Here is a 71,552-nt window from a genome sequence, read left to right as displayed (position 1 = left end):
GAACAGCAAATTTAAAAGCTTTCATAACCTGGCTATAGGTCCAATCACTATATGAATCACTGATGGATTACTCTCAGGTTTGGGTCTTCCATTGCGACTGGGTTAGATCAGCTTTCTCAAAGAGAGGGCCAGTCTAGACTGAGGACAGACAGTTTGTAACTGCTGAAGAGTGAGGAGCAAGAGCAGGAGCAGGAGCAGGAGCAGCCCCCTGGGGACTGTGGAGCGCTCCGCATGCTAAAGTCTCATTAGCGCAGAGACAGACTGAGAAAATCGGAGCGGGTGGAGGAGGGGTGGTATGTGTGTCTAGAACAGTCTGATCTCATTGGTTACTGTGCAGTGATGGAGTGGTAAATACAAAAGTTGGATAACCCCCAGTTGGTGATCATCATCAAGGGATCACAACCACCTCTATTTGCAAAAACCAATCATATTTTCAGAAAAACACTTAAAAATCCTTTTCTTCATATACCTTTCTTCAGTTTGATACTACTTACTATGTACAGTATGCTCTTAGTTGACATCATAAAGAGTTCTGTCAGTCTAAAAAGGTGAGTAAACTTTTTTCTGCAAATAAAAAGTTGGGTTTATCCTCTACATCCCCATTACTGTGTGTGTTATGGCTATAGACAGTTTCCAAAAGCACAGTGCAAGCCTATTGTTAATGCTAATCTTGCCATAATCCACCATTACTGGGTTAGGTGACGACACATATGTCACTTCTCAGCTTCACTTACTTCCTCATCACATTCTATTACTACAGAGCCGTAAAGACTCAAATAATCTACTCGGCGAGACAACCTCACAAACCACATGGCTATTTGTACATGTATGAAAACACTGTATGTGGTAGAGGAACGAAAAAACCCTCCTACCCCAATATTTAAATTTATCGAAGATGTGCTTACTGTACATGGCCTTGAACTCACAACCGGTCTCGTAATTATAGACCCGAGCAATAAACCGATCGATCAGAATTATTCACAGTCAATCAGCAGCTCAACATGACACCAGTTGGCTCGACAAAGCGCTGTGTGTACGCACATGGGAGCGTAGCCGGTGTCAACAGCCGCAGAACACAAGCCTGTGTGGTCAAAGTAGAATAAATACGACAAAACCACCCGCTTGACAGGGCAAGGCCAAACAAAAAGTGATAGAATTTCACTCGATGGTATTTTGCTTGGTCAGTCGAAACCTTAATGCTACGCTGTCAAACACATGCTTCCTCCGGTGCCCGCTGACGGAGAAGCACTGACTTATTGGCTGACCAACGGCAGCGCAGAACCACTGCGTCAGATTTACTGTGTGGTTCCCTCCCGGTCTGGCCGACACCCGGCGTCCAGCACAAAGGAATTCTGGGAGTGTTGGAGGTGTCGGGGAAAGAAGGAGGACAGGGGATGGAACCGAGGGGAGGAGGGTTACTGCTGATCTTAGGTCACGTTTTCCATTGAAGAACCAGGTGTTAAAAAGGAAGATCTGAACCCTAGTCAGCACCTATAGGGCAACTGCATCGTTGATTGGAGAATTCAGAGTGCACACACACACACACACACACACACACACACACACACAAAGAGTCATTCAGGCAGCTGTTGGACAGTTGGCCTGTGGTGCTTGGCTTCAGGCTCCCAGGCCTCAACCTTTTGGCAGGTAAAGCCTTGTTTTGCTCCTTTGATCAGCCACTGGTTAACTATGCACCTCGTGAACAGACTGATTTACATCAGTGACCAATGAGAGGAGGGGAGAGAGTGGCCGCATTCCAGTTAACACCTGTTAACACACACACACACGGTTTGGAGTTGCAAGGCGATACAGATAGAAAGGGAGTGTGAGGGAGGGAAGCCGGCTGGTAAGACGGAGTGATGCAGAAATGATTAAGTGTGTGATTAATTTTGGGCAGGGTGACCTGGAGGAAAGCGGAGGAATGGGAATGTTCGGACCAAGCACTTTTACTGTATGAATCACACCACCCGACACAAAAACATGCTTCAGCAGAAATTCATTTTTGCAAGAAGACTGGTGAATTATTGGGTGGAGAACATGATAATGCAGAGCTGTCAGCTTTATTTGTAGCCTCTTGGTCCTTGGTGTGTGTGTGTGTGTGTGTGTGTGTGTCGTGACCTTACACAGACAGAAGTCAGTATAACTGACAGCCAGCGACATCATTCTAACCCGATTCAGCCACAATGCCTGCACATCTGTAAATAACACACATGTAGAAATACCATTTCTATTTAACTGGCCCGAGGCAGGCTTGGTATGGTATTTCTGCCACCTGCAGCTGAATATTACTTTCCTTAAAGCGACCAACAAGACCGCAGAGAACTGTTAAAAAAAGTGTTGTGTATGTTACACACATAAACCACTCGCACCGACTTAATAACACATTGCCTCTCAGCCAAGTTTTGACAAGGTACCACACACACACACGGTCTCGCCATTTCAATGTAATTTCCTCTCTCTGCCCAGATACCCAGTACCACACTGGAGCAACAACATGGTGCCTATAAGCAGATAATCAGTCCAAACAACTTGGGCTGGGAGCGAACCTCAGTTTGAGTTGGCAAACACAGAGCGAGCCCGTGTACAACTCTACAGTCTCTCCACATCTACAAATATGGCCTTAGTCTGGGCTTATTCTCTGGTGACTCATAGGTTTAGAGTCAGTGGAGTTATTCTCTACCTTTAAACAAAGATTGTTCCAGTTGGTCATTTCTTTGGTCGTTTCTATGATCTAATATTAATCACCCTAAAATGCGTGAGTCCATCCAAGAAGCATTATTATATCTGTAGAGTACAAAGAGAGTGAGCTAACAGGCCAATTATCTTTCTCTTTCTGTGCCTATGTCTTCCACAGTGTGAGGTGCAGTGCAGTGTAATGTTGTGGAAAGCATAATGATCTAAGATGAAATGGGGATTTACCCCCTCATGTGCCTGCCATGCTCCTCTCTCTGCAGCTGTTCTCTGCACTGGATGGTAAAGCCTGGATGGTTCATTGAGACCATTACAGTCAACTGTTACTGATATTATTACACATGCTTAGTGGGATTTTAGTGAGACTCTCTGATCAGTGTTTTCTGTAGGTAGAACCATAGCAGTCGCTGCACCCCGATAGCAGATTCTGAACACTGCTACGTTTGCATGCATGGAGTAACCCAGCTATTGGCCATATTTGGTTACGGCCTTATGCAGCCTAAGATGTTTACATGCAATTGAGTATCCATGTTGCAATGAATAAACTGGCTAACAGAATATCCCTCTCCACCTGTAGTGTCAGATAAAACAAGTCCGCTAAGAAATAAGTATGAAAATGTCCAGCTGCCAGCTACCCTCTGACTGAGCAGTAGGTTATTACTTATACAGCAGAAAGATATGATAATCCCAATAGTAATAAGTAAGCATTGCCTGTCGCCCTGTTTTTTGTTGACATCAAAATAAATGTACCAATAATGCTGTGGGAATCTGAGTTTGCACAGATGGCAAAAACCAAAAGTGAAAGCAGCAAAGATGTTTACACGCAATACTGTACTAAATCAGGCATCAGAATACGGACTTAAGTGGGTTATTCTAACCCAGTTATGATGTTTATATGTGTCGACCAAAACTAGATTATTCAAGTAACCGGGTTAAGAATGGAGTTCTCAATGCATGTAAAAGTAGCCACTGAGGATGTTGACATGCACACTAATAATTAGATCTTAACCCGATTAAGGTAATACCCCACTACTGTAACTGTCACGTAAAACGCCTTTATCTGATTATCTTTATCAGGGTAAGGTTACAAACAGAGTAAACATAAACTGACACCTATAGATTTCTGCTCAATCTTTTGATTGAAGCTTTTCATTTTTTCAAACTGCCGGTCACCAAATGCAGTAACCCAGATGTTATATTTACAAAGTGACATAGTGGGGTGATGAGCGGCAGACCGATTATGAAACAAATCCATGTAAACCGGGCTATTAGAGAAATCACATTACTTCACACCATGTAAACGAGTACTGGCGGTGCAGGAAAACAATATTCAATGACTCCTCCTGCCTCTTCCTCTCAGCATCACTCCGTGGCATCTGACAGCGTCGGTCAGGCCCAAAACCAGCTGGAGGGACCCACGCTGACCGGAGGAGGAACAGGAAAGAAGTGGGGAAGGAAGAAAGAAAGAATGGAGGAGGAAGCGGAGGACAAAGGGGAATTAATGCCAGCTCCGCTCGGGCTTAGTGGAACAAAGGGGAGACAGAGCTGTGAATGTTGTGTGATGGGCTGGACAGATGTTTGCTCTTAGCGCTGAGGCTTCTGCTGTCTCCCTCTTAGTGCTTTCAGCTCAGGGCTTTCCGGGGTTGGGATAGTATTGTGTCTTGGTGCTGTGTTTGTTTCTATTATTGACGTAACTGAGATATAATCAATAACAGACTATAGGCTACAGGGACTTGGCTTAGCGTATGCCCACCGCCCTGTTTTTTTAACACACACAGACACACACACACACACACATGCACGGAACACACAGCCATGAAAACGCATGTGACATAACGCACACAGACACGCGCACACACTCATACACCTACACATACATAAATGAAAAAGATGTAATTCAATATGACTACTATTCAGAACTCATATTGACTGTTCTGCTCTCACCCCCTCCTTACCACAACCTGTCAGAATGAACATCTGAAGTAAAAGCAAAGCAAATGACAAACCTTCAAAATCAGAAATAATCCCCTCCAAGTGTGGATTGACTCCAGGATCAGACATCTTTTTGGACATGAAAGTTCACAACACCGCTCTCCTTTTCAACGCTCCCTGCTAATTCTTGAAACAAATTCCAAAATAGAGTCAATGAGGGGAAAAAACACAAACAAGTCCAAGCCCACAACTCTCTTAAAGGAGCAACTTATTTTCACTGCCTTCCTCCTCTACTTTCTATATCGCTGCATTCAGACTTCACAGAGAGTGAGAGGCAAGCCTCCTCCCTTCTCCTCCCCTCCCTGTAGCAAGAAACTCACTCCCTCTTTTCCCTTCTCCCTCCCTGTCCTCTGTGTTGGTGTGTATGTGTGTGTGTGTATGTCAGAGTTTCCCCTACCCCCTACCTACACACACACACATACAACAGACCCTGTCATACCCAGAGACCTTTTTCCACCAAAGTGGCTCTCAGGTCTGATTTCCTCACCCAGCCTGTGAGCGGCTCTGACAGCAGAACGTGGACAACATGTCACACAGTCACTTTAACCAAGTTAACCTGCAATCAGACAAGATTCCCCCATTAGGACTGCAGCCTTCAGGCCCTCAAACGGCCTTCAGGAAGGCGGGCTCGTTTCACTCCAGCTAACACGAGCCGACCTCCACTTATGGCTGTCATATAGCCAATGCAGGGACCGCAGTTAAGTAAGAGCTTAGGTCTGTAGCCTTGAGTAAACAGCCTCTAAAAAACTCACTGGCATGTTAATTAAAGTGCAGCCGCTTCTCTCTGGTAGCTGCTTTCCTGCGACAGAAAAAAACCCTGACTTTCTGTAGAAGAAATGGCATTAACGCTATACGACAGGGGGCCTCTGGGTGCTCAGAGAGCGACTCGTGCAGCAACTCTCCCCCTTTGACATGGTAAGATCAGGAAGAGCAGAGGAAGTGTGTGTTCCGTGGACACCTCTGACCTGGTAAGCTAATAGTCTGCAGCAGAGGGGGAGGCAGCCTGACGACAAGCTAGCTTTTGATGTGGCGGGTACAGTTACACTTCCCGTCCTTGAAGCCGCTGACACTAATTTAGCGACTGCTCTTCAGAGCGACGGCTAAACACTGCTGAGAAGGTGTTGATAAAATAATCAGAAGTGATGAAATATCAAAGCTGTCCTTGTATTTGCTTAACCAAGTCCACCGGCTCCCGGTGGGACGGCCCTGCGGCGGCTCTTATCCATGAATCTTCCACCGTCCGGCACTCAACGGCAACAAAGCAATAGCGATGCTATCTGCGCAATTAGTGATGAGTGAGTGGCTTTTCCATGGTCACCGCTTCCTGTTTGGAACCACACATGACTGGAAGTGAAGTCCATGATGACTTGTCCCTGTTCTGGGGTCAGTTTTACAATTTCCCCACTAATGGTTAAGGCTGGTTCCTAGTCAGCTTTCTGTGGAAACCTCACCCCAAAGCGAGGACCACAGGAATTTGACATTGGGACACTTTCACCCAGCAGATATGACCAATCACATGAGGTGTTTCACCCCTAGTGGAGGCAAAAAGGCACAATACCAGTGCCTGGTACTTTTATAGGGTGCAATTAATCGGGGAAAACCCCATTTGAATGAAAAGCTCCATTCTAAGGGGCACTAATAGGATGCCAAGCCCACCTGGTGGCCCCTAACCTTAACACCTGAGAGGTCACTGGTGATCCAGAATAACACTGTGTGTTTACGGCGTGGTCTGGTTACTTCATATAACTGCCTGGAAGGTGTCTCCGGATAAGGAGCAGAGTATGGCAAACACAGTAGTGTGTGTATTTGAGTGCATGTACACAATTATGCCCAAATCCATCACTCAGGAGCTTAACTGGGCTGAATTCCTGTCCCCTGTGCCCCTTGCTGTCATGTGTTGTGTAATTAAGGCCTGCTATGGCTTTGAGTCAGTCTCATAAGAATGCACATAATGCGCATCATACATCCTGGCAGCTGTGTATGGGCATCTATAGTGCGTGTGTGTGTGTTGGTCTGTTTGTGCCGGTCTGCAAGTGTGTGTGCCCCTCTGCATGCATGTGTGAGTGTGTGATTATAGGGAGCATAAGTTTGTGCATGTGCACATGAATTAGTGTTTATCCATGACACATGTGCATACATGTTAGACCTATATATCCATGCTCATATATAGCACAGTGTGTGGCCCCCCACTGCCCATGCAGGCCCTAGTGGGCTGCACTGCAAACCATATGCCACATAAGCCCCGTAGTCCTCAATTAAACCAAAACACACGGTGTGTGAAATGCACACCTCCCCGAGCCAGTGTGTATTTATCTAAACATGGATACACACTCTGGGCTGGCTCCGAGGCAGGGAGCTGAGCGAGAGAACGAGGGAAAGCTCCAAAACAACATCTGGAGAAGCGTGTGTGTGTGTGTGTGTGTGTGTTTGCACGGTGAGTAACTGCGTTTGTGTGAATATGTGTGTGTGCATACATGTGTTTGTGTGTTTATCTGACCGTAACTGTGAACGTGTGTGTGTGTGTGAGTGTGTGTGTGTGTGCGTGTGTCTCAGTACCCCTGAAATAGCACTGTAAACACAGTGCTCGGAGGCCTTAGAGCATAGCAGGATAAATCTGCCTAACCAAAACAATACAGGCTGCCCTACATCTCCGCGGCGCTGAAAGACAGCAGAGTTGTGCTTGTTATGTGCCTTGTTAATATCAACAATTATGGGTGTGTACGTATGTAATCTAATTATGGACAGAACGATGTTTTACAAGTATAGTAATGTTTTCTGTAGTAAGGCTGTCAGTCTGTGATTCATGTTGCAGTCATCTTTGTGGGTTAAGCTAGTCACTTTGCATTTTAACATTTGTTTAACTTTTACTGTTATTGACAGTTGCCTCCCACATGTAGAAAATGATTCATGACCAAGCCAACAATGTGGTGAAAATGTAAAAAAAAAATCCATGTACACCATTATGTAAATCAACTAGTTCTCCTTTGTTGATGAGATTTATGCAGAAGAGCGATATCATGCACTTCAGGCTTTGTTGCTTGGTCAGTTTAAGACAAACAGGAATTCAACACAACCACAAACATCGGCAGGATGTTGCACAAACCCGACCTCTCCTCCGTGTGTGTGTTATTTATATTTGCCTGGGTGAGCTAATGTGTGCGGTTTCAGCGTTTATCTAAATGACACCTTTTAAAGCTGATCGGTTTGACCTTTATGTCCAGGAAGTGTGACAAAATTATACTTCTAAATGTTAGCGTGGGGGGGAAAAAAAATCACCTAACAGAGCTTAAACAAATCCTTGTCACTGGGAGAGGTGGAAATAGAGGTAGAGGTGCAAAAGGAGGAAGGAAGAGATAGAAATAGAGATAGAGAGAGAGCTCTGCGAGTCACTGCTGGCAAGGTAACATGTTTACGAAGCTGCACAAATCCAATAAAGGGAATAAAAGAAACATACAAGCAAGATTGACAGAGAGATAGACAGAATTCAATCAGGTGTTTGCGTGGGCATCATTAGCACGCAATACACTTTTGACTCAATACACTGCACTCTTACACCCTTCACACGTGTATGAGTTGCCATTGAGTGCCAAGTCTGAACACGCTGCCTCATCCGCAGCATCACATCCAGTCGAAACAGAGAAAAAGAAGTCAGTTAAACTCACTCCTCTGGTAGAACTGCTATCCTTTGTCTTGTTGTGTGGCCATTTGTCATGCTGGCAGGCGCAGGACTAGTGGGTTTAAGACATGGAAGTGACTCACCGTGGGAGGGATTGTACTTTATAGCACAAATGGACTTCATCTATTGAAGTCTTGTATACCTCTATATCACTGTGAAGATAATCAGACTTGAGCATCTTGCCCATTTGGCCTCCTGTACATTACACTCACATGGTAAAGGTATAGGTACAGGTCTATCTATAGCATGAACTGCATCTAAAGAATTACCTGCAACAGCATCCATTGAAGAGAAGTTCCTCTCTCCCTGTTCCTATCACCCCTGACCCGTGTTTCCCTCACGGTGAATAATGGTACCTGTCAGAAATCCTCCCTCAGGACGACTGAAGGTGGGGCTTCCCCTAACTCTGCCCGGTCGCTTTCCTGTACTCCCTGTGCCGGCCGTTTTCACGGGTCCCTCTCTTATCATTACTCGGGACAAATAATAATACCAGAAACAATATGAGGTGGGATACTGGGAGGGCAGAGGGAGAAGTGTGGGGCGTTGACTCATAGAGGATATCCTGTACACTTCTTTTATGGAACATGGTGAGCTGGGTGATTTCCTTGATTTCCTTCGCTCTGGGTTCATGTGTGAGTGTGTTTGCGTGTGTGTGTGTGTGTGTGTGTGTAAGGCTGAGGGTACACGGCGCTCTGAGTGGATACATCAGCACTTGTAGACTCACATGCAAAAACAGAAAAAGGCTCAGAGGGAGATATAGACTGTGAGCTCACATGCCAATACTGAACATTATATTGTGCTGAATACAGTTTGTTGAAGTGCAGTACAGGGTTCAGGTTGAATAGGGAGAGTGACATACATACTGAATAGCCAGGCATGCTGTAATATTGAATATTAAACCACTGCTTGTGACCCAATATGGTTCTGATTATATTCTTGTGTCCCTGCTACAACATTAAGTGACACAGGACAACTGTTCTCCTCTCATTTCCAGACTGAAACCTTTGTTTTCATTCATTTTCTGGATCTAAAAAGCAGTTGTCCCACTGCGTCACCTATTACCAATTACAACAAGCCAATGTGGGGACCATCTGGGACAGCCGTGACGGATGACATGTCATATTGAACATATTATCGTAATCCTGAACAGGCTAGGCGAAGGAACGATGGCTGTAAACTGCAAAGCGCTCGGAGCCAAAATGGAGGTGTTGCAGATGCACACACACACACACACTCCAGAGGGTGAAAATGTCATCTATGCAGCACGGGCCTCAGCTCCTATCGCTATCAAAACAAAGTCTAAAGGGGGGAGATCGGGGGGTGCTTGTCTCCAAGGCAACGGGTCCAAACAGAGTTAAAGAGCGCAGGGTGAAGACCGGGAAGTAGCTCGACCCAGGACTTCCTCATTTTTCGCAGGGTGGGGTGGGGGGGGGGGTGGGGGGGGGGGAGAATGATGCTCGACACCAGTGTTTTCTTGGTGGAAAAATAATGCGCTGCCACCTCCCCTCTCCTCCCCTCTCCTCTCCTCTCCTCTCCTCTCCGCTGTCCTCAGCTCCCCCGCTGCAGTCAGTCTTCGCTAAATTCCTCCACCTCCCATGAAAAAAATCCCCCCCTGTCTGCTAAATATGAATCATCCACATGGAACATTTCACAGAATGGAGCGAAATGGTGGTCCGCCGGCTGCACCGGCAGGACCAAATCACATGGCAACACTGCCACCAAGTGGCGCTGAGAGCAGATGCACAGTGTGTCTGTATGCATCATATGGCTCGCTGAGATGAACCACCTTATTAACGGCTGAATTAAAGGCTAATTTGCAGAGCGTCGCCCAGCTTGATGTCCAGCCTTAATCACTGTAAGGATTAGGCTTATCGTCTCAATCCAGACTCGACGCACACGGGCCGGAACAGAAGTTGCATTTCGGTAAACAATCTCCATCTGCGCTAAACTAACCGCACATTAAAATCAATAAAGAGTCGCTGATTAAAGAGATCAAGGTGGATCGCTGATGGGAAGTAGCCATGCGACTCAGAATGCTGCTGAGGATGAAGTTTGAAAGGACAGCAGAGAGGCAGGCGAGTATACAGACACACTGTGACAGAACGATGCATGCTAAGCATTCCTGAAAAGAGTAGGCTCTGTCTGTCGAGAGCAAATCACATTAGCCGACATCTGAGCCCCGCTCTCACTTAAAATAAACCATCTCCGTCAATCAGAATTAATCGGGACGTTTGAACCCGAGCTTAAAGTCCAGTCATGTGACGATGGCATGAAGATTTCCTCATTCCAAGTATTGACGGCTCGCAGCCGTGTATCTGGGTCAGTTGCCAATCAGTATCTCTACCAAGGCAACCAATTAAAGTACAGGCAGTCACTTCTCACTGGAAGATTAAGTTCCCCTATTCTGGGAAGTGGACTCTGACACTTCTTCATATGAGGATTACTCATTGTTGCTATGCATACACAGAGGGACACAACGGACAGAAAAGAAATCATATCGAAATTTTACAATGAGCTTGTAGCTGTGGTTGTCTTTGAAATAAGAGAGATAGAAGAGGAGACGTCTTTTGGTTGGTTTTAGGACAGACAGACACACAGACAGACACACAGACACACACACACACACAGACAGAGAGACAGACAGACAGACAGACAGACAGACAGACAGACTGAGGTCTCCAAAGGGATTCCCCCACCCCAACTGACAAACTAAAGCAAACACAAACCCATGGTGACTTCTAGCTAGAGTGCTGCCGCTGCTAGAGCCGGCAAGAAGCCGCTTCCTCTCAAGTCTAACAAAGGGCAAAAAAAAAAAAAAAAAAGAGAAAGAAACTCCCTTGCAAGAAAAAAAAGTTCTCAGTTTTAAAAGTTTTCTAGAATATTGGAAAAAGCCAGAACTTACCAGCTATTCTGTCTCGCTCCATAACTCGATCACCACCTCAAATAGCCACATGTAACCTCTCCTTTTTCTCTCCTCTCCCTCCCTCCCTTTTCTTCCCGGAGACTTCCCCTTTCTCCTGACTTAGTCACCCTGTCCCCCTCTTTCAACCCTCCCTCCCTCCTCCTTTTCCTCCTTCTGTCTCCCTCGCTCTATTACTTTCCTCTTCGTCTCAAGTTTTAATGTCTTCAGTCTGCCAGGATAACAAGTGAATGAAGTCGACGTCCGCAGCCATGTGCCGGTCATATGGAGTCCCTCTCCCTTGCTTTCGCTTGCCTTTCACTCTCTCTCTGTCTCTCTCTCTCCCTCTCTCTCTCTCTCTCTCTCTCTCTCACACACACACACACACACACACACTATCTCTAATTTTTTCTCAGATACACTCAAACACTCTTATTTTCTCTATTTTCTCCTTTTCTCCCTTTCTCTGCTCCCTGAAGATACTGAAGCTGTGCGCTCTCTCTCTCTCTCTCTCTGTCTCTCTCTCTCTCCCTCTCTCTCTCTCACACACACACACACACAGCCGTCTCTCCTGCTCCCTCGACACTGAAGCTGCATTGTGTCTTTGAAATGGAGCCTCGGCCCATTTGACCAAAGGTCCTCAGCTGAAAATAAACTCAGTCCACTCATTACGAAAAAGCGCCAGAAACTCAAAGCAGCTCACCAGAACACCAGCACACACTCTGACCCTTTAACCCCCTCCTCTAAAATACCATCATCACCAGACTAATGCCATTATCAGGACAGTGTGGAAACTACATAAACCCAGGGCCGATTATGCTCCGAATAAGAGCCAAAGACTGTGAGTCGTTAATAATTCATGAGGTCATCGTTGTGACAAGATCTCGGCCGACAAGCTTGTTGATCTTCCACACACACATCAGCCGTGTTTCCCTGGTTGCTCAGCTCTATAGGAAATGAATGGACTTCCGGTGATTTGTTGATGGTGTTGCTCACAGTCTGAACGCACAGTAATTCTTAGAGAATTTATGACTGTGGGCCCTGACATTATTTTGTATATTCCTAATAGCCAGCACCTTATCTGGATCCCTCCTCCCCCACTTCACACACACACACACACACCCACGCACACACCTCATGCTGAGAGTTTGGCCTCTGACCCTCACCTTGCAGCTCGACAAGGTTAAGGGCCACTTAGCGAGCCGCCGTCTTGGCGAGAAACTCTCAAGCAAACACAACACACACTCATTTGCACGCACACACACACACACACACACACACACTCAACTTTGTATTTGTGTCAGGGGAAAAGAAGGAGAAGGGACGGTCCAAGTTACAACACCCCACTTCCCCTTCCTCTTTCTCACGGGGAACATCCCACCTCTGCCCATATCCTGCGCAGTTACATGCAGCTAACAAACTAGCTTTAGCGAGTAGCATAAATATGGCTTCATAGAACCTATCTCTCACACACACACACATGCATCTATGCAGTATGCACTCACGCATGCATGTGCGCACACGGACATAAATACACAAACACACACACATAGTTTGGGCTAGTAGGAGGGATAAAGCAGTGATATGGTCTGGTGTTTCTCCAGGCCTGCCTGATGACAAATGCCTCTCTCTATCTGTCCTGCTCTGATATAGGGAACATATACACTGGGCTGGGAACGAATGTCTCTGTTTCAGTGTGTGTGTGTGTGTGTGTGTGTGTGTGTGTGTGTGCCTGCATGTGTGTCTGTGCCTGCATGCGTGTGTCTTATCTAGGCTGTGTTTAGCACTCACACAAGACAACCAAGTTCCAGAGTTTGACTATCTGAGAAGATGATGAATTAAAATAGACAATGAATTTCACATACAGGTTTTATGCATTTACAGTATATGCATACATAATATAGCATGTTGAGGTAGTCTATACAGGCCATTACATCCCCATTACCACACAAGGACAGACACGCACACACACATATACACACAGCTCCCACTCCCCTGCAGTCCTGGGGCCGTTTTGACATCAGCGGTGGAGGAGTGAGGAGAAGCAGAGCAGAGGAAGCAGATTAGGGATATTAGGGTGGAACCGCATTACGAGACTTTGAGCAGATTTAGCCCCAATAAGGCCTTCTGACTTATTCTAAAGATCAGGGTTAAAATACCACATCTGTTTTCTCAGAGGCACCCCATTCTGCAACATATGGCAGAAATGTCAATTTTGGCATTTCATTCAATAAATCTATTGTATATTCTTAGTTTTATATTTTATATTAGCTGAAATAAAATATGCTATTACGTTGTGAACTGACTCTATGTTATATTTGTTAATTGCTGGATTTGATTTAAAAAAAAAAAGAATAAATATACATGCCATTTTGGTGGATGTTTATTTCCAAATGCCTCACATTATTATGAGAACACACATCTCTAGCTTGGGTGGCCTCAGTGGGAACTGAACCCTCACACTAACACTCTAACACTCTGACAGTGTTAGTGCCATGCTCAACTCACTGAGCTACAGCACCATATACACCTCAAAAGAAGAAATCTTGAGGTGTTGGTTTATTGTGACCGGGCTGTGGGGAAACACAACAATTAGTGGATTTGGTTATTTCAGCCACACCCATTGCTGACAGGTATTTAAAATCAAGCGCACGGCCATGCAATCTGCATAGACAAACACTGGCAGTAGAATGGGCCATATAAGACTTTCAATGCAGCACTGTCATAGGATGCCACCTTTCCAGCAAGTCAGTTCGTCAAATTTCTGCCCTGCTAGAGCTGCAGTTGTGCCGTGGAAACGTCTAGGAGCAACAACAGCTCAGGTGCAAAGTGGTAGGCCGCACCAGCTCACAGAACATGATCAAAAGGTGTGCTGCTTCCCTTGGTTTAGAGTGTGGTCCACTTGTCTGTTCAAAGGTCTCTGTGCATGTGATGGTGGGTTGAGAATTTCTGTAGAGGGAAGTCACATACTTCCTTTTTATTTGATTGTGCAAGTTCACAGTTGAGGTACAAACACATTCACAATGCCCAAAAGAAAAATCAAAACACAGATCAAGGCCACAGTCCTCAGCCTTTCGGTGCTGAATCCATATGGAAAGCATGATATGTGCTGTGGCTTTAAAAATAGAGACATGTCTCGTTTGGCCCCTGGCTCTTTCTGCCTCATGATCATTTTCCAGACTTACAACGCAGTGCTAATCACAGGGTCAGGACAAACAACACACACACATGCGCTTGTGCACATGTTGACTCACTCTCACACACTCACAACACAAACACACGTGCAAACATATACTATATACACATGTGCATACATCAGTGTGCGCACATACACACTGTTGCTGTGCGGGGAAGTTCATAAAAGCAATGGGCGCTCTTGACATTTTAATTAAAGAGGACTTTTCTTTTGGATGGGGCCAAATGGCAGAGCCCCCCCCACCCCCCCCACCCCTCACCCCCTCACCCCCAGGTCCACCCAGCAACTCACTATGCTCAGCTGGCCTCAGCACAAAGAGTACTAGCCTGGGCCAAAATGGCACTCTGGTCACATGCAGACACACACATATATACACACACACACACACACACACACACACACTTTCTCTGTCTCTCACACAAACTCAAACACAAAGAAGTACTCTCTCTCACGCACACATACAAGCATATGCCCATGCAGCCATCCTAGAGTAGCACGCGCACACACACACACACACACACACACACACACACACACACACATATACACACACATATTTGGAGGCCAACACAGACCCACTGACATTTTACAGGACATGTTCTCTCTGCATAACTTTACATAAGATACTGCTCTTTCTTTCTGTTTCATTCTGACCAATTGTGACTACACCTACACCTACAATGACTGTCACTGTGTGTGTGTGTGTGTGTGTGTGTGTGTGTGTGTGTGTGTGTGTCTCTATACCTGTGCATGGCTGTAGACTGAGATAAAAAACCCCAACTGGCCCACCAGAACCAACCCACAGATACTTGGGATTTTATATATGGGGTGATATTTTTTAATTCAAAATATAACAATATATAATCGTATAATAACGGCAACTTGGGGAATCATAGAAAGTTCAGAATTTTCCAGTCATATATTTGTTATATTTATCCGCTTGTTTACAGTACATCATTCACACTCAGCTCGGAATTCTGATATTTCCGACAGCAACTTGAAGGCAGCATAATGTGCATTTGTTAGGTTGAGTCGTTCGCAAATTTCAGTCAGTTACAATCAGTCTGTTACAATAATGGTAAAATATTCTGTCTGGTATTTTTACAACTCTTTCAGGTGATCAACCACGTATTCATCTGCTGCGCAGTGATTTTTAGTTGTACACAGTCTCCTATCACCCACACACTTTTTTATGATATAATTGCCTAAACAGAACTGCCAGATTTGGCCGTACATAATTTAAGATGACTTCCCATTCAGCTTTAGCACTGAAGTTGTCATTTTCTCACTTTTGGGATAATGCTAGTCGCCTACTATCACTCAACATAGTGTATGCTAAGTTGACCGATGGGCCAGTCTCCTAAAAACTTGATGTATTCCTTTAAAGCTGATGATCCAACAAGGACATAACTCAGACTGTCCTGATGCAGAGGGAACAGACAGAGTGGGCCTCCCCTCACTCATACCTTTCACCACCTCCCCTCTCCATCATCCCAACCTGCTGGCTGGATACAGCCGGACCCTCCCACCACACACACACACACACACACACGCACACACACGCTCAAACGCATGGCTATGAACACTCAAACATCCACTTAAAGCCAGACAGGCACACAAACGCACAAACAGACTCAAAGGGTTATCCATGCAGATTCCTCTCGCATGACAGTACATCCTGTAAACACACAGACACTCTCTCACTCTCTCTCTCTCTCTCTCTCTCTCTCTCTCTCTCTTTTCTCTGACACACACACATACAGTATATATATATAAAGAACATGTAGCCTGTATTTGCGCCCGCCAAGGCAGATGGGACACGTGCGCATATTCACTCATGCGAGGCGAACGCACACACACGTACACACACACACACACACACACACACATAACCCAAAAAAACCCCAGTGCGCATCACACGTTGACTAACAGCGGATGGGAAGCCTTGGGCTGCACATTAATGTAAGCCGTCACTTCCGAACACGACCTATGGCCAAACGCGTGACTCAAACATGCTAAATTTAGTTATATAACAGCCAAGCAAAAACTCACTCACCAGCATGCCAGCCAACACTAAAGGGATGCCTGCGGGGCAGCGATGCACAATGAAGGAGAAAGAACAGTGGGAGGAAGAAGAAGGGAGATAAAAGATAAAAGGGGAGGAGGAGCGCGGAGGGAGGGGGGGAAGTAGTGAAAGAGGTAAATGGAGGGGAAGAAGGAAGGAGATAAGGTGCAGGGAGGAGAGGAGGAGGAGAGGAGGGAGGAGGAGGATTGGAAGGCGCCTGCCCCTCTCTCTGCACATCTGGACACACACACACACACACACACACACACACACACACCAAGCTGGACGCACACAGAGGCCTAATAAAACACAGAGACACACAAAAACATTGTAATTCACACACTTTTGATACACATACACTGCATACAAGCATCTCCATATGTAACACACACACACACACACACACACACACACACACACACACACACATCCCCCCCCTTCCTCCAAACATAACAGCAGAGGTTCGAGAATCCCTCTCCACACACAGGCAGAGGAGGAGGAGGAGAGTGAAAGAGAGAAAACAGTGTGATGTGTGTGTGCTTCTGCAGCCGCCAGCCACAGTCTGATGACCTCACCCAGAGCGCTACGCAGCACTCATCTTCCCCCTGCCTCCATCTCCGTCACACACACACACACACACACACAGAGAGAGAGAGAGAGAGAGAGAGAGAGAGTTTGTGTCCCCTGCTGCTGCTGCTCCAGCTACACATCCAACCTGGGGCATGTACAGGACGACACAACTCCTCACATCACTCATCCGCACAAACCAAATTTGGAACCACACCATGCTCCCATGCAAACCGTGAGGAGATGCATTTTTTTTTATTATATATATATATATAAACAGCCTACATATGAAAAGAGAAATCTCACTGGAACAGGCCCATGCTTTTGCTTCTTTTTCTATCTTTTTCTATCTATCTATATCTATCTTTTTCTACGCATAGTAACAAATCGTGGTTCTTTAACTGTTCATTATATATGTTTTTTATCATCCATTATAAGAGTTCTGATCTTAAAGTTTCTATCTGGAAATCACTGTTGACAGCCAATCCTCTTAAACATGTTGTACCCTCCAGAATAAGCGGAGGAGAGTTATTCAGACACAGCAAGACAGTAAGCCTGCCGTCATTACAGCAATCTGGGAATGGGAAAGTCTGATTGCATCTCTATCTTCCAATCAGCCTCTTCCCAGCCTCTCCTGATGGCAGCCACATGGCCCGGCCAAGCATTCCCACTGATGGTGACCAAGTGCCTGGGAGAGAAACTGGAGCTATGGGGGAGCTAACTATCTTTATCTGGTCTGTTGTGTTTTTTTTCTTTACTTTGTATCACATATGGTCATTTTCAGGTGTAAAAGTAAGCTGCATCTCTCAGTCTGCTTCCCATTCAGCGGTGTGGTATTTCCGTCTCGGGGTGCAGATTGAGGACCTGTGGAGCCGAGTGAATGGAGCCAGCCTGGATTCAATAAGAGGTATGAGTGATTGTCTGAGAATTGTAAACATATCATTTATTTGCACTTTATAAATGGCCGGCTATCACGAAAATCCTTCATAGATTCCTCTGTAGTCGATCATCCATTCTGACTGAATTCCCCAAAAAGCAAACAAGTATTGATGAATTTAATTTAGTACTTGAGAGTATAAACTGGAGGCATTTTGGACTTGGAACATGAACGGAATGATCTCCACTGCTTCAAAGCAACAAATAATTGAATAATGGACAACCCGCAGAGAGACCCCGGGCTAGTCTATCGCAAATTCTCAACCGCCGAAGATGTTTCACAGCTCATAAAATCGGTAGTCCAAACAAAGCGCCGAAACTCGCCGCCAAGTCAGGACCGGTGCTGAGTCAGCAACTGGCACCGCCTTCCAGTCAGCGCTGACATGCCCTCACTGTACACAGCCAATCCTCCGAGAGCGCAAGCGAAGTCTACATGATAACCGACACATGACCCTGTTATTCACAACACACACGCACACACACACACACACACGCACGCGCACTCCGATCCAATCCGGTTCGCAGAAAAACCCCCATCCCTTTCAGCTATAACTCAAATAGGCTCTTCCCTTCCAATTCTCTGACAACTTAAATCCCAGTTTCAGGTCATTTGGGCTGTCGGAGGCTATAAAAGTGCTAGTAGTGCAGTCTGTCTGTCCGTCCCAGCATGGCTGTGGTAATGCTGCTGGCTATTTCCTCCTCACCATAAGGTAATCATTAGATGTGAGAGGAAGCTGGCAGCAGACTCGGTGAAAATGGGATATCCTCAAAGTTCCAGATCCCCTTGCAAGGGAAGAAGAGGGTCTGCTGTAGCGACTGATAACTATGCGGACACTTATTTTCTTTTATAGTATTGGAAGTCCCAGCAGCCTTCGTCCATCCTGCAGGATTTTCTAACTAATTCATTTTGGGGTTTGGAGCGGCAGTGCAGCAGCAGTGCCGCAAGTATCGAAACATCCTGAAATGCCGGTTTCACAAATCCATATGAAAGTTGTTAAGCCAAAACAATAACAGTGTCACATGATTGCACTTTGTTCTGTAACAAGTTATGCTGCTCAGCTGCAGATGAAGTAATGTAAAGGTGAATTTCGACAGAGCGTGGATGAAAGGAGCGAAGCTATGTGATTTGGCATGGGGATCTTAAGGCCCAGGACCGAGCCACATCAGCCCAGGGCCCGCTGCGTTCACCTCCATCTCTGCAAATTAGCCTGAACCGATGGAGGGGGTGATGCTGGAAAGAGAAAGAGCGAGAGTGGAGAGAGAGAGAGAGAGAGAGAGAGAAAGAGAGAGAAGAGAGTTCCTGTGGTTCCCTGTGGCTTCAGACCTCTGTAATCAGCATGCCAAGCTCCTGATGTCTAAATCCACAACCAGGACCCAGACGGTCTACACACATACACACACACACACACAGAGAGAGAGCGAGAGAGAGAGAGAGAGAGCTCCTGACACATGAGCTCTGTGGTGATCTCTGTTCATGTGGAGTTTGGCGACGGAGCAAGTCCCAGATGAATGCAAGACCACTGAGTGTGAAATATAAACGAAATGTATGCAGCATTACACTGGGTCATTATGCAATGCCTGGTCAGAGAGCTCATCCATAATACATTAGGATCTGAGTTTTCTGATTCGTCGGTGAGACGAGGTGTGTTTGTGGTCCTGCAGCTCAGCGAGTTCAGCATGACACTAAAACTGGGTCAGGGTTACTGAGCCACCTATACTACAAATGTCTGCACTCAGGGTGCTGTAAGCCACCTTAGATAATATCGTCCACCAATCGGCATACAGTATGTTTGACCATTCCATATCCTTGACACTGATTGCATGGGTTCAACTACCAGCTAATGCAATACTGCCACAACTTGTCTCGTCTTCATTTCTGCCTTTCTTCACTGTGTCTTGTTGAGCTTTATCTGATGGCCAAAAGAACACATTTGCAACCATAAACAAAATTAAAATAAAGGAGAAAATCCAAAAGATTCAAAACCCTAGATTGAATTTGGTGCAAAAAGGGCATAAGTGCACTTGATAGCTTTTTATAGAACATCAATTTTCTGAATTTTAACCTCTGTAAAAGTTGTTCCTATGTTTTGAATAGTTTTGAATAAAAAATATGCAATCATTTAAAGTTTTGTTGTTTTTTTTGCTCTGTGATGAAATTAGGAAAAGGTCACGTCCAGCCCTTTCACTCAAAACCCTTGATATGTCTCACACACACACACACACACACACACACACACACATTAAAAAGAAAACACCTTCCACCACACAAGACACAGAATATAAATCTTCACACGACATCAAATACACAGCGGTGCAATACAGCCGCTACATGTTAAGAAGCTTGTGTGCACAGGAACAACAATGCCCCCATGATGATCATCTCATGCTTTGCTAATGGCAGCTGCTTGTAACATCAGGTGTTTCTTTAATGGACGCTGGGTGAAATCGTTCACGACTGGCTGCCTGCTCATCAGGATAAGCAGCAGTGACACGGCCCCTCTCCATCCTTATGCTGGCTTTGTGCAGCTGAAACGTCATCCGCGTTACACCGTCACCCATCTCTATTTATAGCTGAACTCTGACACAATGGCAGATGATGTCATATGTGTGCATGTGAACACAAAAGTGAGGGTGTATGTGGCTGTTCGCTATAGGGGGAGGGGCTTGTACGTGCAGGCACGCATTGTCGAAACACAGGTCAGCATTCCGGAGCCCACAGCTAAGTTTAATCGGATGGGAATCTCAGCTGTGAAGAGAGATAAACTGGGCCTAATAAAATCATGTGTCACTTCCCGTAGTGGGAGGGAAAAGATTAGGCTAATAGCCGAGGGGAAGTTTATCTAAGGGGAAAAAAAGTTAAGTCCTTTTGATGAGGGAAACTTTTTGTCGAACAACCGGTATCCATGGAGGCCCTTAGGCTAAGAAGGTGAGCTTTTGTGTTTGGTACTTACATAAGAAGACTGAAAAAAGACGTCTAATACTCATAGGAGCTTTCAAGTCAGGGGGGGTTTTAGTGTGATAAGGATTATATGAACAGGAGGGCCTGGCAGTTTGACTCTTAGGTAGTGAAGTAAATCGATGCTCGCCGATGAATAGCTAAGTCCCCCAAGAGAGCTTTATTATCACAGGGAGTATTAGTGAATGCGGTGGCAGGCCGGGCCAATATATGACTCAGACTGAAGGGAATCTAGTTCGGCTGTCACTGAAGAGCCATTGTTGGAGGGAAATAAAGAGCCGTATTGACTCCCCTCATCTGCTGGTTCTCTATGGGACCTGCTGGTGTGGTAAGTGGGAGGATGGATGACACTGTTGCCTGTATAACGTCATGGCATTTTCACACTGATGAAGCCAGCCAGACCCAACTGAACTGGTCTCCCACAATGCAACTTAGAACTGAGTGGGCTGATCTGTGACCAGTTTTACCTCAGTCTTAGTAACAGACCAAAAAACAAAAAGGTAACGTTAGATCCGAATAAGACACTTTGAGTAGAGTTCTTTCAGTTTGTGTGACATAGATCTATGCCTAAGAATGTAAACACGGAAGTGGGAAGATTGACATGAACGTGTGAGGTCTGAGCGTACGCAAGCATGACCGTTTTTCAAAAACAACAACTGTAGTGAAGATTTGTACTAAATAATGATGTAAATATGTGTCTTTTTCACTCACTGTGCAATCGTTTGGCTTCAAAAGACTTGGATTATGCTGCAAGAGCTGTATGGAATCAGTTGATGGTCTAGTTTTTGCTCTCTAAAGATTGGTCCCTGTGGACTTCAGTTGTATTGGAGAAGGCTGCTAACAGAGTTGTGCTGGCAACCTCAGGGTGTGTTATATGGACTAACAAACCTCACCTGTGTCTCAACTGGCATGAGGGTGAGTAGATAATGACAGGAATTTCATTTTTGGGTGAATCATTACACTGGTTTTATAGTCATGGAACTTGATCAGTGGTCCTAGATCAGCACTGCTACCCTGATAAGCTTCATGAATACTGGCTCTGGCTCATCTGCAACACAGGTGGAACATAACACTGTGATGATTTTGGAAACCCATCCCTGGACAATACTAAACTAGCCTGGTTATTACCTATGAACACGACTGGACATTATAATGCTACACCATTTGGATCCAGATAGGACGTGCAGTGTGAAAGTGAAAATTAAATCCCCAGTCTAGCACCCCCTTGTGTCTAAATTCAGCCAAGTCAAACAGCGTAGTGTGGGGGCTAGAGTCTGCATGAGTCCTCCATTGCATCTGACCCAGCAGGTTAAAGCTAGGCCAGCACCCCCTCTAGCCTGCTGCACGGCATTGAGATGTTTAGTCACTGGAGCATTGCAGGACTTAGTCATTTCCCTGTAATATTGGCAGAGTTGAGAATGCCTCCCCAAGACATCCAGCCCTGTGGTACGCTCTGATATGCCAACCCAAACTTACATGTTCACTGAAGTCACATTCACACAGAGGCAATGTTAATTATGTGGACTTACTTGCGTTATCCACCTCAAGGACAGTTATTGCTTCTGACATTTTATTAATGAAAATTGGATAAAATGCATACAGCCTAAGCCATTTTAGCTGGCAACACATCTGTGAAAGTCCTACATTCCATCTACCAGTCAACATCACAGATGCCACTCTGAGCTTTTTATCAAATCATGCTATCAAAAGATGAAAAGTCCAACAAGTCCACATTACCACCCCCAAGCAACTGCTTACCACAAAAGAGCCTATTCAAGCTGAGGACAAGCCTGTTTTCAGAAATGACCACAGCCAGAAGAATATAGCACAGCTGACTGGGATCTCTCATGCGTAGGAAGATAGAAAGAAAAAAGGGGGAGGAGAAAAAAAAACAGTGCATTTACTCCACTGGGTCTCCCTGTTCATGCAGGGTCACATTACGCGGAACTCCAGAACAACATGGGTACATCCAGTTCATTAGGCCCAACATGGGCCGGCAGAAACAAGCTCCGGGTCTAAATAGCAGCCCGCATGTTTCTGTTGGAGATTTAGGGGAAAACACAAAGCTCGACATGGAGAGTAGAGAATGCCTGAGAAAATTAAGCATGGATGACGGGAGACAGCACAGATCTAATGCACCCTTCAAAACGAGGATGTAAAAAAATATGGGACAGTTCTAAATATTTGCTTTGGAGCTGTTCTTGCAAGTGTTTTTTGGACATTTTTAGTGCAGTCTTGTGTTTCTTTTAGATGGTATTCTAACAGAACAAATAGGGACTGTATTTAATACCAAGAAAGGGGCTTTCACACCATGTTTCCTCAGCAGTTCATTCATCTGGGTCTGTGCTGGCCTTTTAAACAGTTGACAGATGCTCACAATTGCACATCTGCTACAGACTCCAGTATTATCGTACATTGATGGCAAAAGAGTCTGTTCAAACAGTAGAGCTTTTGCACACCTTAGCACAAGGTGGCAGGTGCGTACAGAAGTCTATAGGTCGACAAATAAAGAAAACCTACATTGTTCCTAATAAAGATGCTCTAATTGCAAAGGTCAAAATAGACAGTATGTGGGAGCTTTTTCTTTCTTTAAAGAGTCAGTTCAGACACACATATACACATGCATGTATACTAGCACACACATACCAAACAACAGCAAATGCATCAAACCTATACGGCATCAAAACAACAATATGAGCTCTGCATTCAGTGGACATTCAGAAGTTCAACAAAGACAGAATGCTTAATTGTTCTGGTGCCAGAGATCCAAAACTGTGCAATAACCAATGAGGATAATTTCAGCACAGACACAATCATTAGAAGAATAAGTACATAATTGGCTTCCGCCTCAGTTCAGCCATGAAATGCTTTGACCAGACGGATCGTTTGCCACCTTAAGGTCAAAACGCTTAACGTTGAAACCACTGGAGCCTCTACCAGCTCTGACCTGAGGATAACACAGAGGCTGCCTGGGCTTCCATTAGCAATGCACAGAATACAACAGCGGTAGGTGATGGAGCCACTACTGTTCAGTATGTCCTCAGCAGTATGACCACCTACTAAGCTACCAGTCTACCACTTGACAACATTAGCCAGTTTAAGGGAGTTGGTAGAGTGCTGGGTCGCGGTTCCCAGTGCTTGGGCAGGTGCAGCTGTGATGATCCCCAGAGACAGAAACTGACAGGCACTGATAAGACTTCTTAAACAGACCGGTCCTTAACCTTTACCCAGGACCTTTCCCACATTTCTATTCCCTAAAAGGTCAAACGCTGGTTTCTCCAGGCTGCAGATTGCCGCTGTGTTTGCTGACAGTTACTGTGCACTTGGTTGGTACTTTAAGTCTGAATTCTGCGACAAAGATGTGGATTGTGTGTGTTGTTTATTGCGGACCATGTGTAACGCAACACCACAGAAAGGACCAGAGCCCATACCAACCAAAAACAATTTAATGTGTCTAACAGACGGGTCTTTTATGCCAAAGAATGAGCAATATTGGGGCCTTTGTCTTCAAGCTGCGTGTTAATGATAGGTCCTGGTTTTAACACAAGCCTCAGTGGCATCGGCTTGTGCCATATTTCCGCGTCCGTCTGATCTGCAGCGCTTTATTCTCATCCCCAGAGCCCGCCCCGTGTTCCCCGACACTGAGGGAGAGGGGAAGCACAGATGGGGCCTGAGCAAAGCCAGAGAGATGTTGTATAACACACACACACTCACACTCTATTTCTCTCAGACACACGCAAGGCACACGCAAGGCATGCGCACACATGAAGCCAAGCACACACACACACAAGCATATACACACACACTAACAGCACAGGCAAGCAAATGTCTACAATGCTTGTTAATGCCACACACACACACACACACACACACACACAAGCAGCACTATGAGTCCCAAATAGAGCGCAGCCTGGAGGGGCCAGTGCATCCATACAGAAGGTCAGGCTGGGAAGGACAGAGGATGATGCACATAAGACTTTAATAGCCAAGGAACCCTGAGGTGCTCCCTTGGGTGCTGTACACTCAGCAGCAATATACGCTGGCCAAAAAGAAGGGAGGGGGCAAAGATTAAGTGAAAAAGTTTGACAAGCGGGAAAGGGATGAAGGGGCAACTAAAGATGAACAGAAATAAAGGAATACTTAGTTGTGTTTTGCCACAGAAAGCTTATAATTGAAAATGTATTGTGTAACCTATAAGTAGTATGACTAATTCATCTAAATTATGCAGTAATTTCATAAGTGTTATAGTATGTCATATATCCATATAAGTTGCATTACTGTAACTTGAAAAACACATCTACATTATTTATTCATCATACTCAAATGAGAAAAATACGCCATATGCCAACATACATAGCCTGTTTTTCAAAAGTAGGTATACATTCTTATATACATTATTAATACTCACTGTATTTTTAAATATGTTTCCTGTTTTCAGATACACTTTAGGTCATGGTTAGAAATTTGACGATTGACTAAAGTTAAAATGCTTTGGATTTTCATTATTATTAGCATTAAAAACTGTGTAGCTACTTTTGAATCATTTGCACTGTACCTGTATTGGCAGTCTTCTTCATGCTCGTGGTACTGATCCAATGCACTCAGTCGTCAGTCACAGCAGCACTTCGGTCCTCAGAGGAAATCTGTGTCGGTCCGGTCCTCCTCTCCAAAAAGTCCACTCGAGTCTGGCTTTGGCGACTCCGTGCACTTTGCGCGTATTTAAGCTTCGGATGGGAATGGCGTGTGATGAAACGGCGTTACTCCAGGCACCGCAGATGCAGATGTGCCGTGTGATCCGTGGAGCTCGATGTGCACTTTAGTGGGATGCTGAAGGTCTTAAGACCACACGACCGTGTTAAAGGAAGTTGGAGCGCACGAGCGGCGCGGGTGGAGAGTCCCGTTGACGCGCCTTTTACGCACAGATCCCTATTGGAGACCAGTGTAACTGAGCTATTACTCACTAATCGTTACTCATTTCAAATAACATATTACCGTGCGCCTACTTATTATTACTCCCTGTGGACAGTAATTCGTTACACTATGCGCTACATTATATCGTTATAGATTATATAATTGGCAACTACATTGTCTCTTACCTTGAAAAATCGGGGTAACTCAATTATTTCTCCTGTGTACTTCTGTGTGAATGCTTAGGGAAACCAAATAGCCGTGAAGACCAATGTTGTAGTCTAGTATAATTTCTCTCGATAAAGTCAAAGTAGTGGGAATACTTCCACCCAGAGAAACTCAACTTTTTGCCATTTTGCATCAGTGTATAGGCTATCGTGTCAAGACTAATTATGAAGAAAACGACTCGGAGGATGGGGATAATCATTGTTTATGGATAATTCAGTCTCAATCTTATGACAAAAGATAACTAACAACTTATTTTTTTGATTGGAAACTATCAGCCTACTGGTGATTATTATACACTACTTGTTACTGGGGGGAAATGTAACGAGTCGCTGAATAAAATGCGAACATCCAAAACTGATGGAGACCATGCAGCGCTGTAAGTTTCAGAGCCACTCCTAATAATACGCTTGTAATATTCCTATAGGGACTCATAATGCGTCTGTGGTACTCAATAGTGAGTTTATAGTGACATTATCGTGCTTTATGGTATTTTAGAATCCCTTATGGTATCACTATAATATTCCTATAGACTTCACATGTTTCATCATCATCACTGAGACTTTCAGGTTGCTTCTGCTGCAGTTAAAGCGACTGTCCAAGGCAAGTGTATGCTGCTCTCTGCTGGTCTTGAGTGCGACTGCAATGTTTCAGTGGATTTCACCCTGATGAAAAAAAGCTGTAGTAATACAATACATCTTAGAGAGACGCCGTGCAAACATCACATAATGCTATATTAAAATGTCCATAATGGTTCATACCGCGTGCATATTTGATATTGATTTAGTTAAACATAGTTACAGTACATTTATAGTTAGCTCAATAATTAATACGTTTGTTTAGCCTACAGAAAATGTTTCATATTTACTAATACAAGCGATTGAGACTGTCAGTAATATCTGCATGTAACAACTGTAAGTAAATCCATATGTTAATAATCCATTTCCTTCCCAAAATTCCCACCTTTACAGCCTACTTAAGTGTTGTAATTGTCAGCAGTTTACATAACCACAAAATAGTTGTTCTACTTTGTTCTACTTTATTGCTTCCTTTTATTATGTTATGTTTTACTAGTATTTTTTGCTTATTTTGTATTCTAGTTCATGTACTTATATTCTATTTTCTTTTCCCAGCTGAATCCTATTACTTTCTGCTGCAGCAGCGAACTAATTTCCCCAAGGGGATTAATAACATTTAAATGTATATATATCTAAAAAAAAAAAAAATACCATAAAGTATAATAAGGTCAATATAAACTCATTACTGAGCACTACATGAATAGATCGTATTGTAATTGTTATAGGAATATTATGGGACTATTATTGATTTTTCATGAATGTGTGTACAATGGCATGCCCTGTAGTTACATTCAACAGCTTCCATTCAAACTTGCTAAACTTTAAGCCTCTTTTAGGGAAGTTAGGGGCGATAGTTTTGAAATGAGCCTGCTTCACCTTTGCCCAGGTACCCCCCACCACAAGACACACACACACACACACACACACACACACACACACACACACATTGACTCCCCAGTTAGTGGTTTTGAACCAGCGACCTTTAGGCCATAAGCTTGTCTCTCTGAACTTTAGTGTGCCAAGTTGAACAGCACAGCGGGTAAAATTACAACTAAATCTTCAAACTGTTTATCTTTCATGTGACAAAGAGAGGACTCTTTAGATTCATGTGACAGGCAGATTGATGATGCATAACAATCCTCTCTGTCCATTCATGTCAAGAAAAAAAAAAAGTGTAATGTTAATAATAGTGAAATGATCTTGAGGAAATTGGAACATTAAGTGAATCACATTCCCAAGCTTATTTATGTGCCATAAGTTGCTGTGCCAACTTTTGGGTTGAAAAGTTCATGAAGTAATTTTGTAGGCTTGATCTCTGCAAGTTCCTGCAAAAATTGGCTTGTGTTTTTTCCGTAATTTCCCCATATCTTTGACAAAATCTCTATTTTCTGGATGCATAGTTTCACGAGGCTGTGATTATAATAGAGGTCACAGCACGTTATTGTAGAAAGTGATGCTAAACTGTAAAAGTGGTGTTTTCATATTCAAACAGCTGCTAAAACCACTCACATCATCACAAATGAATGCAAATGGGATCTTTGGAACACCGAGAGTTTCAAGTTTGCAAGCATGCCATGTACAATATGTGAAACAGCAATAAATTACAGCACCCAGTTTTGCGCAGCTTTGAATTTCACATTGCGTCTTGTGTAAGTGACAAGTGTATGTAGGTCAATGCTTGTTGCACCATCAATCACCAATGAGGATCAAGGCGGTCAAAACTTTGGTTAGGTCTAGAACCATTGTTTTTGGGTTTTTTTGCTAGCATAAACCTAGAGGCCTTGAAGCTGTGTGACCGCAGACAGAGGAGCTGAAGAGGTTGGAAACACTGGTGGCAACACAATTTAGTCTAAGAAGACATACAGGGAAGAGAAAGACCTCAGACCAGGTTTCTATGCCAATGCAAAGCTTCTAGGCAGTAGCGGTGTCAAACCTGCAAGGCTGATCAGGAGGAAAACTTATGAGGAAAATATGTAGAGCTCAGTGTTTTGTTATGACTCACTCATACCCAAAGATTTAACAGACGCGTGACAAGCTGTAAGCAGGGGGTGATGGAGGAGAATGACGTCCTCCTCTATAGTGATTCATGAAAAGCCTCCCCGCAGTCCAACCTGCCACAGTCGTGCACAGTGAGAAAAAAAGGAGAGCACTCAGAACTGGTAACCATTCTGGTAGTTGTCAGGCCTTTCGTCTGTAAGGGCTGTGGTTTAGTTTTCCGAGCTGCTCTACATTTTAGCGTGTGTGTTTCCTGCTCTCTCATCAAAAACAAAAAAACAACATAAAAAAAAGCGAACAGACGCAGAAAATCAAGACAGCCACAGACCAACCAGATAAATATTTTTGTGAATGATACCTGCAACCTCACATCAGTGTTTTAGTTGGTGTTTAGTTTTCTTCCAAAATGCAATATGCAATATTACTGGTGTTGAGGTGAGTTTTGTTCCCAAAAAAAGTTAAAAAAAAAAAAAAAGCAAATCAACCAGTCAAGTTAATCTGTGCTGCTTTGTTCAAAAAAGGCTTTATTGAGTAATATTTTTTTTTACATTGCTTAAAGCTGACCCACTGTCTTAAAAAAAGAAAAAATACATGATACATAGCTGTGAAATACAGATAATTATTATAAAGATATAAGCTATGTACAAATATTGCTACAAGCAGCATTAGTGGGGTCCGAGCCCATGGGCCAAACACACAGAAGACTGAGACATCACACTTTGCAAAATTGCCAATTTGACCTCACAGTAAAATTATAAAAAAAATTATAGAGTATGACCAAATGTGATCTGACACACTTTGGAACCACTTCACAAATATGTATGTGCTTTTTGATTGCTCTAGCATTAATATTTTTAGGTTTGCACATCATAATAACCTGATTTGGTTTTCAAAACTCTGGGTAATCGCCGTCATGTAGGAAGTCCAGATATGCTGTGTGCAAAAGTTCATGTAGATTTGATCAACTTTGCTGGAGAAATAGCAAAAAAATATCTTTTGCATAAAATTCAAAGCGGTGGAGAAACGTATCACGGCAGAAAGATTTTACGGCACGCGGTTACGAAGTTATTGGCTAAAACATGGAGTTGTAAAGTACAAACACTCTTAGATGTCGCTGAAAAAAGCAACTGAGCAACCTCTCAGCTTATGACCTACTACCCAGCTACACCCTAACCCCTCTAACCCTAACAACCCCAAACCTCTGATGCTACAAGGAAATGATCAACCAATAATGTTTCAACCGACTCACAAAACAAATTTAGGTTTCCTGACTGAGTACACTAGACTAGAGAGAAACTGACTTCCATTATAGCTTTGAGACAAGATCCAGATCCAGCTGGCCAATTCAACTGACAGTGACACTGCACATTACTGTACATGTACTGCTATTGTGAAGAAGAAAAAAAATACTGGGTAACCCTTTAAATTACAGGCCATTAATTATGTGGTAATAACTGGAAATAACTAAGTAATATCCAAGTAAATTAGATTTAATAACTAGTTATAGTATTAGAATGACTCTACTTTACTTGGATATTACTTAGTTATTTCCAGTCATTAATGGCGTGTAATTTAAAGGTTTACCAAATGCTGTTACGGCTGAAGAGTATGGTGATACCAGCAGCTTATATTACAATCTGCTTGTCTTTCCTCTTGCTTACTTGATAGAAAAACATACATCAGTGTACTGAACAGATCAGAGGAGACAAAAGGCAGAAGCGGACCTATAGGTGTGATGATGTCTGCGCTGTGGCGGACGGACGCTGGAAGCCGTTCCTGCTCATCTCTTCATACACGTAGTCATTGGGGGCCTGGGGCTTACGTTCTTCACCTCTGCTTTCAATGCATCTTTTCACCTGTTGGGAATGCAGTTTCTGATCAGTGAATGTATCCTAATTAGGGATGGGACGACGTGTCGAAAATTGAATATATCGCAACACAAAAATGTGGCAATATGTATCGTGGGGCAGAAAAATGAATCGTGATATTTATTCTGCTGTAGTAATCACAAATGAGACGCTTGACCATCACAATTGCACAAGCTCCCCATCCAACTTATATTATTTTCACTTTGTAATGACATTAAATTGTTGTTTACATTCCATTGCTAGAAAGATTTGTGTCTCAGAAATAAACATAATTCTGCACAGTCAAACCTTGTTGTCATTGAACTTTTATTTATTTCATTTTATTGTGGTTGTATCAAATCGTGAACCTCATATCGCATATCGAATCATATCGTGAGATAAGCATATCGTCCCATCCCTAATCCTTATATTATTTTAAGTGTACATGAGTGACTAACCCAAAAAAAAAAAAACTTCAGGGGGAAACTGAATAATATTCCAACCCAAAAGAGAGACTATCTTGAGGTGGAATCTGAAAAAAATATCTTGCATGTGCAAAGAAGCTCTGCATCTCCAAAAACACCTCAGATGCAGATGTCTCATTTTTCCAGACATGATAAAGCATCTCTCGGTTTCAAAAGAATCAAGAAGAAGATCAAAGGAGCCCGGGCCACATGTTTACTGCAGTTGTGTGGTTTTAGTGGGATATGGGGTGATAAGCTGCGATCAGCATATGAACTATAGCGTGGATGCTGCGGGTTACTGCCAGTCGAAAGAGCCTACATGTCTGTTGATAACAGGAACAAAGCACTGGAACAGAGCTAAAACAAAGTGAGACAGTGTGGAGAGAGAGAGAGTGAGAGAAAGAGAGAGAGGTGTAGACTCACCCTTAGGACGACCAGCAGGGTGGCGATGACAGCTACCAGGGCGGCGAAGGCGCAGTTGACAATGATTAAAACCAGAGGCACGCAATGCACTGTGGGAGTGGGAGTGGTAGCGGGTGCCTTCATGGGATCCGTAGTAGTCGCCTCCTTTGATTCCACTTGTCTGGGATATGGTAACTCTTCTGTGTGAAACGGAGGAAAGGCAAGAAAGGGCTACATGAACTAAAATGTAGTGACCTTTGATCTTTTCTCTAGGTTTTTCATCTGGTGATTTAGGATTTTTTCACATCAGAGATGAGCAAGAGGAGGCCCTCTGAAGAGAACATCTACTACTAAAAACACGGCAGATATACTCTATGTAGAGTGTGGGATTGATAACAAACAAAAGAGAAGGCTTTGTGTGGTTTTCAAGAAGTAAAAAAATACACCCACCTTTTACTATAAGTACGTAGACATTGCATAGGACTTCTCTGTGGGGGAATTTATGGTAGACACAGGCGTAGATGCCAGAGTCCCTCACAGTCAGGCGGCTGATGGTGACGGCGTTGCTCGTCAGAGTTCCCTGTGTCTGGACCCTGCCCCAGTAGTTTCGCCTCAGAGTGATTTTGTCTGTCGACCCCGGTTTGGGGTAATAGTAGAGCACCTCTTCCCGCTGGATTAAACCGTGGTACACGTACATCCCGCTGTGATCTGCCACATCGACGGGACATCCCATGGTGGAACACTGCTTGGTGGAGCATTCCATGGTGAAGTTGTCTCCGCTCTTCACCTGGGTGATGCGATCTGTCGTAAGGGACGTCAGGTTAAGCAGCTAAAACCATACAAGACACAGAGATCTGCACTGTCTTAGCAGTGAGTCTGTCTGTATTCAAATCAGGAGGTGTCATTGAGGAGAATTGGAGATATGAACTTTGCAACATCCTGATTTAAAAATAATCTTCTCAACTTGTCTAGTGATCAGTGATCACACACACACACACTCACTCACTCACTAATAAAATAAAAAAGACACCACATAGCACACACAAACATCATACTTGGTACAGCAAAATTAACCATTTGATATTCCAGAATACCATAAACCTTGACATCTCCGCAGGTAAAAGAAAGAGAGTAAATAGATAAAAAATAGATAAAAAATAGATAAAAATTCCCTTATTTAAACAGTAATCAAACATGTTGCTAAAAAGAGAGTAAAATAAATGGACATACTTGCATTGGCAGAAAGACAGAGCAACAGTATGGACCACTGGACTGGCATCATCCTCCACTGCAGCAGCCACTGAGTGCTTCTGTCGCTCTTTCTCAGATATACACAGACAGAGGCAGGAAGTGCTGCATCTGTGTGGTGTGGGCGATTACAGCTATGAGACAAAATTAAACAACAAAGGTCTTTAGCTATGTTTTATCTGGCTACAGTTCCATGATCACTGAAAATCAACTATGTACAACATGAAAAAATGTGACAGGTAATATACGATAAGCTAAAATAACCCATGGAGTTCAAAATGAGTATGTTTAAAAAAACAACATAGATCACCTCACCATAACAAATCATGATATAAAACAGCTTCTATGTGTTATGAATACTTAATCATGAATAATTATTAATTCATAATTTTGTATCTTTCTCTATTATCTTTAAACATCAACTTTCTTTTCTCCATCTCTGATTCTGTTTCATACTTTAGTTTGGTGAGGTCACCCTCTGGTGGAGGTTGTTAAATGTAAGAAAGTTAAGTCTGTTAATGTTGTACTAAATACATTTGCTGTTAATGTTAAACACACACACACACATATTCTCTCTCTCTCTCTCTCCCTCTCTCTCTCTCTTTCTCTCTCTCACACACACACAGCGGTGAAAGATGTGTGTTGATAGAAATTGTGCCAAAAGGTCAGTGTACTCCTTTATTTGTTCACCATGAATAAACAAATAATTTTAGTTGGAATCATGTGCTTTGGTTCCTTTGAGACAGAATAACTCTTTTTCTGTGTACCATGGAGTTGTTGAAACTGTTGTTGCTCAGTTTTGTAAGAGACAAATGTAAAAAGTTTACAACACATTTTGAAAAATCTATCTCAAAAAAAAAAAAAGAAAAATCTATCTCAAAGGAGCTATGGACAGAAATGTGAAAAGTGTTACAATCATCCCCGGTCTCCCCTACTTAAAACATATTATTCCAATCTGTACGTTTTTAGGTTTAAGTATACAGTATATTGTCATTTCGTTTGAACGGTCATCCTATTGCCTGTAGTTGGCATTTCAACAGACAATACAGGTCTACTTTAATGTGCAGTCAGCAGAGACCATGCATTTTTGATGCATTCCTCTTGGAATAAAACAACTTCACTCTTAATGTGTTCACAGAAAAATGGGTAATTCCAATTAATGGTATGCCATTAAAGAAAAATGATTTAATGTCTTTCTAAATTAAAAATAAACAAGCAACAACATAAAGGTCTTGCACTGAAACGCTGACAGGCAATAACAGAAACAGCACTGGTGAATTTTGTGTGTGGGATCATCAAAAGAATTTCTGTAAATTCTAGACTCTTCACTTCACCTGATTTAAAAGTTTTCTGTCCTTGGTGCTGATGTCCAACACAAATTTTCCTGCAGGTTCAATAAAGTTTATCTTATCTTAGTTTATGACATTAGATATTATCTAAATTTAGCCGGTCACATATGGTACTGATAAACTGAAAGGATTACAAAGAAAATGTGGAGGATAGTACCATGAGAGGTGGCACTTTAAGTGTATGCACTGTAAATTCTAACAAGTGTCCTAACTTAAAGAAATCAGTTAACTTTACTCAACTTTCAACAATATGCAGTTCATAAGTTACTGTTAATTGCAGGGTGAAAAAAATAATTTACTTATTGCTTTTGAGTGGAGTTAACTTAAAACAATTATGTAGCTGGAAAGGTGTTTATTTTCACAGCCTAATGTTATGTTAACTAACGTTAGCTAGCAAGTTAGTTAGCTAGCATCACGTCAGGGCAGCATTCACCGCAATCTATGGAAGAAATCCTGCTTGCTGATAAATTGATGGGGAAATATAAGCACCAAATCAGAATTTAAACCCATTAACCACATTTAAGTCTCTTGAATTATTAGCTACGATTTTGAGTAATATGCGTAATTACAGCTAAACTGGCTAGCGCGCTAGCTAGCTAACAGTTACGTGCATATCATATTCTACAGGGCTAGCGGTAGCGCGCTAGCTAGCAACCAGGCACGTGGAAATCATATTCTACAGGCAGAACCTTTTCGGGCATGTTTAGGCAGGAGGTGGAAATGAATTTGATAGCTATAAACATTTAGCTAATACTAAGCATCTTTACCCTGTGTGAACTGCCCACAAGGCATGAACATGACATCTGACAGCTAACTAGCAAACAATTGCTTGTTGCTATCCTAATCTGACATACTCCCACGATTTGCCTTATCATTCATGGTGTAAGTTTTCTTCTTAAAGGTGCACTCCCTAATGCAAACAAATCCCCACCACTTTATTTACTGATCAAAATAGATGGGTTTTTAGAAAATTTAACAGCTCACATGTGCATTGTCAGAGTTGTAGGTGCTCTTGATAGTCTTTGGTATTAATATGATTACATTTCTTCAACCAGGATGGACCAGACCTTCCCTCTCTGCAGACGGGACATTGTGGAGACTGGACCTTCAGTGCAAACACTGATGGAGTGGTGGCCAGCTCTTTTTACAGACAGACAAGTAAGTATTGACATTAGGGCTGAACAATTAATCAAAATTTTATCGAAATCGCAATATGGCCTACTGCAATTTTCAAATCGCAGGAGGCGCAATATTTGTTAAAGGTGAAATGTGTGTCAAAATACCATTTTAAATGAAATATTGTCATGCTGCAGAGATGTCTGGCCTACACATTATATTCTACAGACCTTATTTTTGAAAACACACCTCTGATTTGCGGTGAAGAATCCGTCAAGAAAAAGTTCAACTGGGTTGAACTTTCTGTCTGTCAAAACGGATGGAAATCTGACAGAGACGGACGTGTCATCAGCATTGCCCGGACAACGGACAGCTCTCAATGAAAATGAATTGAAATGAACAGAGACGGACAGACACAACGGACTACTCTCCCGTTCTCTCCTAGGAACCAAAATAAAAAGGTAGGAGTCGGACTACTACGCAGTCCTGTTTCTACCAAACATGAAGCAAAGTGCTGCAGTTATGCAGTTACATCACTATGACTAGTATTTAAAATGTTATTTTATAATCAGATGATCTGCTTAATGAGATTGCTTAAGCATAGGCTATAGGGAGGAAAAGTAAGGAAAGACCGAGTGAGTAGGTGAGGATGAGCTGTGGGCTCATGTGCAAAAAATAGAAATAGTAACTTAAAATAAACATTTTAGTACCAGAGCAGTTCACATGAGGGCCTTGTCCGTTTCATTATGGACATATGGAAGAACGTCTTTTACGGTCTATAAAACGTCTATAAACCACCCCCCCGCCAACAACAATATCATTGTCCATTGCAATGTTTCACTGTGGACATCGTCATGTGCCAATTTGGTAGACATCACCCAACCCTAGTGGGGAGGGAGAGTGGTGGGCAGTTCAGTGTCTGATGGCATGATGCTCAATCTGAGTCTCTCTGTTTTGGCCTTGAAGAACCGGTAGTGTTTCCCTGATGGATACAGTTGTCACAGTGGTGCCATTTTTACACCAGTGTTGCTTCCCTCCTCACCACCTGTTATACCGGTTATTCCACCTTGCGCCACTAGAGGGTGGTCTAAGCGCTATTAAAGTCAGTCACAAAAACAAAAGTGAAACTTAAACCTGCAATAAGCGAATTCAGACTCTGTAACCAATCCTGAAACTAACGTGTGCTATGTGGAGATTTACGTGAGACGTAATAATATAAACAAATATCCACACAGCAGCCAGCTGTGTCGTTGTTTTCACATCTTTCCTAAAGCTTGTTGTCAAAGTCGGCCCGAGCAATGGCGAAGAGCTGCGAGCGCTCTTTCAACTTGTAAACTTGCTACCTACCTCTTCACCTGTCATTGTGGGACATGTAACCTTCAGCGGGAGAAAAAAAAAAGTGAGACTGGTAACCGCCGATATTTCTCTGTACGTTTATTTTAGCCATTAGCCTTTGTGCACAATTTGTCCTAAGGGGCTTCTGTAGCCCTGCATGTTTGCTGTGTGTTTACAAATGTGTTGTGGTTTCTGTCACCCTCTAGTAGTCAGAAAAAATGGCTTAGTGTAGCTTTAAATGTGCACTGCTCAATTTTTTCATTGTTGTTTATTGGGAGAAGTCTTTGAATGCATCCCAGGCTTAAGTGCATTAAGAACACATAACACAAGTTGGGCCTGCTCTTCTGCCGTCAAAGTGTGTGTGAGGTAGTAGGACACAGGAGCCTTTCAATACCCCTTCAAGCCAACTGCCATGATGACCAGTGCCTACCACTGACTATTTGGTTGCATATATTTTAAATCAGTAAATCAGTCTAATACATGGGGTATGCAAAATAATGTAAACACTTGTCTGTGCTGATCAAGACGTCTAGTGGGTTGCATAAACATTTGTTACACCCGGTACAAGTCACTAGTGTAAGGAATGACAATCAAGGAGGTAAACAGTAAACATTTTTATTACAAAAGTTCAACTTGACAATTTATATTCGCCCACCTTAACCTCCTTACAGTTGACTTCCCAGCTATCACTAACAGGGCAGGGGCTGAGTTCCACTAAAACACACCAGTGCACACTTTAAGCAATAAGTCTTGCACACTAGGTTAGTTAACACGTTCCAAAGTTTACATACGTGATTAATTTCACTGCAAACGATTAATAACCACGCCACACCTTAAGCCTGCCCTGACTGTCTGACTGGGATTCCACCCGAGTAAATTTATTGGTGGGGGAAGCAAACAGATGGACAACAAAACAAAACAAACAAATGAAAATAAAGAAGAAAAGAAAACTAGTCCGCCCCAAGGGCAATACCAGTGTCGTGTCCTGGATTGTCAACTACCTGACTGGCAGACCGCAGTATGTGCGCTTGCAACACTGTGTGTCAGACAGAGTGGTCAGCAACACTGGGGCCCCGCAGGGGACAGTCCTATCTCCCTTCCTCTTCACCCTCTACACCACGGACTTCAACTACAACACAGAGTCCTGCCATCTTCAGAAGTTCTCTGATGACTCTGCTATAGTTGGATGTATCAGCAAGGGTGAGGAGGCTGAGTATAGGGCTGTGGTGGGAAACTTTGTCACATGGTGTGAGCAGAACCATCTGCAGCTCAACGTGGCAAAGACTTAGGAGCTGGTTGTGGATCTGAGGAGGGCCAAGACACCGGTGACCCCTGTTTCCATCGAGGGGGTCAGTGTGGACATTGTGGAGGACTACGAGTACCTGGGAGTGTACATTGACAATAAACTGAACTGGGCTAAGAACACTGAAGCTCTCTAAGGGCCAGAGCCGTCTCTACTTTTTGAGGAGACTGAGGTCCTTCAACATCTGCCGGACAATGCTGAGTCTTTATGAGTCTGTGGTGGCCAGTGCTCTCCTGTTTGCTGTGGTGTGCTGGGGCAGCAGGTTGAGGGCAGCAGACGCCAACAGACTCAACAAACTGATCCGCAAGGCCATTGACGTTGTGGGGGTGGAGCTGGACTCTCTGGTGGCAGTGTCACAGAGGAGGATGCTGTCCAAGTTACATGGCATCTTGGACAATGTCTCCCACCCGCTCCATGACTTGCTGGTCGAGCACAGGAGCACATTCAGTGTAAGACTCATTCCACCGAGATGCACCACAGAGCGTCACAGGAACTCATTCCTGCCTGTGGCCATCAAACTTTTCAACTCCTCCCTCAGAGTGTCAGACACTCTGAGTCAGTAGACTAGCTCTTGAACTTATTTCACCCTGTCAGCAGTTATAACCCATAACTTATAACTTATATCTAACTGTGCAATACCAATTTTTTGTGCAATAATTCAACTGTGCAATACTTATTAATTATTTAATTATTTACACTGGTGTATGTATATATTGGGAGTATGATGCATATTGTACAGAATTCTTATTTCTCTTATTTCTATATTATTATTTTTATTCTCATTGTTATATATTGTAGTATAATGCACATATTTTACATATTTCTTACTTTCGTATTTCTATTTTTCTTATAATTTCTTATAATTTCTCTACGCTTATATATATTCACTTCTACAATGTGAGCAGCTGCAATGTAACCCAATTTCCCCTCGGGGATCAATAAAGTATTTCTGATTCTGATTCTGATTTTTGCCCGCTACCAGCACACTTGCCAGGGCGGACTAGACAGAAAAGGAAACCCCAAAAAAACAAACTGGCAAACAACGAAAATAGTCCCATGGCAAGAAATTCCTGGTACGTCGATCTACTTTCCTACCGACTACCAGCCACCTTCAACCCAACAGGGAAGCAGGTCTGAAATACATGAAAACAATAAATCACAAGTAAAGTCACACACATTCAAACCTGACGGTATAAAACACTATACACAGAAAACAGCCATAGGCCTACCAGTTGTTCCGTGCTGGCGTCTTCCCTGCCCGCCAGCATGGACTGAGGTGTGCACCTGCCTCACTCCACTGGCCTGAACCAACAGTCGCAACCTGCGTTCCTCCTGCAGGTAGCCCTATATCTGCAAACCACACTAATTGGTGCACCTCAACCTTTTTTTTACTCGGTGCCACCTGCCACACATTATTGTATGAAAAGCATTTTCTATGTGGATTCATGTTCATGAGGTGGAATGATGTTTCATCCCTCCTACATCACTTCAGATGCTGGCAGTTTCCATGTAACAGTACATACAAGCTGGTTTGGCATGTTGGCCCAACATCATGTAGGGTTGATGTTGGTGGTTGATGGTGTTGGGCTTCCACATATGACCTAAGCAGCTTATATGTACTGTTCCATAAATACTAACAGCATCTGAACTGATGTAGGAGGGATCATGCAACACCATTCCACCTCATGAGAGAGACACTGAAAATGCCTTTTAGACAATACTGTTGACGACTGGGGTCATTAATATTAATGAGCCTTAACAAACAATCACTCACATCTGCTTTGAAATTATAATAGAGGGCAGCTAATACTGGAGGTTGCCTTTTCCTTGATTCCTGTGGAAGTGTGCATGATAAAAACTGAGAACAGTCAATGAAACACCACTTTATGTTTGAATAAAAAACTCTACATTGTTATCAATTACAGTGAAACGTGGTTGGTAAAGTAAAATATATTTTTTATTTTGTTGCATACTCATGAAATGTATTTGTCAGATCGAAGAATGAATATGGGACACAGAAACACTTTTTTTTTGCATAGCCTACATGCACAACCATTATGGAATAATGTAATTTATTGTGTTCATTCCACTGGAGAGAGCAAACGTTTTAGTCAAATGGGTGACAGGTGTTTCTAGTTGCTCATTAATTGTGCATCCGTAAAGAGCTGTAGTCGTGTTTCCATCAAGCCAGTTTATGCGAAAATTGAAGTTGAGGGAAACACCAAATTTCAGGAAAAAAAAAGAGAAAAAAAACAATCCCCAAATATCGCGTTGGAAACATATTTTGTGAATTAATAATGACGTAGAGTTACCTTAACCCTGTATTCTGCACAGCAGCTTGTCCAGTATGTTGCGATGCGTTCCTCTGGAGGAACCGGTGGCCCGACCGGCCCAACGAACGGCCCGATAATCCTGCAGCAGGTCAAATGTTGGTCTGGATCTTAAAGTGTTGCACCCAAAGGCTCTCAGTCCGTAAAATGCCTTTGCAGGGTGACCCCCCAGAATTGTTTTGTGCGTCTCTTTTCCCAGATGGCGACCGTCGTTGAATGGGCATTTCCCCTATGATATTGCCCATCATATTTAGTCGTAACCGCTGAAAAGAAAGAAATGCAGCCATCAGCAGAGAGATTACATAACAGAATAATTATTACTTCTCCTATGGCAAGTAACTCTTGGACAGCTCTCTCCATTGTGATCTTGTCTCACCACACACACACACACACACACACACAAACCCTATGAAATGAGCACAATGTCAATGCAAATATGTTTTCCATGCCCAAAAAGTGAGAGAAATATGTTTTCCCACCACAAAACGATAACGGGGAGCAGACATGACTAGAAACAGGCAGAAATAGCGCAGTGGAAAGTCAGGGTGTGGAGGTCAGGATGGTGAATGGAATGGCTTACATTTGTCTCTGATGACCTGGGCCCAAGTCCCAACTCATGCCATCAAGTTCTCTACTGTGAATGAAGGTTTAAGTTTTTCTTATTTAGCCATGTCCAAAACATTATACTAATCTTAACCAAATGTTTTAGTTGCCTAACCTTGCTTGAACATAACCTTAACCTTAACCAAAGTTATCATAACATAAGTTAACATAACCTTAACCTTAACCAAAGTTATCATAACATAAGTTAACATAACCTTAACCTTAACCAAAGTTATCATAACATAAGTTAACATAACCTTAACCTTAACCAAAGTTATCGTTGCCTAAACTTAACAGGTGAAAATGGTGCATTCAATTCATGCTATATAACAAAATCCAATTCATAATGGATTAACATAATGTTCACCTAATTCGTGTGCACAACATGTAATCTGCCATTCAGAGTTCCTGCTTATTTCACAAAATTGTATGTGACTGTGTACATTGGAGAGATCATCAGCTGATAGTTTTCATTGCCACACTGTGGAGGTAGCCGGGGTACACACAGGTAGTTTCTCTAACAGACCAGTGAGTGAGCACTAGTCTACCTTTTTGAAGTAAGGGAGAAGTCCTCTCTCCATGTTAAAGCAGCTGAACAACTGGTGAACTGCTACGCCTCTGGACCAATTAGCTATTTTATGTACACAGACAAAGAAATGATTGGTCAGAAAAGTGGAATCATCAGATCATCAGATCACTCTGCTCAGTTTGGACCAGAGCCATTGAGATAGACTCCCTACATGACTGGGGGTCGACCGCAACTGTCTAGCCTGTTGGAATCGAGGAACTGACTCTTTTCGAGTCCACCCTCAACAATATCTGCTTCTTTATGAAGACTAGTGAATTGTCTTTGATGGAAAAGCAAACAAATTTGAAGAGCAAAATCAACAACACGGAATGTCTTGGAAAAGATAAAATCATTAGAGCTGTGTTGAAAAATTCCAGAATAACTGGCAAAGACATCACAGTCAATCTGCAGGACCCAGTTTTTCAAAACTTTACTGATAGGATTTCAGTAGTCAGATTTGATTAAATGTAAAAATTGGGTTTTTCAAAACTGAAAAATGAAATCCTAATCATTCAGATTGGGATTTGTACCTTGAATGTAACTTAAATGCTGTTTCTGTGTTTTTCTAAACTCAATGGCAGAGCAGAGATTAGGATAGTTCTGATGCCAAAAACCAGAATAATTTTTATCCCACTGGAGAGATGGAAATTGTGATGTAGCTGGTGAGGATGTGGGGAAAATGCAGCCTATACAACTTGAATATAGATCAAAATAGTATTTAATGTTCACATTTCATTATATGTGCAAAATCTCAAAACAAAGTCTCATACCAACTGCCACCATTACAGCAGGATGGACCAGCTGGATGGTTCTTGTGAACCTTTAAAAGGTCCTATAGAATTAATGAATGAAAACGGTCGGCAGATAAATGGGAAGTTTTGTCTTGAATTATTTTTTACAAAACAATGAGACTTTGAATTTTGTCTTCAAGCACCTTTTTGTTACGGCCGTGGCCGTACCCCCAGAAGATTCTCTAGTGTTTCCTTGTGTTTCCCCTTCCCTGTGTACCCAGTGCTCCCCTGTCTGTCTCTCTCTCTGTCTATGTTTTGTTTGTGTGTGTATTGGTGTGGGCGTGGTCTCCCTTCCTCGTTCTCCTGGCTCCCAGTCTCGCCTGCCTCTCATCAGCTCACCTGCCTGCAGTATATCTACCCCGGCTCTTCAACCATTCTTCGCCAGATTGTTGTTTCAACCTCAGTGGTAGTTACGCTTCCAGGCCAATCTAGTTGGAACTTCTAGTGACTTTGTCTCTTCGTGTTTCCTGTGACTAACCAGCCTCTCTTGTGTCCCAGGACCATCACCCGCCTGCCTGTCCTCCCGCCTGTCTCCCTGCCTGCCTGCCAGCAACCTCCTAGCCTCCAGGCTCCCCCTGCCTGCCACGCTTCCCCTCATCCCACGCTCACACCAAGCCCCGCTCCTCCCTACCATCACTCACCCCTGCTGCCACTGGATCCCTGTTCCCTGCCGTCAGCCCCTCATCCAGATCCTCCCTTACAATAAAACCTTTCCTTACCAACACTCCCTGTCCGTGTCCTGCATTTGGGTCCCACCTGTGTTCATAACACTTTTTATCTAGTGCACATAAGCTTTTTTTGGCCTAGCAACATGTTGTAACATTATTTGTCCAACAGATGGCAGGATAGAGGTCTATTTAAAGACTGCAAATCAGGATTCTGTAATTTTCATCTTCTGATCCTATCTGATCATTTTTTGAAAACTTTTTTGATTAAAAATCATCAAGATCAGACTGATTCTGGATTAGGGATTACATCCTGGATTAGAAAATCTATATAATTCTGATCCAGATTAAATGTTTTGTCAAACTGGGCCCAGAGAGCAGGGGTGGAAGTTACTCTGTTACTCTGTTAATACAAAAGTCACATTGGTAAACCTAGACTAGTTTCGTCAACACTAAGAACAGAAAGGCCATATTGGAATTTGCAGAAGTACAAAGATGTGCTAGAAGAGTTCCGGAACCAGGTTTTTTTATGGTCAGACGAGGTGAAGAGAAACCTTTTCTCAAAGTGAAGTGTGGAGAAAAAAAGAGGAACTGCACATGATCCTCAGCCCAGCACCTCATCTGCATGGAGGAAGCAGGCTGGGGACACATCACTGCTCTTTACTGATGATGTCACTGATGATGACAGCATGATGAATTCTCAAGAATACAGAAGGATCTTGAGTAAAGTGGAAACCTTTAAGTATGTCCATCCCCGGATTTCATCCTATTAAGCATCAGAAATTCCTACAATCAAGCACCAACTGAAAGAGAAGCAGTTAAGACTTGGCTCAGCTGAACTTTACACAGCTTTATGCTCACTGTAAGTTGAGGGAATGAACACAAAAACATGATATTGTTCCAACATGGTTACATATGTATGCAAAAGGTAATAAAAGCTGACAAAAATATGCTACAATTTTCATGTGTGCAGCAAAAATAACCAATTCTACTTCACTCATCAAACCAAGGAACAGGACATCAGCCACATGGTTTAATTTTGATTTATTTGTAATTTTGTAGACAAAAGCAAAATTATAGTGTTTCATTCCAAAATGCTATAAATCAATTTTGGATAGTTACCTGATGTTCGTTTCTAAATATTAAAAGACAACGCAGATGATTGTATTCTCTAAAATGTTACTATTTTGTAAGTATAGTAAAGGGTTTTAAGATTGCTAATAAACATTAAGCATTCACTTTCATGCCAGCAATCAGTGTCACATTTTCAAATGCTGGGTATTTCATTTTGGAATGAAACTGTACAGTTGTAGATGTAAAATTGCATGTAAAATTAATCACAATTTAAAAAAAGGTCACAGTTTAAATGGCACACGTAATCACATAAAAACAAGACATTATAAAGACGTAAAATATTTACAGACATAAAACACATTATTTACAAAAAAGTGTGTAAGTGCTCATCAGTGGCTCTCTTAACAATGTTAAAACTTGATTTTACAATTTCCAGGATAACTTTTTTAAAAACAGGTGCTGTTTTGTCCTCACTGAAAGTCAATGATTAAACCAATCACTTCAGATTAATCATATACTTTTGATAAGATGTTTTGGTGTTCTCTCTTCGATGGGGTGGGGCCAAAGATACAATCTAAGCCTATTCACAAAGTCTGAGAATAGAGTACAGGTCAATGAAACCTGCTTAGGACGGGATATTTTGGTGTGTGATAACTTCCCCAACTGCTTAGGACGGGATATTTTGGTGTGTGATAACTTCCCCAACTGCTTAGGATAGGATATTTTGGTGTGTGAGAGAAAACTTCCCCAAACTTTGACAAGCAAACAAATCTCAGATCAGCATCAGAAATACGAGCCCTCATTCCTTCTTGAAAGCTGGCATCGGCTGCACAGCAAAAACAGAGTGAAACCGAAAATCCTGGCTGAGATAGCAAAGATAAGGATTCATTTGACACTGAACTCGGTTAAACGTGCTGGTGCTGCCAAAAGTTACATAAACACAGCCACACAGCTTAGAGGAACGAAAATGTGTGTATCTGCCCTTTTCACTGCACATAAAATTCAGCAAGTGCAAAACAGTCAAGTGAAGATCATGTGAAGTGCACTTTCTCTGTGGTTTGCATAGGAGGGGGGAAGTGAAATTTGCCTAAAAGGTCTCATGCGGAGATGGTCAAACTCGTCAGACAAGTCAGCTGCTACATTTTGGTCTAATACACATGACCGTCTGCGCTAAATTATGTATATTTAAGATGGAAATTACCGGTCTCCTAAATCTGTGCTCGAATTCTAAATTACCCTCAATGCCTTCAAAAGACTAAAGGATAATGTTCAGCAATAATGTGCAGGTATGGCCCTGAAAGTGGTAGGAAAAGTGAATGCCAGAACTAAGTTCTTGGCCAGAAAGTCAGTGTTCCTGGACAGGGAAAGTCGGAAACTCGTGGCATCCAGCTTAATCCAGTGCCACTTTGATTACGCTAGCACATCCTGGTACTGTAGTCTTCCCAAGCTGTGGAAGATAAAACTCCAGGTCTCCTAAAATAAACTGATCAGAGTGGTCCTAGGTCTCGGTCCACGAGAACACATAGGGAGGGACCAGTTCATGCAGCTAAACCGGCTCCCTGTGGAGTTTCTGTGCTTTTATATGCCGCTAATGCCCTATTCCACGATCTCCATGCACGCGTACGCACACGCACACACACCTCCACGACATCTAACTACAACAAGGACCACAATGGAAATAAGTCCTGTGACTTTTTTGTGTTATCCTTGATGTTCTTTGAATTGTGCATGTACATTGGTGTTGTAACCATGGAATTGTCCTTTTAAAGTGAATTGTCAAATAAAAAACTAAAACTAAAACTAAGCAAATCATGGTGCGTCACGGGACAACTGGGCCGTGAAAACAGCAAAAATGAATGAAATCCGTTTCACCCGCTGCTTCATCAGTGTCAGTGCTGCCAAAGCCCTCCCTACCCCCGACTGCACTGTCTCCTTTCCCTGGAAGTACCCGTCATTACAGATGAGCTATCTGTGACATTCCTGGAGCTCACAGTAAACGCTGAAACAACAAGATCAGGCAAGAAGGGAGGTCACTTCCAAAAACTACAGTGAAGTAGTGTCTGCGAGCCACACAGATATGACTAAGCTTAAATGAAAGATGAGATGTTTTTCCTTGCAATAATACCAAAAAAACGGGTGTATTGTATAAGGATCCCAAACTTGCTGTTAAATTCAGTGTAAGGAGACAGTGTTGAAGGAGACAGTGTTGATGGAGACAGTGTTGATGGAGACAGTGTTGATGGAGACAGTGTTGTTCACATATCACTAATAAACCGATCTGGAGTTGAGACTTAGACTTAGACTTAGACTCCATCGCTGCTTCACAGCCAGTCAAAAGCCTGGCTTCATTTTGGACTGAATTTCAGAGCGTTCACTTATCGAGCTTAAGTCTAGGGATGGGAATCGAAAACCGGTTCCGCTTGAGAACCGGTTCCAAATTGTCCGATCCATCGGAATCGTATGCCTCCGAGGTTATCAATTCCTTTTATCGATGCCGGCATGTTTTTCTGACAGTTGCGCATACGCATTGCAATTGCCTTGCATTGCTGATTTTATGTGCCAGTTTTATATTTGGTTCAAGCTTATTCCCTTTTGAAAAGGAGTCTCGTAATTTATTCAAATGTTACTAGGCATGCATGTCTATTTTTCTAAAGAAGAATTGTTTATTTTATCAGTCAGTTTTATATTTGTTTTCCAAGTTATATCCTTTTGAGAAAAGGAGCATTGTAATTTACTTTAACATGTTCAAATGTTATTAGGCAGACATTCTACACTGTGTTCAGACTCAAGAGATAATAAAACAGCTGCGTTGACGCTGGAAACCTGTGTAGGCCTACTTTTTTTTCCACACAGAAAATTGATCGGGAATCAATAAGGGAATCAATCAAGAATCGGACCGATAAGCAGAATCGATAATGGCATTGGTATCAATAAAATCTTATCAATTCCCATCCCTACTTAAGTCCATAAAGAATTCCCGGCTGGTTCCTCTGATAAATCACAGTGATACAGGTAATATTCTGCTTATATACACCACACGTTTGCAAAAAGGAGAGTGCTGGAATTTGAGAGAATGGTGAAATGATTCCTGTTAAACGAGGAAGTGTCAAAGCTTGGCCGTAAATGAGTTAGTGTCTCATGTCAGTTATGGTCATTTCCCGTTGTGCCTGTGGGAGAAGAGAGAGAGGGAGAGGGAGGTTTTAGATTTGATTTTAGATTTAGATTTGATATTTTATCATAAACAATGAGATATGGTATAATGAACTCTGGCCTTACCTTCTTGGACACATGGCTCCATCTCTGGAAGACCACCTGCAAAAAAAAAAAGATTTCAATGTCAAAGCCTGTATTAAACCTCACGGTAGACAGATGAAATTCAAATAAATCTCTTAACAAAGCCATTTACTGTCACACACAATATGAGCAACAATAAAACAATAGAAGCGTACCTTTCTCTGCGTCATGCATAGGAATGTCTTGATTGCCACCTGCAATGAAATAAAAGAGTTGCATGTTTTACCGGGAGAAACTTTGTGTTGTAGATTCTTGTTCAGAGGGATTAACTGTTTCATAGAAAAAAAAGTGAGAGAAGACATGTGTTTTCCCCTCAGGTGTAAAACCATCACCCTGTGTGAGAAGACTGAGGTGCAAGCAAGAGCAGAATCCCCAAGAGAAGAGAAGAATGCCCAAGGCTAGGTTTGACATGAGGCAAATTTCATTACAATGACTCAAAGACTTGTGATGAATAACCAATAACCAAGCCCAGTGTGCGTCAAGCGCTGGGCAAATACTAGTTGGATACATTTTGAATTGTTTATAAAACCACAAGGAGGTGTTATTTACCTCAAGCTAAGACTGCCCATTTTTGAGAGAGTTAGCGACAAATTCAAATATTTCAAATCAGTTTCTATTTGTCCAGTCGACATTCCACTGTACTTCAAAGACAACGCAAAGTATCATATACACATGATGAGACATGATGAGACATGACACCCGGTTAGGGCAGACAGAGAGAAGGGGGGTCAATGACCTGCATGTGCTTCAACCAAATCCTTGTGCAAAGTGTCGGAACTTGGCAGAGGTACATGCTTGAACAGGTTTTGTGAGTGAGTGAGAACAGAAACTTAATTGTGGTGAGAGTGATCGTGGTTCCCAGTTTTACAAGCCCAAAATATGCACTGCTTGTTTGTTGTTACTGGCTATTGATGGGCTTCAAATATTAAAAAACATACTCATAAGAGGGGCTGTAGAGAACCTCCGGGCCTCTGTCAAGAAAATGACAGAAAATACCTATCAGATTACACGCTCACTGTAAGGATTATGGACGTTTACATGTGCCTGCTCCATCAATCTTAGTACCAACTTGTAGAAAAACGTTTTCATCCAGCTTCACAGTGTTTGAGTTGTGTAGGCTACAGTGTACAATGGCTAAAGCTCTTGAGCCACGTTAGTAATAACAAAGAATGTACTTCCTCATGGCCTGAATAAAATGGCTGCCTGCCAAATGCACAAAGCGGCTCTACCTGTTTTTCGTCTCCCACTTGATCTCAGTCTCAACTTTCACCCAGCATATGGTGATTTCCCTGTAGTTCTTGTTTCCTTTACGAAACGGAACTATATCATCATGGAATATTAGAGGAATATTATAGTAGCACCCTAGGAGATTAAGAATACCATAAAGTATGATAAGGCCATAACTCACTGTTGAGCAACACAGACACACTGTAAATCCCTATGGGAGGATGGTAGTGATTTCTCATTAGGGAAACTGGGGATCTGCTAAACAGCTACAGGCAGCATTATGTTATGAAATGCCTTCCATACTTACGTCGAGAACGCCTTTTAAGAATCAGCGACACCAACAGGAGTCCCACGATCAACGAGCCGATGACCACAACAGGAGCCACAATTTTGGATGATGTGAGTGGGACTTCCCCTGATCCAGATTATAAACAAATTGTAAATAAAAACAGAATAAGGGTTATATGACATAATTCATTTCTTCCAAGTAAAAGCATAAATCAGTACAATATCAGTACAGATCAGAGGTGTGACCAAGTCGACTTTGCTCGAGTCCCAAGTCAGTCTCAAGTGTAAATGTAGAACAGCAAATCGAGTCCATGTCATTGATGTCAAGTCTCAAGTCTAATTGTAGAACAGCAAGTCAAGTCAGAACAAATCAAGAGAATCAATGGAATATGGTTTTAACAGGATAAAAAGTTGGTAAGAGCATCATGAGTTTGATTTCTAGAATCAGTTTCAACTTCAGTAAATTTAATCATTCCAATTCCATTCCACGCCTGCTGGAACAAATCTCATCACTTTCAATCAAAGTCATTTACACAAACACAAGATCTTTTGTCAAGACTTTAGAAATCTTTTCAAATCATCAAAGTACAAGTCAAACTCAAGTCCCAAGTCACCAGAACCCAAGTCAAGTCGAGTCTCAAGTCATTAAAACTGTGAATTGAGTCCAAGTCATGTGACTCAAGTACCCATCTCGGGTACATATTAACATGAGAGGTATGTGTACTGGCGGGGGGTTTCTCCTAAAATACTTGGGACCGTCTACATTCACTTCCTCTTGTTGCTCCCAGAAGTGTCTGAACAGTTTGCATAGCAGCAGCACTGAGTTAAACCCTTGTCCTTGTGGAGAAGGAAGGGAAGCCAAGGTAAACAAGATGATCGGGAACAAATTAACTCCTGCTATTGGCAGGTAGCACTGAGACTGTGACGCTGTTACAACAGATCCTGATAGGTGGCTGCAATGATACTAATGTACTGATCATAATCTTCCACATGACAGCTGTGAGAAAGGAAGTTAATAGCTGAGTTGGAGGTGGTTGTGAGGTTTTCTCCACCAGTGAGATTGAGTTGCATTGAGTTGAATTGACTATTACAAGGTTTGTTTTCATGTTTCCCGATGCTTATTATTTTGATTTTTTGAGGAAGATATAACTTCAGATTTGGAAGACATGTTGCAGCCTGGCTACAGCACTGAGATGTGTATCAAAGCAGCTCAGATAATGCTGTTTTCTTTGGCCATGGGGTAAAAGAAAAAAAAAAACAACACAATTTGGGGCCTCAAAGCTATCTCTAGTGCATTCATTTATGTCTGGCTCCTGCTTTTCGCGTGACAAGCGAGCGCCTGAAAACACCCGCTTTCACTTTTCTTCCTGCAAAGTCTCAAGGGCGGCGCTCAGCAACATGTACCTTCAATCTGCGAAGTCTTCGGGATATCGAACGTGACCTCCCCCTCTCGGGTTCCGGTGGCGTTGCGCACGGCGCAGGTGTACTTGGAGAAAATGGAGCCTCGCAGCAGAGTCAGGTTACTGGAGAGGCTAAACAGACCGTCCTCCGTCCGCTTCACCTCCGGCTCAGAGCTGCGTGTCCAGTCTTGGTTGTGCTCGTCGAGCCAGCGGAGTTCACCTTCGGGGTAACCGCCGTCGGAGTTGCAGACAAGCGTCACGTCCGTGTTTGGCGGAATATTCTTGGCAGGGTGGGAGGTCACAGTGGGCGTGTTGTATTTGGCTGTGAAGAGAAAAAGAAAAGTAAACATGGTCATAAAGCTGAGCATTGCACCCGGACTTTGGCTCGATGACGGCATCACACAGCATTATGAGGCAATTTGATGATGAAATGAAAATCTCTGACTAATGTGGAGACCCAGCAATTGATTGACATACATTTTGTGGCAAACAGGCTGAATGAAAGGAAGGAACTGACTTCTACGGCCGTGTCTTTATGTGTGATTTCAATGCGTCATAGTGAAACAGAAAGTCAACAGTGAGCTAGCTGGCAAGTCTACAAGGGGAATACCAGCCAGAAAAATACCCTAATCTCTAGACAATCATCCTGTCTTTCATATTGACCATTTGAACCTTGTCCTACACCATTCTCTGTGAAGCTGACAAACAGGACTGCCCGCTGGAACAGATCCAACCTGGCTTGGGGTTGGCTCTCACCTGTGACCCTGAGGCTGGTGGAGGTGAAGTGACCGCCGCTGTCGGTTATCACGCTGCACTCATAGCTTCCGATGTCGGTCGTCTTAGTAGTGGTGATGAGCAGGGACACATTCATGTGGTTGTCATCCCAGAACGGCTTAGCAAACCGAAAGCGTGGCTCCTCTGTTCTGACGCCTCTGTTAAAAACCGCTAAGACAACTCCATCTTTCTTCCAAGTGACCACTAAGATCTTGGCGTCTGCTGCCTCCGGTGCCGTTTTGACCACACAGTCCAGCATCGACGGCTGGCCATACTGTCCGCAGTTGTCAGCCTTGCACTCCACGTTTATAAAGGCTGCAGATGGAAATATAGTCAGCAAAAAAAAAAAAGAGATTAGATCAGTGGCATAGCAGCATGTCGCACGTTAGATTCTCATGTGCAAGATTATGGGAAAACTTACAGAAAGCATTTCCGGCATTGATGCAGAGGACAGCCAGAAACAACAGGCGGGTACCGACTGAGGCCATGTTCTCTGTCCTGCAATGACACATCACACAAACTATTCTTAGTGTGGGGACTGGATTGTTTACAACTCAGTACAATCCCCACCACCCTGCTTGTGCACGCACACACACACACACACACACATTTTCAACTCGCACTCTTCAACATGTACAAGCTTGACAGTGGCAGGGTGCCAAAGAAAAGTTCCAATCTTTTTCTGTGCATCACTATTTTCCCACCCCAGCTATATTCAATTAGTAAGGTTCAGTTCTAATAAAGGCCAATGCTTCTTGTCAGTCATTTTTATTAAATATGGATCATGACTCACTGTTGGCTATCAGCAGGTAATTCGCAGAGCCAATTAGCAAGTGAACACAGACCGATTTTATTGGTAAACAACCAGCATCAAAACAAACTAACTAATAATACCATGCTGTTGCAGTAGTAGTTTATCCTGGACTGCCTGTAGGTCGTGTAGTCTCTTGTCCCAGAAACCCTCTGTCTGTATGGAAGTTTCTCAACTGCTGAAAGCTTTGTAGGCACTCACTGCGTGCGTGTTTGGCCCATTTTGTTAGAAACCAATATTTACAGAACCAGTATTTATTCACAGAGGAAATTTGGTATTTGTATTTCCACTGTGAATGGCTCACAGTGGAAAGTCCATTCTATTTTTTGATTAACCTTAAAGATGAATGTATGCCACGTCCATACTCTGGAAACTCACAGGACAAATTTATAGACACCAGACCCAGCAGACATAGGCCAGACACACACACACACCCACACACCCACACAGTGTATGAAAACAAAAGCATGAAAACAAAGTACTCATTTAGAAATTTCACTTTAAAAAATGACAAAATTTAAATGTACTTTTGCGAAAAATATTGTCATCCTGTTTTATTATGGAGTGAAAAGCTGTTTAAGACCATCATGAAAAATGACCAGTGCTACTATCACTACGTTAGATACAACCACTGATCAGTAGCATCCAGTATGTTTTCCTAAAGAGGCCAAAGCTGGAAGGTTTTGTCACTTCCCACCAGTTTAAAAGCTGCAAACTATTCAGAAACCTTCTTACTTAGTCATTATGAGGAATGCCTAAATGATCTAAGTGGGACGCAGCCAGAGAATAGATTGTGTTGTGCTTGTGTGTGTGTGTGTGTGTGTGTGTCTGTGTCTGTGTGCGTTTACTTAAACTTCCACCTCCAACTTCTGCTTTTTAACAACCAGCCCACTACACAGAAACGGACAAGGGATAATACTGAAAGACAAATTCTACTCAAATTCTCCCCTTAACACCACTTGAACAGTTGCTACATCGGCTAATAAGCAACATCCTCTCTGACCTTCTCGTGTTTTCGGATACTGTTGGAAATGACACACCTGAACAGAATGTGAAAGTGAACACAGCGTGAAATTAAATGCTATTATAGTTACTGCTTTAAACCCCGCGCTTAGAAATCGAAGAATTAAGATATAAACACACAAACCCACGTTACAAAAGTCAGGTTTCTTCCGACAAGCCGTGACCAAGCAACTTAACTAACGCTGCCTTCCCGTGCTGTCGGAAATATCGCAATTACGAAGCGAGCGCACATGAACGACAATCAATGTGCTGTATTTTGTATTATAGTATTAATAAGAAACCAGCGACCAAACCAACCAAAAGGATAAATCAGAATTGAATGTAAAATATGATTTGTTCTCTGTCTCGTTTATTGTGACCAGTAAACATTGTTTAACCAAGCATAAAGAATCATACAAATCATACCATGCGGCAAGAAGCGGCTGGTTGAACACACGGGTTCTTTTGCATGGCTTCCTTCTTCCTCATTGAAAATAGACACTCAAACGTTCAGTCTCATTGAATTCACTCCACTCATTTGAGCTTTTTAGAAATTGAAAAAGTCCACCATTCACCTCGTCCTCGCGCTCATGTGTCTGTGGAGGACACATTTCGTCAAGAGTGGTGATCACATAAACCAAACTGATAACTCACCAATGACAACTGTGACACAGCACTGCGGCCGTGTCTGGTCTGCGTATGCCAGACACAGCACTGGCACATAGACCATGGCGCTTGTGCAATAGTGGACTTTGATTCGATTTCCACTACGAAATTGAACGTTTGAGTGTATATGTTTCATATGTAGCTTATCAGTTAGGCTGAAAGAGCAAGCCGTCACGTCAGAATGGTCTTCGCCTGTGCACTTGTCGGTTAAGATTTCCTTCACGGTTTTGAATGAGTTGCATTCGCTCTCAATTTGCAAGCAACTGTTAATGCTGTGCAAGAGACAACTTGACGCCGTTCGAATTAATCACACAGTATGCCGCCTTCAGGGCGCCTCGTAAGCTCCGTATGCCTGTTGCTTGTGGGAACGTTTTAACACGCACTCCTCCATTTCCCCCGACTATCACCGCAACATACTTTTTCTTCGGTCGTTTCAACATCATAATAAAATATGGCAATTAACGTTTCACGTGTCTAAAACTACATTTAATTAAAAAAACAAAAACATATGTCATCCGAGCACACCGGCTATTTACCATATGTTGCAACAAGGCAATGGGTCTAAAGCAGAAACATGCCAGTGCCGAACTAAAACTAGACGGACACTCGGAGAGTGCAGACCTCCACCAAGGTTCGTGCTATTATTGCTTGTTCGTGAGTCGGATCTGGATCCGCTCCAAAATTTAATCGGTTCTTCCTTGGTCCATGCTACACCCTTTCATGTTTCATGAAAATCGGGCCAGTAGTTTTCCGTTTTTCGTAATCCAGACAGACAAAAAAACAAACAAACAAACGGCACCGAAAACATAATCTCCTTGGCGGAGGCAATAATAATAAAGTATCATCACACTGACCGTACACGCTCTTCTCCAAGGCAGCTGCAACACGTCTTGTTCGGTGACGGTTCGTGTATGGCAGCAGTCAGTTGATCCTGGATGCTTTGACATACTTTCGGTTTCGGTATGAGTCGTTGGCCAATGCGGCCGCCTATATCTATGTTGTTTTTTCTCGCGTACTGAAATGGAAAGTTGTTTAGATTAAACCCACTTTAAACTCAAGATACCCGCCTGTTTTAGATTGACAGAAATCTTGATGCGGTATTTTGCACACGTCATGGAAATACCCAACTAAACGTTCAGATGGGGTGTATATTGTGTGTATTCGAGGTCGTTTGCCTTATGATCACCACTGGAGATGGTTCAGACTTTTTTTTTTTTTTTACCACGACATCACTAATCATACTTGGTCAGATAATACTCACAGTTTCCATGGTCAAAAATGACTTTTAATGATCATTTCCATTTGTGCCAATTCATGAATTCAAATTCCTACAGTGACTTTACATCCAGCAAGAAGTCAGACTGAGTATAGGATGCAAACAGACACGTGTTGCACCTTAAAGCACCCGACTCCAAAGACATTGCTGACACCACCGGGGTTACATTTCAAGTACCACTTGATACAACTGACCGACCTGTTGGTTTTCTTGCATGACAGCTGGCTGACACAGCATCAGACCCGTGACACAACATGACAGAAGTGGGAAAGAGTAGGGATTCCGGTCTGGAAAACGTTAAGATACTAAATCGCATCAAATGTACAAAAAGACTGTGTTACATATATTTCCAGTGAGCAGGAACAAAAGGCCATAGTAACAATGTATAAGGGGAAAAGAACAGACATAAATAGGCTGAGCTGTCATAAGGTCACTTGTCAAATCGAGGCTGGGTTTGCCAGAAACACTGGAGCGTCAAGACCGACGACATTCCACTGACTTAATGGAATCAAAAGTAGTGCTACTGCTAAGATGTATTTTGGGAAACCCAACCCTGTTTGATGTTGTAGCCTAACACACAAAACAGGCACACTTTGCTTGAGAGTAAATTTTACCTATAAAAACACATGGCACTCAAAACTGGCACTGGGGTTACAATATCCTAAGGGCAATGGCTACAATATAAAAAAAGTCTAATTCCAATTCTGTTTCTTGACATGGGACCTACAGTATTCATCTGAAGACAAATGTTTGCATCCTTCAGAGTACAATGACAGTTAATTTATTTGGCTCCTATGTGGATAATAATACTGTAATCAGTAGAAAGATTCCAACTTCATGCAACAACAATACATCATTTATCCCACAAAAAAAATGAATTTAGTCCAGCTTAACCAGCTTTAAATAAAAAAAAATAAAAAAAAGTCCTTCACAGTAATTTTTGTTCTCACATTCATACATCACAGACCAGATGTGCATGCAGGTTGGCCAAAATTGAACACGGTGCAAAAGCAACAACTCACTTCATATCCATTTTTCTTTGCTTTTTTTTTTTTGCGTTTTGTTTTTAAACTGGTCACATAATCAATGAGAGCTTGTGCCGTCACAATAAGGTTGGGGGAGATTTAGGGTTAGTTGATATGAGAGACAAACAGTGTGGACCTTGTGCCCTCTCCAGCAGGTGGAACGCACTGCAGGGGCAAAAGGCAGGCTTTGAATCGGATACATAAAGATACATAAAGTGCTTCTGTCAAACGAAAACAGTACAAAACAGTTTGTTTGTTTTTTTTTTAAAAAAAGGAGGTATCAAAACAATGCACTTGGGGATGGGGAGGAGAATGGTGTTGGGTGGACACCGGATGGGGTTCCTGGGGTACAGATGAATTGGGGGGAGGGATGAGGAGGGGGGGGGGGGGTCCTGGTGTTAAAAGGAAAAAAAAAAAAAACATGAAGATGATGAGTTCAGAGAGAAGTGGAGGTACGGAGGGTGGCAAGTTGGCCGGGTGACTCAGCCCAGGATGAGGCTGGACTTGCCCCCCGGGGGGTTCCTGCGGCCAGAGGCCTGTCCTGCGGCGGGATCCTCGGCCGGGGGGGCTCCTCCCTCCTCCTTCTGCTCTGGGACGACTTCAGGCTCGGGGGCAATGCTGTTGTCTGAACACAGGTAGGAGAGAGACAGACGAGTCAGAGGGCAGTTTGTTAAAAAAATAAAAATAAAAATAAATGATGAGGGAATGGTAGGGGAGGTACAGATTGATGACTGTTGGTCCCTCCCTATCCCAATATTGGAGGATATGTTTCAGGTTAGTGGTTCCCACACCAACCCCACCACACACAAAGAAGTCCAAACACAAAAATCTGTACACCCTTAAAAATATGACACATATTCTGTGCGCATTGCAACATTTTAAATTACTTTTCTCAAAAGTGCCAATAAGTAGGCTACATGGTCATGCACTAATTAAAACAGTGTGATGTAATCAGAAGAAAAACAAGTCCTTACCAGCATCACCTACATAGTTGTTTCCATCCTAACGGAACATGAAGATAAGAGCTTGTTATCAGAACACATTAGCAGGGAGGCTAAGTTAAACATTAACAGCTTTGAATTCCCAACCAAACAATTGTTCCAACTCCACTAATATAGCTATTAGGTTATAGAAATCAAATACTGAACAAATAACAATAATAATGAAATCTTCAAACAGGCCCATATTTGAGCATCCTTCACAGATAAACGAATGGAAATTGTGTATTGTGTCATCACAGTCTTGACGGACAACTGCTCAAGTCCTGAATGATAAAATCAAACTTGGCATTTAAGTCAGAAGTGAAGCATTAGCTACTGAAATGCCATTTGGTAGCGTCCCCTTCCTGTGCTTGCACAGGCTGCCTTGGTGGGACGAGTCAAGGGAAGATTAAGAGAAAAAGAAAGGGCGGTTTGGATTTCAAACGGTAACCCCTGCTCATCTTTCGCGCCCGTCCTACTGAGTGATCGGATCAGTTCACTGGGGGACACAGAGCGGTGTGAGGGAATGCGGCCCACGGAGGCCCGGTCTTACCGCGGCGGGGGCCTCTGCGGAGTGGTTGGTGGTGTTGTTCCCTCCTCTCCTCAGGGGGGCGGAGGACTCGCCACACAGGACTCCCGTGGGCTTCCCACCTGGAGGAACAAGGAGATGTGAGACTATTTATGGGATAAGGAAAAAAAAACCTATTTCTACTATAAAAATGTATTACCATATGTTTTTTTCAGATTTTTCTCTAATTGTTGCTTTTTTTCCAAGTGAAATACTGAAAAGTTTTCAGCCTCTAGGCCTCTGATAATTTAATCAGTGGAAAGAAGGAAGAACCTATGCTGCCGCTGCATTGAAATACTTTTCATGTGCTGCTAGTGGCAACAGATGAGTAAGCACCGGAGTCATCAATCACACACCTATGACTTCTTGACACGTAATAGGCAGGCTATGTCTGGCTGTGGCAATTATAAGAAGAATCAAGAACACAGTGCTACGTTGGAATTTTACTGTTTATGCAATGCTGTGTGCTTTTACATGATGAGCCACTGTTAGTAGGGAGTAGAGCTGTGATATCAGACTAGAGATCCTCTGGGATTTTGGTTATCATAATATCGTGATATAGCTTAAATATTGTCTTTTCCTGGTCTTAAAGGCTGTGGTACAGTCATCTTTTACAGTAAGAACATTTTCTGAACTCATTTAACTGTTTTCACTAGAGTGAAATGAACAGTGAATGGCTTGACCTGCTTCACCATCATATCCACATTAGCCTACTAATGATTGTTTTTCAAAATTGTTTTGTGTAAATCTCTGCTGAAAGCACCAATATTCATCCCCAAAATATTGTCACATTATCAATATCGAGGTATTGGGTCAAAAATATTGTGATATTTGATTTTGTCAATATCGCCCAGCTCTAGTATAGTCTGGGTAAAATGCATCATGTCAATTGCCGATCACACTGTTGAAAATACGGCCACCAGAAAACCTGATTGGTTTCACACTATTTCAAGTCAGGTGTACAGGTAGTAGATACACGTGCATATTCAGACACACTTGCACATACGCGCACACACACACACACACACACACACACACACAAAGAAGGCACAGAAAGAAAAACAATTTTTTTCATGCAAGGAACTTGGCACTGGTGTATTCAGACAAGCAAAAGTAAAAGTAAATTCAATTCAAGCACAAACTGTGCAGCTGCAACGTTTAAGCTTCTAATTTCAGACATTCTTTCAGTAGCAGTCAACATGGCTGTTTTCAGTACACTTAATGAGGGGTCACCCAAACTCCTCTTGGGGGAGCTGGCTACAATCCATCTAAACAACGGCAGCACCAAATAATCCTGTCAGCTAGCAAATCATGGTGCAAGGACAGTAGGTTTGACTCCTTTCCCAAAGCATGGATTTTTCCCAACAATGATTTAGTTCGAAAGGAAACAGAGGAGTGCAGTCCAAAACTCTCATGGGAGGAACAACCGAGTCTCTCCCGCTGCAATGCGCTGACCCCCGTCACCCACAGCACAAACACAATGCGATATGCTTTACGAGGACATTTTCGGAAGCGCACATATTCCAGTACTTTTCTTTCACACTGTGCTCTAGTAATTTCTCAGAGATGAAGTTTCATTTTCACACTAAATGTCATTCTCACAATGTGCTCTGTTCATGGTAATGTTAATTTCTTAAGGCTTATAATTTGTTTATCTGCTGACTCCCGCCCTCGCTGGTGGCATTTTATTGTGGCACTTGTCAATAGTCCGTCTGTAGCTCAGGACAAATGACGCACGTGATTTAGATAGAATACAAATCTGTAATACTGAATGTATTTTACGACTGCTTCCTCAATAATAAAGATTTAAACACTATGATTTAGATATAATAAGGAAATCACAAAGATATTATATGCAAGGACATCCGCGTGATTACGTTACTACGATGCATAGTGAAAGAATGAACTTTTGACTTATTTTCACAATCATTGTGGTGCTGAAATGAACTGCTGGAATTTAGTTTATTAATGTGCACAAATCACGTGGGGGAGGAGGAAATGTCTTAACTACTTTGGGGATTTTTTTAACCGCTAACATTTCTGTCCTGAGCACAACTTTCCCACAAGAGCCGTACATCCATCGTCTGCCAGTTCAGCTGTCTGAGGCTGTGGGAGGTGGCAGATGTTCTTAGGTCATCCCACAAGTATGTCCTGTCCCATGATGTACACAAGACCGGAAGGACTTAAATGTGCCGTGGACTGTGTGGCTTCCAGCCAGCGTCTCCGCTGTCTGTGGAACCTGACAAAACCTGGCCGGACCACAGCTTAAGGCTAGGTCACACCAGATGATTTTTACACTGATTGGAAGCCCGACTGGACCGTTCTGACCTTCGGGGTGAGCCTCGGCAAGTCAGGGCAGATGTGAGGCGCTCAGGACAGGCGGTTTGGGACGTGGGACTTTGATCACTTCGACGTGTTACATTTCATTGAGCCCGGTCTGGGTGGGCTCATGTAACGTGAAATGGTTCAAGACTCGCCAGGGTCGAAATGTGAGAGCAATCCTGGCCAAGAGCCGATGGAAGTTTAGCTTAAGGGGGACGAGAAAGAGAATGAGCCAGAAGAGAAGTCACTTTTAACAACGGATAGATGAGGGGAAGAATGAGTGAGACAGGAGCGAGCCTGCCACCATCAGACCAGCTCCAGACTCACTTCACCGCAGATGCCTTCTGACTCAGATGACCCACAATCACAGATGCTGTGTTGCTTGTTTCTTGCTTATTTAAATGAGTTGGTCATTTGCATGTCTACATACTTTTTTGACCTCCTTATGCCGTTTTTTTTTTTTTTTTTTACATTGAATGACCATTTTACTGTGACTTGAATGTTACTTTTTCTACTTCTTACAAGGAAATACAACGGTGGGAACTTTTGTTTGGCCGTGGCTGAAACATTGCACAATGTACAAGTATATGTGGGGACTTGTGGGAATTGTGAATAAATGAATATGATTAACTGTGGCAAAGAGAAAAACAAGAATTCACTGCTTGCATGTTGGAATACTTAGAATACGCTTTTATGCACGAACAATGTCCTCTAATCCAGTGGTTCTCAACATGGGGTCCAGGGACCACCAGGGGCCCTTGAGGCGGTTCCCAGCAAATTGATGAATTGTTAAACTTCACCATTATTTCATTTAAAAGATGTTAACACAATTAGAGAATGTAGAAGAATGACTACTTTGATCATAGTTTCACTGATATCTCTTTACCTACAATACAGATAGTGACGGAATTCTGGACAAAATCATATCTAGCAATACAAATATTCTCAGATTTGGCTCCGAAAGGCAAAATCTCATCAAATAGGGGTCCGTGGCCCTAATGTGGACTACATTAGGGGTCCTTGGTGTGAAAAAGGTTGAGAATCACTGCTCTCATCTGCACACAGCTTTTGTGGGCAAGTATCACACACATATCTGTTGCTGCACTACAAGTGTAAAGGCAGTAAACTTTCTGCACATTGTCTGTCTGTTCAATCCAAATAGTCATCCTACTTCACTGAAATAATTACAACGCCTACAATTAGAGATGCAATGATATATCAGCAGACTCGGTATCAGGTAAAAGCAATATCAGTCTCGGTCCGATATTATTTTTACTGCAGATATTTGGTTGCTTGTAGAATTGGCATTTTTGTGACCTTTTTTTCCAGGTGCGTGTCACTTAATGCAACTGTCAACATTAGCAACAGAATAAAACTAACATGGTGTTTTGCTTAAAAAACACTTAATTATCTTGCGTGCATATTGGTATTGGCCGATATGGGTGGGAAAATATTAGATATTGGTATTGTTCTTAAAAAAAACCCCATCAGTGCATGCCTACCTACAATACACAACATAAAAACACCCAAGAAGAGGTGAAACATAGGACGACATAGGACAAATAATTATTTTTTTCAATTGGCAAAAGGAATGGATGACATTGATTAAGATGACAAGTTAAAAAATGTTTTTTCTTTTTTAAAAAACAAGTGTGGCATTTCCCAACAATGATTTAGTTTGAAAGGAAACAGAGAAGTCCAGTCCACAGAGAACAGAGAAGTAGGCAATAAGGGCAAAGGACAAAAATCTCATGGGCGGAACAACCAAGTCCTGAACACTCCCGCTCTAATGCGCTGACCCCCGTCACCCACAGCGCAAACACAACATGCTTTGCGAGGAAATTGTTGGAAACGCACATCTTCCGGTACTTTTCTTTCTCACTGTGTTCTAAGAAAAAAAAATAATAATAATAATAATGTTAAATGGGCGAATTTAACAGGATTATTGTGTCTGCTCTTACATTATTTAATCTGCTCAATTGAAAAATGAACATTTAACTATGACAGAAATATTTCAATTCAAAAACAATTAGCAGCAATGTTGCACAGTTTTATGCAGAAAGAAATTCTTAGAAGTGCATTGATTCTATGAAAATTAGCAGCCTGCATATAGGAATAGGGATAGGGAATCAAGGGATACATTTTCCTGTGTGTTATTCTTGGCTTATAGAGGGATTTGTTGCAAAGCCCAGCACGGGGCAAGAATGACTGGCGGCAAGCGTGCAGCTCCACAAAGCAGACCCTCAGTGACATCCTTTGTTGCCTTTAGTGTTTTATCAGTGGGTTGGGATTGGGCAAAGATACCTTTTTTTTTTTATTCTAGCACAAACCCTGTGACGTGACAAGGACTTGAGGCAGCTCATATCCTCATGAATATTTCAGGACACCTCAGCCTTGAGAAGATCCTGAATAAGGGAGCAGTCAATAAAAGAAAACCAGTGATTGATCGACTGTGGAGAAGGGGGATTAATTGACCATTTGAGCATATAGGATAGTTAAGTAAAGTGGCACTACATATTTCATGCCAACTCCCTGTGCTTGGAGATGTAAACAAAGGGGGTTCTGCTTATTTAACGTATTCAGCTGTTTGAGACAGTAGGTAGCAGATCAGTCTGCAGCAACCTTGCTGTAGGGTGAAAACCTTGTATCTCCAAAAAGCCAATTTAAGAAATAAAGAAAAGGTTTAATACCCTCATTATCCTTCACTATATGCGTTTTGAATAGGTATTAGGGGCTCTGGGAGTCACGAAAGTTACACCACCCATAAATGGAGAGGTAAACTTTCAATCTAAGAGAAAGAATAATAAAATTGGAGTTGCAAGCTTTCATGCTGCAGCAACAAGCTGTAGGCCTAGATTGTGAGTGTGTGGGACGAGGCAGGTTGTACCCGGTGGATTGTTTCTTCGATGAGCATAGGGGTCCTCTGGCTCAGCGAAAACACTGGAGGCCATCTTGTTTTTCCGGACGGGGGGTTTCTCCTCGTCTGTGCCAAAAGAAATGTTGGAGCCGCCACCTGGAGGGCGCAAAACCCTGAAATATGAGGGGTGGAGAACAAGAGAGAGAGAGAGAAAACAGTGCAGATTGGTGAGTAAGAATTAAAAAGGTTATGTGGACTGTGTTGGCTTATGTTTCTGGAGATGGGCAGCTTCCACTCTACATTGTAATGTGATTTCTTAATGAAAATATTTAAAAAAAATGTATACACATAACTCACACCCTTTTACTGCATTGCTTCAAACAGTGCAATGAGTAAATAAGGCAAAATGATGAGGTCACTCGGGCTCATTCGATTTTGGCTAAACACACTTGTGTGCTAATAAGAAAGTCATTCAACCATCATGGAGTAACACTGTAAACTTGTAAGTGTATTACTAAATCCACTTTTAAACTGTAGTGTTGCATGACCTGAGAGGAGTGAATGACGTCAATCCAGGAGGAGGCCGCTATCTCCTGATTAATTTGAATGGTGTGTCAGTCATTGTGGGCGTCCTGCTTTGGACAAGTTGACTCAGACAGATTGCTCAAGCATGATTAGCAAATGTCAAAACCGCTCTCTCGCTGTAACTTTCCCTGAAACAAGCTCATATCTTTGAAAACAATGCAGTCAACAGTCACTCATTAGGCCTACACCATCTGCCATTGCACGAAACCGACAGCTTTAGCTCCATTTGCGGCCCTCCTCCTCTTCTTGTTTTGTGCCGTACAGCAGTCTCCCCTTGTGGTGTAAAGCAATCCAGCAGATTTCCCATGAGGTGGCGCACGGTGTTAAGTGCAGTGTAGAGGCAGGTACGCATCATCTTCTCAGCAGTGGTCTCGTTTGGTTACAGTAATTATACCAATGTCACAAAATTAATGTGGCATTGATTTAATGATGTTACAATGCTACACATAACACCAATTAAATAGACTGTATTCCATTTTTTTTTATTAGCACTAGGTTTTTCTATTGCTTTAGCTGTGCCTCTCCTGGCATCACTCACTCTCTCTCTATGATGAAAAAATAGCTCACGGTAATGTCAGCTGTGTGTGTGCCAGCTGTAAGATGGCCCTCACATCAGTCTGATTTAATCAAAGGCCATACACAGGGCAGATTAGAGTGGATGTCTAGTACCCTACTGCTCATATCTCGATAACTGATTTGAAATCCACGGGGCCCCACCCAACTACAACACACGCTGATGCTGGCTGTCGAATATGACAGATCCTAGTGCCTCACCGTGGACCCGATTGCTAGGTGCAGTTTGGTTTTCAAACAATAAAGACAAAATGACTAATGAAATCTGAAGGATGCTAAACACATGCACGCAACCACGAGCCATGCAGCGCCCTAACACTGGGTACCAATGCACCTCGCCTATGCTTGCTAGCTAAGTTGCATCCCCACAAAAGGGAGGCGAGGCGTGTGCTAGCTGACGCTGGGAATAGGGGAATGGTCCGACAAAAACGGGAAGGTGTGGTAGCGAGCTGCATCCTAGCATCATCACAGCACGCTTTTAAACCATCGACGAGATTTTGTAGCGGCTAAATTAATCTCATGGCCAGAGGTCAAAACGAATATGTCTTTATTATTTTACGTTAACCTACGCAATGCTGAGGTTAGATGATGCTGGAGTTAGCTTGATGGTGGCTAACGGTGCAACAGAACTGTCTGAATGGCGTGTTTTACCTGGAACTGCTTTTGGAACCGGGTTCCATCCCTTGAAATGTCGTGGTCGTCGTCATTTTTGCACAAAGGAGTCGTAAAATATTTATAAATCTGACAAGATAAAATAATTGTCGCGAATTACAGTTTCATAACCAGTATTTCACCACATCATCATTGTCTACCCCAGCCGGTGGCGCTTGCTAATTCATCAACCTGCTGTACTGTCTGGACCAGTGTCAAGCGCGACACAATGAAAAATAACACTTCCTGTCACGTTTTTCAAAATAAAACCGACTGACAAAAAAAAACCCGGTTGCGACGTTTTTGAGTAATAAAAAACTAGCAAAGTGAAAATAAAGAATATATTTAAAGAAGAAACTATATTAGACGACGAGGTTTTCTGTACACTCCAATACTTGTGCAAAAGTGACACATTTTACGATGAATTTTGAAGGCAAAATCGCCCTACTTCCTGTCTTTCTCTGCCTATCTGTGGTTGGTTTGACGCAGCTCTTGTCTGGCGACTGGCAGAAGAAACCAACGTGGAGAGGGCGTTTCTAGAGCCCAAGTAAGTTCTTTCGTCTCATTGGATCCCGGCATCTCAATCATGCGTGTGATTGGACAACCAGCGTGTCTTCTACAAACACAAAAAACTGCTCTGACCTCAGTATCAGAGCCTTTGGATCAGCTCGAGCCAATGTTTTACAAATAAACAGGATGTGATGTCAACTATCCATTGTGTGAAAACTTGGCTTGGATTGGGTTTATCAAATCAAAACTAAAACAAAAACCACATCAACTCAAGGTTTTACATTGTCTTTCATCTTTGAATGAACAATGGAAGAATAAATGTCAGCAGTTCAACACAATTTTACACTTTGATCAGCCAGTTTACTGCTCATGCTCAGCAATAATGCACTTTCAATTTTCATTTTACAATAAACTGACAATATGTGCATGTTCAGACTCCTGAAGTATCCAGCAAACAAACACAAACAGGCACATTATGTAAAAAAGACTCAATTTATTCCAATAATACATTTTCATAATAACAACAGATGTCAGTGAATTTAAAACGCAGGCTTACGGGACAGCAACAAAATTCCATCTGAATCAAAACCTCAATGACAAGTATAAAAACAAAAACAAGGACCTAGGAATTTTTCCACACCTTCAAAGAAAAAAAAAAAAAAATCATGACAAGAGTTAAGATTTCTTCGGCACATCAGACTCAATGCAGCTCACAAGTTGTCCGCACCCCACAGGTCTAACATAGGTTAACATACAAATGACAGGATGACAAAATCTATCTACAACAACTGTGCCGCTGCCTGTGAGCATTTTGTAAAAGTATTCCACTGGATGGTATCAACACTGGTCATGAGCATTTAAAGACTGGGCTTAAGAGGTGCGGGGGTGAGAAGGGGAGGTAGGGGCGTTGGGAGGAAACAGTCTTTAAAGAAAAGAGCCTCCGGTTTGCTGTTGGAACACGTCAATCGTGTCTTCGTCCTCCATTTCTAGCTGTAAGAAAAAAGGTTAAATGTCTGTTAGGAGGCTGACTCCCTTAGTCATTTGTGTGTGTGTGTGGGCATGTTGCGTCATTCAAGTTGCCCTCGGTGCCTAGATCCATTCAATACTCCACCATGGTGTTCCACTACACTGGAAGTCCTCGTCTCACTTGGCACTACTCGACTCAGTAGCAACAGATTCAATCGGTGTCAGATTTGAAACTGTTGTACTTCTTCTACTAGATTCCCTACTGCTGAACAGGCAGTGAAAATCATTCTCATTCCAGCTATTAGAAATGCTTTGTGTCCAGATTTGTTAGGGTACAGATTTGAGATTTAATTCAGAAGATTTAGGCATCCATACAGAATATCATGTATGAAGCAATTCCATATGAATACAATTTCCATATCAAATGTGTGAGGTAAATTAGAGTGGCTTATAATATTTAAAATGGATAGGCAGGCGATCTTGAATGGCATCCACTACACTAATACTTTAGTAGCACTTCCCTAATTTTAGAGATTTTTTTTTAAACCTTTATTCAGGGGGAGTTTCACTGAGAGCAATGCTCTCTTTTTCAGGAACACCCTGATCACATTCACACCTGGAAGCTGACCAGTACAACCACAGTCTGATCTGCTGGCCACTGAGCAGCTCCACTGGAGCGGTTGGGGTTAAGGGCCTTGCTCAAGGGCACCTCAGTGGTGGTAATGAGGGAGGGGCAAGTGCTGCTTTTCACTTTCCCCACCCAGATTTATCCTGCCAGTCCGATTGAACTAACGACCTTCCGGTCACAAGCTCGCTTCTCTAACCTTTAGGCCACCACTGCTAAATTTTTAGCAACCTCAAGAGTTTGTCATCTAATCCAATTGTACATTTAATAGATAAACCTGTAAACATGATTTTCCCCACCAGGGATACCTTGGCAATTCGATTTTTTGATTACATTTATTTTGATTATATTTATTTTATTTAGTTTTCTTACTGCTGAGAAAGCTCTCCTCATTTTTTGGAACGTTCAGTGAGTGATTTGAGAGGAACCTTTACCTTATGCTTTTGTAAATCCTGTTGTCACACCACATAAATAAATATATACATTATACATTATACAAGGAAATACCACATAACATGAAAAGATGATTCCAAGTCTTAACCCTAATGACCGGTTAGACAACTAACCGACCGAGAGGGTGCAGCCCTACACTGTAGCCTTACCTGCGAGGGTGTGTCTGTTTCATTGATGGGCTGACCGTCAAACCGAAACCGTATTTGCCTCATAGACAGCCCCTGTATGGAGAGACAGAGCATTGCAATGTCTGAAATCAGAAAATAACCAATTCTGCTCTGCCTGGGTGTGATGCAGGTCGTAATTATCATACAAATCTATGACATCAGAAAATTGTATAGGGATATTGCACTACAAAGGCCAGGGGATCCCAAACAACACATATCGATGCCCTTTAGACCACAGACCCCCATCTGATGGAGGTCCTGTCCCATGGACTCTCCTCTGGGCAGATTTTAGTTGTCTGTCTATACTGTGGGTGGGAAGGTAACTAGGGCTGAGCGATATGAACAAAACTAATATCATAATACTCATAAGAAATTATTTTGTAATAATAATATCTGCTAACATATGCAAAATTCCATGTTTATCAAATTGATGTTCATCGTACTGAACAGTGAACATATAAAGTGTGATGAAATACATTTTCAAATAATATTCCCTAAACAGGTCTCATTTTGTGAGAGATTTTAATTAGTATTAGTCTTTTATCATTAATTTATACAGAAGAATTGTGTATCATGATAACTCAATATCATTATTTCATGACAATATGATTCTATTGAAAGACAATAAATAATAATATTTAATTATTGCCCAGCCTGTGAAATAACAGTAGAGAGCAAAACCTATGCTTCATCTACATTCTCTCCTAGTGAATGAAATAAGAGTGACATTGAACTATTCCTCATTTGGCTAGTCCCAGGGGTCCTGGACCCCAGTTTGGGAACCACTGATTCAGGCCTCCAGCATGGGTAGAAGTTGAAGATTAATTAAATAGACTGTATTCCAATTTTCCCTAGAGTAATCCCCAATTTTACAATTGTCAACATGTGTCCAGGGCTGTGGAGCAGTCTTACCTGCCGTTCACAATAAGCTTTCATCAGTTTGCTGAGAGGCGTGTGCCTTTTGATCTTGAACTGCACCACTGAGCCATCCTGCCCAGCCACCTTCAGGTTGATGTGCTCATTGTTCTCCGTCTTCACTCCCTCCTTGAGAAAGGAAAACAAAAGGTTGCAGAATGGAAAGTTGGGTCTAACCAGTGATATAGTGGGAAATAAAAAAGATTGGTAACCTATGACCTCCAGCGGGTGTTCATCATAACGCAAACAACCACTAATATAAACACAAAGCATGTATATTTTAAAAGACCCTGTCCTAATATAACTTACAATGAGTCTGACAGTAGTTACGAAGATGTATACTATGAATGTACCTGATAATTATTTATTTCAGGCAAAAAAGGAGTGCAAACTCTAATCCGCAAATACAAAGTAGAGTAAAGTGAGTTTAGGATGTTTTCCCTGCGCTACACCTCTGGTTGGTAAACACAGGGAACTCGGTGTGCTAACAGGAGACAGCGGGGCAGCGCATTAGCATTTAGCAAACAAAGTTACGATGGCCTACAGTTTCCAATCATGCTAATACACCGGCTGTAGCCTTTTCGGTATGGAAATTAAGACTTGCAAGCACCAAGAAGCCCTCCTATGTTGAGCCAATGAGAAGTGAGCGTACAGCGTACAACTATTTGATCCTGGATCCGTTTATTCCCTTGAATGGAAACATTTCATTATGGCCCGCTGGCTTTGCGCTGCTGCTCGTTATTCACGTTGCTTTATTGCTTGCTACCTAGAATTAAAATAGTCATGTAGCTCGCTAATATGGTGAGACTGTGATTAAAACCGTGATAATAAAGTACATTTATGGACCATAGACAATAGTTTTAGTCTTCATTCGCGGCCGGCTCTCAGGCACATTAGCTACGTTAGCTTAGCATGCTAACTTCACTCGCTAGCTTCCTAGCTAACGTGAGCTAGCCCTGGTGCATGTTGATTTGCTTCTTTACAAATGTGCCATCGATTTAAGAAATACAGCTCCGTATGTGGCTTTTAACAATTCCATCCTCCAGTTGATGCACGTTGAGTCCATGTACGCCGAAAACATAAAAAACCCGCATCAAATCCACTCCTCACCTTGGGTTTTTCGTCTGCCATGGCTGCTGCTGTGTCTGCGCTCGTCCTGGTGCGGCTGCGCTGTCTGGCGCGCCACTTTGCGTCGGCTGCAGTCCAGGGCACACGACTGCGCCAACCTGAACTCGGCGCATTTGCAATGTGTACTACTACTTCAACTACAGGCTCACATCTAGAGTCTGCGTTTAGACATGTAAATGTTCTTTAAACATTTTACTGCAGCACTTGCAAGCTAATACCAAAAGTATCTGAGAGTATATGTACAATAACAGTTAATATAGTAAAATTACAGACAATCAAATGTAAATACACCTCGACAATGCTGAGTTTAATATCTAGTGCTGCTGCACTGATATTGGTCTTCAAACACTGAACAATGAGTAAAAGATATGTGGAATTTGTGATACAAATAGATCCATCTCATTATTTATTCTTCATGCAGAGAAACAGCTTTTCAAAAATATGTAATCAATGACACAAGTCCATTTCGCAATCTAAGACAAATAAATAAAAGTAATAATTTATAAGAAATGTCTGGAGAATCCTCTATATAGCACTAATAGCTCCAGAAAGACAAAAATATGGAGTCACAGCTTTTGAGTAACACATGGTAGGCCTACTGCATTGGATAAACCACCAAGTTTTGATTGTTATACAATACTCCCATTTCGTCAAGGCTCACTCAAAGAAATTAATATTTTCCTAGTTTGATATGGGAAACTCCCATATAAGCCAGGCCTTGTGGTTGGTCCAGGGAAGATAACCTGCCTCTGTAACATTAACCTGGTTTCCACTACGTTGTCTAATAGGAGTAACAAGGGCTTAATCATTCATAGCATTCAGTTTAATACACAACAATATTACTTGTTGCTTATTGTTGCCAGAGATGACTTGTCAGCTGGTCTATACAATCCATATAAACACTTTCCCCTTGCTTTAATGTATAGAGTTGATGCTGGCCCTTACAACCCCCACCTGTACCTGCTAAGGAAAAGGGGCTACTGTCTCTATCACTATTTATCTCGCTGGCATTATATTTTATCTGATTAACATTAAAATGCTATCCAGGATTCACAGCCTGGTATGGTCAAAATGGAGAACTGCATGGACTGTATTCACAGAGACATGTAATTCATTAGAGTCCACCCCACTCTTTGTGCTACATAATGAAACAGTTTAGTGTGTCTTGTCTAAACATTACATCCTGTGGGACACACCAATTGTGCTGCCTCCACTGCAATACTGAAAGAAAACATCATGAGAAGAGTATGCAGAGGGGAATTCAGCAGTGCACTGCCATAACAGTTTACAGATCTGACAACACTTCATATCCAAACCAGTATAAATAATACATTCATGACTCATCAGTAAAAATAACTAAATACTGAAAGACTGTGGCCACACAGAAGAGAAAGAAAGAAGAAAATCTCCTGACCAATGACTCATCATGTAACAAGATATAACAAATTCATGTCAGGTTAATAATCTCAGCTCCCCCAAACAAAAATAGAGGACAAAACAAAAAAAGCACAGCAAGATTCTGAAAAGGAGAGATAAGATAAGAACTCAGAAGATAAGTAAAAGTATTCAGTAGTCAGTTTGAGGCATCTATTATAGCAGATGTGGATAAAGAGTAACGGATTGTTAATGAGCTGTCCCATCAGTGTCTTTTCAGTAAGCAACAGAAGGGCCATTGTCTGCTCCAGTCCAATGTATTCAGCGTAAAATATTGTTACCATAAACGGTCAGCTGCAACGGTCATGTGAAAATTCAGTTTTTAATCACGTGTTGGTATGACCACAGCTTCACTGTCCACTTCTTCAACACGTTTTGGCTCTTCAACCACATATTGTAAGACTGTTTGGCATTCTAAAGTGCAACAAATCTGCAACCAGTCCTGAAATGCTTGAGGGGTGGGTGACAGGATTTAATTTAAATATTTAAATGAGAGGAAAATGGCATACTAATGGTAACAGCACTTAATAACTTATTAATATTAAATAGTACCAAACAATGATTTTCCCCACAAGACCATCTCTGTTGACCTGTTATGCTCCACCTGTTCACGCCATGTGTTACTGCACCATGCTGGCTTCCCCTGGCACTGCAGGGAGGTTTAAGTTGGATGGTGCACTGCAGGAGTTTGGCCACCTCAATTTTCCTCAGAGGCTTTCTAACACCGCCTTAACCTTGACTCAAACTTTTAGCTGCACTGACAATTTTAGCAGCCGAACTGTTGAAGAAATCTTGTAGTGTGTGGCCGGCCTGCTGGGACAGACAGGGCTATAGAGCCCCCCATCTCTCAGCGGGTGGAAACTGGTCCACCTCCCCCACCTCCGTGCACGGCTGCTCTCCCAGTGTGAATGTCAGTTTGTATCTCATCCGAACCTTCTCCTGCAAAACACATGCACATGCACACGCTTAGTCTGCCGGCTTAACTTTGTGTTTGTAACTTTGTGTTGCCAGAATAAACATGACCTTGTGCACTGACCAAGTCATTGACTCATTTGTCATCAGAGTACACATTAAAATAACGCTGAGAAGAGATATATTATGGGATGTCAAACATGGATAACATCAAAAACACGGATAGAGTAATTAGTACATAAACTGAAAATAACGTATCTGTTGTGCTCTGTTAATTATTAAATTAAAGAATGCATTAATAAATGACTGAACATCCAAACAGCTCTAAGCTGAGTGCTACCTTGAGTGGGTTGGCCAGCAGCAT

At 42.5% G+C, this 71,552-nt stretch overlaps 5 protein-coding genes across 8 annotated transcripts in view; all 5 read right to left on the bottom strand.

Annotated features, from left to right (window-relative positions):
- Nucleotides 1-11,364, bottom strand: part of LOC139664756 (septin-9-like) — a 49,004-nt gene extending 37,640 nt beyond the window's left edge. The window contains exon 1 of the mRNA XM_071543702.1: nt 11,262-11,364. Within this exon, the coding sequence (XP_071399803.1) occupies nt 11,262-11,283 (22 nt within the window). The 5' untranslated portion in view covers nt 11,284-11,364. The remainder of the gene's footprint in view (nt 1-11,261) is intronic.
- Nucleotides 11,365-29,197: 17,833 nt separating this feature from the next.
- Nucleotides 29,198-39,054, bottom strand: LOC139664757 (uncharacterized). The gene is made up of 5 exons (XM_071543703.1): nt 38,978-39,054; nt 32,628-32,779; nt 31,848-32,198; nt 31,419-31,597; nt 29,198-30,540 (listed from the first exon to the last, which is right to left on the bottom strand). Exons 2-5 carry the CDS (start codon nt 32,677-32,679, stop codon nt 30,409-30,411), a joined length of 714 nt encoding a protein of 237 aa, XP_071399804.1. The 5' UTR covers nt 32,680-32,779; nt 38,978-39,054; the 3' UTR covers nt 29,198-30,408.
- Nucleotides 39,055-43,666: 4,612 nt separating this feature from the next.
- LOC139664754 (CD276 antigen) lies at nt 43,667-54,212 on the bottom strand. Of its 2 annotated transcripts, XM_071543698.1 has the most exons (9): nt 54,096-54,212; nt 51,184-51,260; nt 50,745-51,077; nt 49,993-50,310; nt 48,608-48,715; nt 48,012-48,044; nt 47,229-47,267; nt 47,056-47,091; nt 43,667-46,946 (listed from the first exon to the last, which is right to left on the bottom strand). In XM_071543698.1, the coding sequence occupies exons 2-9, from the start codon at nt 51,248-51,250 to the stop codon at nt 46,921-46,923; spliced, it is 960 nt and encodes a 319-aa protein (XP_071399799.1). In that variant the 5' UTR covers nt 51,251-51,260; nt 54,096-54,212; the 3' UTR covers nt 43,667-46,920. The 2 variants fall into 2 exon arrangements, with proteins under 2 accessions (XP_071399799.1, XP_071399800.1); XM_071543699.1 differs by lacking the exon at nt 48,012-48,044.
- Nucleotides 54,213-54,518: 306 nt separating this feature from the next.
- Nucleotides 54,519-64,259, bottom strand: LOC139664755 (jupiter microtubule associated homolog 1-like). The gene is made up of 5 exons (XM_071543700.1): nt 64,079-64,259; nt 62,300-62,442; nt 57,076-57,173; nt 56,517-56,544; nt 54,519-56,167 (listed from the first exon to the last, which is right to left on the bottom strand). Exons 1-5 carry the CDS (start codon nt 64,132-64,134, stop codon nt 56,025-56,027), a joined length of 468 nt encoding a protein of 155 aa, XP_071399801.1. The 5' UTR covers nt 64,135-64,259; the 3' UTR covers nt 54,519-56,024.
- An 802-nt stretch (nt 64,260-65,061) lies between these two features.
- LOC139664752 (small ubiquitin-related modifier 2) lies at nt 65,062-68,899 on the bottom strand. 3 transcript variants are annotated; one of them, XR_011696849.1, is made up of 5 exons: nt 68,825-68,899; nt 67,712-67,843; nt 66,782-66,853; nt 65,450-65,578; nt 65,062-65,267 (listed from the first exon to the last, which is right to left on the bottom strand). XR_011696849.1 is itself a non-coding variant. In XM_071543696.1 (4 exons), exons 1-4 carry the CDS (start codon nt 68,843-68,845, stop codon nt 65,513-65,515), a joined length of 291 nt encoding a protein of 96 aa, XP_071399797.1. In that variant the 5' UTR covers nt 68,846-68,899; the 3' UTR covers nt 65,062-65,512. The 3 variants fall into 3 exon arrangements, 2 of the variants coding, with proteins under 2 accessions (XP_071399797.1, XP_071399798.1); XM_071543696.1 differs by having other exon boundaries at nt 65,062-65,578; XM_071543697.1 differs by lacking the exon at nt 66,782-66,853 and having other exon boundaries at nt 65,062-65,578.
- Between the last annotated feature and the right edge of the window lie 2,653 nt (nt 68,900-71,552).

The sequence above is a fragment of the Centroberyx affinis genome, unplaced genomic scaffold (assembly GCF_046629955.1).
Source record: "Centroberyx affinis isolate AG114_WGS23_722 - 3 ecotype Tasmania unplaced genomic scaffold, CSIRO-AGI_Caff_v1 ptg004366l_1, whole genome shotgun sequence".
Classification (NCBI taxonomy): domain Eukaryota; kingdom Metazoa; phylum Chordata; class Actinopteri; order Beryciformes; family Berycidae; genus Centroberyx; species Centroberyx affinis.
Note: the sequence above shows the minus strand (reverse complement) of the source record. Positions and strands in the feature narration are given on the sequence as shown.

Bases quoted from the DNA above. Each gene is read 5' to 3' on its own strand.
- LOC139664752 (XM_071543696.1), bottom strand. From the start codon at position 68,845: ATGGCAGACGAAAAACCCAAG. The intron at 66,854-67,711 runs GTAAGACTGCTC...CTCTCCATACAG, and splicing joins AAGCTTATTGTGAACGGCAG to GGGCTGTCTATGAGGCAAAT. The intron at 65,579-66,781 runs GTAAGGCTACAG...TTTTTCTTACAG, and splicing joins AAACAGACACACCCTCGCAG to CTAGAAATGGAGGACGAAGA.
- LOC139664757 (XM_071543703.1), bottom strand. From the start codon at position 32,679: ATGATGCCAGTCCAGTGGTCCATACTGTTGCTCTGTCTTTCTGCCAAT. The intron at 32,199-32,627 runs GTATGTCCATTT...CCCTTACGACAG, and splicing joins CTGTCTTTCTGCCAATGCAA to ATCGCATCACCCAGGTGAAG. The intron at 30,541-31,418 runs GTGAGTCTACAC...CATTCCCAACAG, and splicing joins CCCTGCTGGTCGTCCTAAGG to GTGAAAAGATGCATTGAAAG.
- LOC139664755 (XM_071543700.1), bottom strand. From the start codon at position 64,134: ATGACGACGACCACGACATTTCAAGGGATGGAACCCGGTTCCAAAAGC. The intron at 62,443-64,078 runs GTAAAACACGCC...CTCATATTTCAG, and splicing joins GGTTCCAAAAGCAGTTCCAG to GGTTTTGCGCCCTCCAGGTG. The intron at 57,174-62,299 runs GTACAACCTGCC...TTGTTCCTCCAG, and splicing joins TCGAAGAAACAATCCACCGG to GTGGGAAGCCCACGGGAGTC.
- LOC139664754 (XM_071543698.1), bottom strand. From the start codon at position 51,250: ATGGCCTCAGTCGGTACCCGCCTGTTGTTTCTGGCTGTCCTCTGCATC. The intron at 51,078-51,183 runs GTAAGTTTTCCC...TTCCATCTGCAG, and splicing joins CAATGCCGGAAATGCTTTCT to CCTTTATAAACGTGGAGTGC. The intron at 47,092-47,228 runs GTACGCTTCTAT...TTTTTTTTGCAG, and splicing joins TATGCATGACGCAGAGAAAG to GTGGTCTTCCAGAGATGGAG.